The 70716-nt window shown below is 44.9% G+C and overlaps 1 protein-coding gene across 2 annotated transcripts; it reads left to right on the top strand.

Moving 5' to 3' along the window:
• Nucleotides 1-10187: 10187 nt before the first annotated feature.
• LOC309622261 (regulator of G-protein signaling 6) lies at nucleotides 10188-69775 on the top strand. Of its 2 annotated transcripts, XM_082409382.1 has the most exons (12): nucleotides 10192-21305; nucleotides 24312-24418; nucleotides 25700-25751; nucleotides 30981-31045; nucleotides 34620-34696; nucleotides 37389-37470; nucleotides 38888-38962; nucleotides 40441-40539; nucleotides 42182-42243; nucleotides 55762-55872; nucleotides 68520-68645; nucleotides 69754-69775. In XM_082409382.1, the coding sequence occupies exons 1-12, from the start codon at nucleotides 21278-21280 to the stop codon at nucleotides 69758-69760; spliced, it is 891 nt and encodes a 296-aa protein (XP_082265508.1). In that variant the 5' UTR covers nucleotides 10192-21277; the 3' UTR covers nucleotides 69761-69775. The 2 variants fall into 2 exon arrangements, with proteins under 2 accessions (XP_082265509.1, XP_082265508.1); XM_082409383.1 differs by lacking the exons at nucleotides 68520-68645; nucleotides 69754-69775 and adding an exon at nucleotides 62108-68507 and having other exon boundaries at nucleotides 10188-21305.
• Nucleotides 69776-70716: the final 941 nt, after the last annotated feature.

Here is a 70716-nt window from a genome sequence, read left to right as displayed (position 1 = left end):
TGGTACTTCATGTTAGCCAAGGCTAAGTCATAAAAATTGCATGCCCTTCTGCCCTGTTGTCATGGGATGTTTGCTCTTGGAATGCAGCCACCATGCTATAAGGAAGCCCGAGGAGCCCATGGAGAGGCCCACCTGGAAAGGAACTGAATCCCCCAACTCACACCCTTGGCTGAACTCCCAGCCATCAGCAAGAGCTAACTTGCAGCCATAGTTCACTTTCAACTTGAAACCTGCCCCTAGTCAAGCCACCTCAGCTGATGCTGCAATGTCCAAAGTGAGTTGAACCCACCAAGCTCTGCCCAAATTGCAGATCCCTAAGCAAAATAAATGAGAATGTTCAGCGGGGGGCTTATTTTAAGCCATTCATTCTGGGGGCATTTTGTTAGACAGCAATAAAAAGACTGATACATCAAAGAACTGAATCACACTTTTAAAATTAATTTTGTGTGAAAAATATATTCATATTTATTAAGCACCTATGATGTGCCAGATATTTTTTTCCAGGTGCTTGGGAGTATTAGCAAACAAAATCCATGAAGCTCCTTGCCCCTGTGAAGTTTGTATTTCAGGGTGGGAGCAGACTAGATAATAAGTATAATAAATAAGTAGCATCTAGTATGCAAAAGGGGATAAATGCTTCTGAAAGTTTAAAAGGTAAAACAGGGAAAGGGAATCAGGAGAGCAGGGTTAGGGCAGTTTGCTGTATTACCAGCGTGATCAGAGAAGCCTCAAGGAGAAGGTGCCATCTGAGCAAAGATGTAAGTTCGCCCTGTTGGTACCTGGGGGAAGACGCTGAGTAGGGGTGTCAGATCACGTTGTCTTGTCGGCCATTGTGAGGACTTTGGCCATTTTAGGGTTTTGAGCAGATCTGTCCTGACTGACATTTTTAAAGCTTCACTCTTTCGCCATGTGGAGAGCCGCCATGGGAAATGAAGGAGGGAAGCGGGGAGACCAGTTAGGAATCAGGCAGGAAACAGAGGCTCAGTCCTAGGTGGGAACGGTGGAGGTGGTGAGAAATGCTAGATTTCAGGCCATATTCTATGTTTGGAAGGTAGGCCTGAATGGATTTCCTGACTGATGGGATGTGGAATGTGAGAGGAAGAGAGAATTCAAGGATCACTCTGAAATTTGGGGACTGAGCAACTCTAAGGATGGAGCAGCCCTCAGCTGAGACACGCGAGGACTAGGAGTGAGAGATGGGGAAGGTCGGGAGCCCATTCTACTGTGTCAGTACCCAGGGGAAGACGCTGAGTAGGGGTGTCAGATCTGTGCTGTCCAGCATTTGGACTGTATGGGTTTTAAAGGCCCATTTGTTCCACAAGTGTTTATCGCGTGGCTACTGTGTGGTGGGCACTGAGCTTGGCACTGGTGATTCAGAGATGGATAAAACAGTGCATTTCTGAAGATGGATTATGTATAGTGAGAGGAACAGATAGCTGGACAGGCAACGGCAATGCTGTGTGACAAGCAGTTTGATAGAGATACACGTGTATGGGCTGTGGGACCACATGGAGTCGGGGGTGGGCAGTAACATCTGAGCTGGGCCCGGAAGGCAGTGCTGGAGATACACAGGCCAAGTGCCATAAGCAATGGACCAGCATGGGCAAAGGCCCAGGGGTGGGCAGGGAGAGGCTGGGGGTATAGGCTTGGGCTTCTGTAGGTCCTGCTAAGAGTCCTGAACGTTACCTGTTAAAAATAGGACTTCTCCCACTCGGCTGGAGGTTAGAATGTGTTTGAGGAAGATGCTATTTCCTAAGAGAAAAAAGATGTTTAAGTATTTGCACAACCTTTAAAAATCATTATAAAGTACTTTCTAAATTCTGGGGCTCTGGAACAGAATCCTGGTCACCATACTCAGCTGTGGCTCCACGGAATCTCTGTGCAATTTACAAACGGGAAGAGTAAGATTTGAATTTGAAGATGACTGGAGTAGAGGACAGGGAACTGAGAAGCTGATATAGTCAGTGGGTCCCACACATGGATGATGTCACCAAGGAGAGTGGCAGGATTTAGGGTGGAAAACAAGATTGTGATCCAGGTGCCAAAGTCTTCCACGAATGAGGAGAAGTTAACAAAAATAAAGAGATGATAGGCCGGAAGAGTAGAGAGGAAACTGGTAGAATATATAAACCTCAAATAATCAGGAATTTTTACATGGAAAAAGGAGAAATATCATGAAGGGCAAGATGATGCCTACTTTCCCTCCTAGCCCCAAATTAGGTGGTGGTGCGGGGGGGTGGTGTGTGGCACAAGAACAAAGGACACTGGAAACAACAGCAGGAGGAGGGTCAGTGTAGACCAGGAGGTAGACGGGTCCTTCTGCACATCAGTGAAGGCTACACGGGAACTTTTTTCACCAATGGAGCCAGAGAACAGAGGTTCCAGATGTGGGCATGGGGAGTGGGTCAGGGACAAATTAAGGGAAGAGGTAGCTGAAAGCAACATGGAGATGAACTGAGAAATAATGGGGCTCCAGTGGCACTTGGGTTTTACCCACTGACTAAGGATAAGGGGGAATTAGCTGGTGTCAACATTTCTGACAGCGCAAGTTAGAGGTAATCTAGTACATATGTGTGGGTTTGTTGTATGGAAGGATGGATGGATGGATGGATGGATGGATGGATGGATGGATAGATAGATGGACAGACAGCTGGGGGGACTTATCTCTGGAAGGCTCCACCTCACCCTGGAATGATGGTGTTTCTATGAGAACTCTGGCAGGATTTGGTATCTCCCAGGCCCTCATAGCATGTTGTAAGCAGTGGATGATCAAGGGGGGCCCCCCGCTGAACATTCTCAGCTCTCCCTGGGGCCTGGTTTGTTCTTGAAATTGGCCTTAGCAATCCTGGGGCTCTCTTCTGACTTTGCATCCTAGGTGAACGTCCTGTTCTGTGTTGAGCCATGACCAAACCTTTCAGATGTAATCATTACAAGAGAGACTAACATGTGACAGTATTCGTATGTCCTTGCAGGACAACCCCAAATCTGGAGAAGGTTCTGTGGGGTAGGGTCTTTCGTGGAAGTGATGGTCATTGGAGAAATCTCCCTTGATGTCCTCTCTTGGAGGTGGGCACTGGGCATTCCAAGTGGAGAGAGCCACGGGAACAAAGGCCTGGAGGCGGGAAACCCCAGATGTGTTGAGCAGCATGTCTAGTCATGGGCTGAAGTAAATGAAGCTACAGAGGTAGCTGAGGTCATGTTGTGGAGGACTGGCTCAGCTATTGGCACCCGTAGCCTTTGTAATTCATGTGGCTCTTAAGAGGGTCAAGCTACTTGGATTAAAATATTTGACCCTACTTATTAAGAATCTCTTCCCCCAAATTATTTTGGGGTCCGAAAGTTTACTTCTCTTTGATCCAGATTAATCTCTCTGCAGTCTCGTGCTCCTACTATGACTATTCTCATGGTATTGTAAAGATCTTTGTATTTATCTTTCTCCCTACCAGATGTTAGCTCTTTGAATCCCATCCAACTGCTTTCCAAGGTTCCTGCCACCACTTCTAGGTCCCTGAGTGATTCGCACGGTGAGGCAGTGGGCAGGGAGGGGCTCTCTAGTCAAATGCCTGCCTTGTTCTCCAGTGGTGATCCCAGTTGGGCCACCTTTTCTCCTTTTATGGGGGTGGTGGTCCAGGAAATCTCTGCTTTCCTCCCCCTAAGACCTCACCCTGGTCTTGGCCTTAGGATTTTCCCATTCTGAGTTTAAGAGGAGGAAGAATAAAGGCTGTTTGTTTTGTCTATCCAACATCTTAATGTCTTGCTTTGATTAGGAAATTCCCAAATAATGAGTGTCATTGGGGGCAAAGACCACTCCCAACTATAGAAGCGGGAAATATTAGACATTCTCTTGCCCAGCTCTCGGTACAGCCAGGACATATGATGTGTTCCAGGCTCTGCCAACCAGATGTGCCCCTGGCAGACTTTGACTCAGGAGCCAGGGATATAAGGGACAGAGTAATTTTCTCCCCAGAGCCTCTTCTGGGCCATGTTGATGGACCTTTTCCAGTTGCCTTGTCTCAAGTCTTGTTTTCCAGTCTTCATCCGTGGCAGGCTCTGTAGAACTCTACATGGTCCAAGGGCATGAGAGTTGTCATTTAATGAGAGGGAGACAGCCTCATCCCTGACCTCTCACCTTTCTGAGGGAAGACGTATCTCAAGAAATGGGCAGCTATGATCTGGGGTCATGGCCATGGTACATAAGAGAAAAAATAGTGGAGACAATAAGACCTCGAAGAGTAAGGAAGGCCTGGCATCATTTGCCTTAACCAGATCTATATATAATTTTTAGTCCACGTCAGAAAACACTATTCTTTCCTTTGTATAGTAACTCATAATACATCCCTGAGGATCCCACATTGTCTTTGCTCCTGTCCATCCCAGCTTCTCCAGGTGGGCAAAACAGGAGAAAAGTATCCATCTCACTCCAGTTAAAGCATCTCTGCTTCCAGAGAGGGTGGGTGAGTGAGAGCTGTAATCCTGGGAAATAAGCTATGTGCTCCCTTTGCTGGCTTTGAGGTTGTTGTTTATTTTAACAAAATTTCTGTGACCTCAGAACCATGCTTCTAGGAGTAGCCACTTGAAAAGGAAGAAATACTTAGCCACATTCTACAATTGCAACTAAAGGCAGCCAGTGGGTTACTCTAGAAAGGGAGTGTCATTCACCAACCCAGTCAGAATGATCATCATTCCATTCCGGCTTATCTGCATCTGGGGAATGGAAGTCTTAATAGAATATAAGTGATTGTCTTCAGAATTCCCTGGCGGTCCAGTGGTTAGGGCAGTGCTTTCACTGCCGCGGGCCACGTTCGATCCCCGGTCGGTGAACTAAGATCCCGTAAGCTATGTGGTGCAGCCAATAATAATAATAATAATAATAATAAGTGATTGTCTCGTTCTTTTCTTTAACTTTGTACCTGCCAATTCACCACACATAGCTTGACTGGCAAGAGGTGTTTATAAGGTTGAGATTAAGTCAGATATGATAAAGAGGTTTTCTGTAATGCCAGTAATTTGCCAGATTCTGCCTGTCTTCTTTGTGACCTGTGTCCTAATTGCCTGTGAACAGATCATAGGTTGAAACTAGAAATTACTTCCCTCTCCTAGGCAGCTTGGGGACTAGCCACTATATGTCTTATAGTTTGGTAAGGGCAGTGCAGGAAACCGAGAAAAGCCTAACTATAAATGTCTTTTAGGCAAGAGAGAATCTTAAGTATGATTTAGAGGAAGCTCATCCTTAAATGGTCTCCTATAACTTTTAAGTTCTGGCTTGAAAAGCCAGAACCACGCAAAATGATTGACTCTAAGCAATGTCTCTGGAGCCAAAGTGCCTGAGTTCAAATCCTAACTTTACAGACCACGTGACCTCAGGCAAGTACCTACCCTCTCTCTGCCTCACTTTCTTCATCTGTAAAATGGGATAATGACAGTACCTGCTTCATCAGGTTGCTGTGCATATAAATGAGTTAAAATATGTAAAGTGCTTGGAACCATGCCTGGCATATAGTAAACACTATATAAATGTTTGCTGATATTGTTCGCCATGATTCTGTGGCTTTGAATATGTTGTTCTCTCATCCTGGAATGCAGTCCCCCCCCTCCTTACTAGCTAATTCCAACTTGTCCTCCAAGATTCAGCTCAAGCAACATCTCCTCCAGCAAAATGCTCCTGGCAGCCAGGTCTGATGTTGGTTCCCTCATCCGTGTTCCCAGTTCCTGCAAATGTATCTGTCGTAGCACTCAATGCACTGAAGTACGGTTGTTGGTTTACTGGTCCATCTTCCCCCGATGCTGTGAGCTCCTTGATCATGGGAAGATCTTACTGGGCTTTGCACCCAGCACTTAACTTAATCCTAGGACATAGAAAGAATGGATGAAACTGTATTGAAATCCATCAAATTCCTAGGTTTATTCACTTGCTCATTTACTGCTTCGGTCATTAAAAAAATTCTGCTGAACATCTGTGACGTATTTTTTTATAAGTACTTTTTTGTTGATCTATCTATAATTTCTGTGTCAGCCCTTGCATTTAGCTAGGACAAAGAGAGAAGGTAGATTTCAAGCTATAATTGCTTACAGTCTGACTTTATCAAGAGAACTTTTGGAGACCAAGAGTCTTACTGATAACTGACTGAGTTGCTTCTCTCAAATTCAAAACCCTGTTTTAGACTACAGACTTCACAGCGGGACTCAGACATATCTGATTAGGAACTTTCAGCTAAAATAGGCGTTAGAGAGAGTGTTCTACCTTAAGAATTACTTGAATCCTCTTTTAAATCAGTTGCCACAATACTTTTAAAGCTGTTTATGCTACCTTCTTAGGTATGTTTCCTCACTATGGATTCAGTTCTGTTTTGAGGAGAATACTTTTCTGCTATGCTAAATGTGGAGACCCTTGCGTTTGTGTAACAGCCCCGCCTGGCAGTCTGCTGTTGCCGACCGCAGCATCTACTTTTCCTTTCCGCCTCAGTAACACTACCCCCCCTTTTGGCTGAGCAACCTGTAACTCACAATAAGACTATTTCCCAGAGTTCCTTGTAGCCAGGTGTGGTCAAGTGACTGAATTCTGGTGTCTGAGTCACATGTGTATACGTGTCCTGTTGCAGCTACAACAAATTACAAATTTAATGGCTTAAAACAATACAATACAAATGTATTATCTTATAGAGCTGGAGGTCAGAAGTCTGAAACGGGCCTTAGAGGAGTAAAGGTCCTGGCAGAACTATGTTCCTTCTGAGCCTCTAGGGAAGAATCCGTTTCCTTGCCCTTTCCGGCTTCTAAATGTTGCCTGGTTTCCTTGACTCGTGGTCCTTTCCTCTGTTTTCAAAGCCAGCAGCCTAACTAGCACTCTCCCCACCCCATCCCCTCTCTCTTCCTCCACCCCTCCCCATGAGCTCCTTCGAATACACACACATGTGGGAGCCCACACACACCTCTGCTTCTGTCCTCACATCTCCTCTCCCTGACACTCCTATCTCTCTCTCATAAAGATGCTTGTGATTACATTGGTCCCACCTGGATAATCCAGGCTAATCTCTCCATCTTGAGGACCTTAATTTAATCTTACCTGCAAAGTCCTTTTTGCCATGTAAGGTAGATATTCACAGTTCGGGGGATTAGGACATGGACATCTTTGGGGAGCCATTATTGTGTGTATCACAGTGTGTGAATAGAGTATGGAACTTCCGGAAAATATGCTTAATATTCTTCTCACCTGGGAAAGACATTCTTTAGCTCTTCTGCTTCTCTTTCTTCCTCCTGCCTGAAGCTGGGACATGATGGCTGGTGCTTCAGCAGACATTTAGAACCATAAGGTGACCTTCGGGGTGAAAGTCAAGCACTTGGAAGATGGAAGAGAAACATTAGAGTGTGGATTCCTGAGGACCCCGTGGAGCCACCTTCAGACTTCTTTTACCAAATATACTTCTATCTTGTTTAAGCCACCGTTATTTTTTTTTTCTGAAATGTGCAGCTGAACCTAATCCTAATCCCTCAAAACTAGACCCAACTCTCTCCTTAATGAACTCCAAGTCTGAGTCTCTCAATCTACTACCCTCCCAATGGCATGGATATGACCTTTGCTGAGAAAATATTTTAGTGAAACGGACAGTGTTTTTATCGTGTTATTTGATCAGACACCAGCCTTTAGTTCTGCCTCCATGCTGAGCCATACAAATCTCAATATTAATCTGGGCTTTTAACATTCTTTCAAAGGTCTGACCGTATTTGACTGTAATACCACCTGGAGGATCAGGGTGGGCAGGAATGGGCTACTGACACACCAAGTTCTAGCCCTGAATAACTTAAAATGGGGCATATGTTGACCCCCTCTTCTTTAACATACATGTAATTAATCTACAAGAGCAAGTAGCAAGCTAACTTTCCACACCAAAGATCTGGCCTGTTTAACTATCAAGATTCAGAAGCGGCCCTGAGGAGTAACCAGCTCCAGCAAAACCAACGTCTGGAAGAAAAAGCAGCACAGTGATTACACCAAAACGAAAATCACTGATTTTGGCCCACATTCTTAAATATAGTCATCAGGTCTTCATTGAAAATCTGCAGTGAGTCAGGGAGGCACAGCTGAGGGGACGGGGTCTCTCTCTTTAAGGACCCTGTATGCACTAATGGAGAGACAGGCCAAGAAATGAGAGCAAGATCCTTTACTGTTTTATTATTTCCAGGAACCATAAACTAAATTCTCTGATCACTTAGAGCAGCCATCCTTCTCTGGCATTCTTCATATGGCTCTCTCCCATTCATTGTGTGAATCTTGTATTCTCTTTATTAATTCTAGCGATATCATTAAGTATTCACTGCCTCAAGTCTAATCCATTTTGGAAGAAGCCAGCACTTGGGGCAGGGGCGATGATGAAGAAATGGGTCTAGAAAGCATAAACTCATGATGGGTTTTACATTTAGTCTGTCCTTTTCCTCGTTACAGGGTTTCTCCATTTGAAACATTCTCAACACGTTCTCTGAACAACAGCCAGATTCTCTTGGTCTGGAGTTGATGCGAATGAAATGAGGCTTGCACATTAGAAAGACGACATTCCACCCCAAAGCCTCTAACCCGGGTGGGATCTGGAGCTTGAAGTCACTCCCAGGCTGTGTTCGCCCAGCAGTGCTCGGCCACGGGCCAGCTCCACAGTCCCGCAAGATGCTTTCAGGGAATTTAGTGACAGAAAAGCCAGAAAACGAGTTTAAACTTGTTATAAATCAGAAGAGAACACAGAAACCCTTAGCTGTCTCTTTGGCTTGGGCACTGGGCAGAGCTGTCAGGTGCTGTACGTGGTGGTAAGTGTCAATTTTTCCCTGACGTGAGCAAGAAAGGGAGGTTGCTCGAAGGTCAGGTTCTGGGAGGGCCTGGCGGAAGGGCCAGCGTTTGAGCTCACTTTTCTTGCTGTATCCCAAGGAAGGGGAATGGATCGCAGGATAAGTCACAGAAGAGAGAAGCCCAGGCGCTCAGGGTAACGGAAGGCATTCCAGAGTGAGGGAGGGCCGGCGTGGGTCCCCTGCCAGCTGCGCCATTGCCAGGCCCAGGGCTTGGTTCCAATGCTCTCTTTTCTCAGTCAACGTGTTCTCCTTGGGTGACCTCACCCAGCCTCGCTGCTTAAGGGACGTTCCTACACACCAGTGACACCCAAATACTATCTCCAGCCTGCTCTCTCCCTGAAAACCCAGCCTCCTATGTCCACTGGCGGACTTGACATCTCCAGTTGGATGGCTACAGTATACGTCTGTCTCAGACAGAACATGGCCAATAATGAAGCCAGGTTTCCTCCCCAACCTGCTTCCCCATCTCAGGTAGGCTAAGCTCCACCTGCATCCAATTAGTCAAGCTGGAAACCGGAAGTCAAGCCAGACTCCTCTTGTTCTCACACCCCGTGTCCCGTGCATTCAAGGGGGACCAGGAGCCCTGCCTCTGAGACAGACCCGGGACCCATTTGCTCCTCTCCATCTCGCTGCCACCACAGAGCCCAGCCAGCATTAGATTTCTTACCCACTGAAAACAGCTGCTGGCTGGTCCCCTGCTTCTCTTGTCCCTCTGCAATCCCTTTGCCACCCGGCAGCCAAAGAGATCATTTAAAAACACACAAAACCCTCCCCTACTCCAGCCCTCCAGAGGCTTCCAGAGGGTGCAACCCCTCCCTCTCCCATCTCCCCTCCAGGCGCCCGTGCCTTCCTCCTGCAGGTTCCCGCCTCACTGCTGTTCCTCCAGATGCACCGCTGCATCCTTCCTGCAGCTCAGGCCTCCGTGTAAATGTCACCTCGCTCACCTCCCTGTCTTCACAGCCCCCAGTCCCCTCTCCCCGTCACCCCATTTTGTCTTCACTATTGCACTGTTTTTTCTTACCTACATGCCGGAGACAGAAAAGGAGTTAGGGATTTCAGGAGGAGAGAGTGGGGCAGGGAAGGTGGGCGGTGTGACTTGGCTGCCACCTGCTTCCCCGTGGGCTGTGCCCCCGTTTCCTACTGACGACTTGTTATCCGGGGCCCGCCCCAGCCCTCAGCAAGGTCAGGACACACAGGCCTCTGAGCGGCTCCTGTCACTCCTGCCACTGCCTCTGTTTTGTGGTCCTCAACGCCCACCCCTTCAGACAGCCAAGTCCCAAGGACTCAAGGCCGTTGCTGGGAGTGGGGTCAAGGGGGAAGGTGTCCTTGGAGGCAAGATGGCAGCAGGTCCCAGAGAAGCCCAAGGCCGCGCCCTCCCCTGAGGATGGCAGGGAGGGGAAACAGTGGTGGTGTCCTGCACATGAGCCCCTCTGGGTGTGGGGCACCTCGCTGAAGGCAGCTGAGCAGGGATCCGGGACGGTAGCCAGCAGCAGAGGTGTAGGGAATGCAGGCTGACCAAGCAGTGCATCACCTCCCAAGGCCAACTGCAGGAAGGGACCACAGCACTGCTGGCAGTGGCCATGAGGCCCGGGTTGGGGGAGGGATGGGGGGAAAGGCCAGCATCCTGATGCCAGGAAAGCATGAGCTCATTCGCCGGCAGCTCTGACATCATCTCCCTGTAGCTTTTAAGCCTGATTCTTTTTCTGATTCACGCTTGACTGTCAGCCCTTGGTGACAGGCTCAGTGCTTTGCACCTAAGTGACGCCAGAGCATGCTGTGACTTCTGCCCTTCTAGGACTCTTTTCCCTTTCACAGCGACTTGCTGTTCCAGTCTGCATATAAATGTTAGCTGTCACATGATGCCATTGGCGTGGTTGCTTTGGATGGCTTTGTTCTTGGCCCTACATCCAATGCTTTCCTCCTCAATCTTCTGTTTCTCACTGATCCTAAGCACCTCCTTCTCTGTGAACCTTCTCCCGACACCGGGTGGGCTGGAATGACATACTCTTTCTGTGGCCCAAAGCACCCCACAAACACTCCAGTCTAGCCCTGACAGCCTGCCAGCACCCTTTTTTGTTTAAGGACAGAGCCGTCTTAATCATCACTACAGATAAATGAATGAAAGTGGTCCAATCAGTAGTCATGGCAATAATAATAATGATGATGATAAAGCCAGCACATGCTGATCATTTGCTCTGCACTGAAGGACACAGGGCTGAACTTTTTACAGGAATTATCCCATGCCCACCCTCTCAGACTGTGCTTTTATCATATCTTAGAGAAACTGAAGCTTAGCAAGAGTAAGGCACATCCCCAAGGTCACAGAGCTGGTGGGAGGGGAAACCTGGATTCAGACACCGGCTGCTTGCCTCGTGGCCACTCCTGTGGGAGGTGCTAGGCTAAGGGCTTGGCTGTAGCTGGGATGGAGAAGGAGAGATGTTGGGGTTCATTGGGGTTCTTCTGACGTTTTGCCTCAGGAACTGGAAATTGAACTGGGAGTAGATCCCCTACTGATAGAGAAGGTCCCAGACCAATGTTTAAAAGGATGGGTTCATTCATCTCAGTGAAACAGAGAAGGTTGAGAGATCGAAGCTAGAGCCAGCTCTGAACTGTCTAGTCTAGGCCTGCAGCACAGGCCCAGGGAAGAGCCGGGAGAAAGGCTTGATTCCTACTTGAGGCTCTCTGCTCAGGAGATCAGTCCCAGGCCAGATTCCACTCTGGGTTGATAGAGGTGTGCATTACCTATAAGTAGAAAGGAACCAAAATAACCATTGAGCAGTGTGCCCAGTCGGTACCCAGGACTACGCTAAGTGCCCACCTCCATTTCCTTATTTAAATACTCATAACACAGTCTGAGGTAGATTCTGTGATCGACCCATTTTGCAAGTGGGTAAACTGGGGCTCAGGGTGGTTGAGTAACTCGTCAAGGTGATGAACTAGCAAGTTGCAGAGCCGGGCGAGATTTGCACCCAGGTCTGTTTACAAAAGCCGAGTGTGTCCCACGAAGCCAGAGCTCCAGGGTACTGGAGCTGGCATTAGTGCAACGCCAATCAAGTCTTTGCCCAAGCACCTGTGTGTCCCAGACTCCGCTTGAAACCTGGCCTGCTCACACTGCCTGGTATGCACACCTTGCCCGTCCCAAGGTGGTGGCAGGTGTCCAGCACACTCTGCAGACTTAAGCCTTAAAGCACGCTGTGCAAGCGTGTCAGCGTTATTCCCTGACAGAGCGGTCAGACGGCTCAGATTCCAGGTAAAGTGACTGCAGCCTGCAAATCTGGGCGTCACAAAGGCTACCTCTCCTACTCCCCCTCAAGAAAGCCTTAACCCCTCAGGTTAATTTAAATACAAATGTTCACAAACCACATTTCAGGTTCAAATGTGCACAGATGAGATGACCACTGGACAACACTGGAAGGCAATAAAGCCCCTGACACCTTCCAGCCCTGGGTCCCTTCCAGCCCTCCTGGAAAGGCTCAGGACACCTGGCATTAGCTCACTTCTCCCCAGAAGCTGCAAATCTGCTTATTTGTTTTTCATTTCTGCCTTTGGATTGAGCGGGAGGCGGTCATGGGAGCAACCACCCTCCGGGAGCAGAGGCTACACCCACAGGGGCCGAGACTCGCCATCTCCCTGCCTGAGGCCCATCCGCGTAGCCATATCCCGCCTCCCCTTTAATAAGCTGATCGTTGAGCTAAATCCCGGGTGTGCTCTTCCTGGCCCTGGACGCTTTTGATTGACAAAACTAATCTCTCCTCCACCCTCACGTCTGCCGCTGCCTGCATCCTCTTGCAAATCATGTACTCGGCTGCTGACAATTAGATAGAAGACGTGGGATTCGGACGCGGGAGGGTTATGAGGTTATGAATCAATCGTGGGAGCCCGAGTGAGATAACAAACCGGGGGAGCCCGTCCCAGACACCTCGCCACAACACTCAGAGCCTCCCAGTTGATTTATGAGTTGGTAATAACCTCGCCCAGTCTCCTGCCCCCTATTATTTTTTATAATGCGCAGGGAAGCGGGAAAGTGCCGTCTGAGCGGCGGAGGGGAGGGAGGCTGGCGGGAGAAAGTCCACCGGTGGGGGGGTCCCGTCGCCCGGGCTGGCCGTCTTTCCTGCTGTGTGCGCTGTGAGTCGCTGAGGGGCGCAGTTGCCACGTGCCCGCGGAGGCCGGCAAGCCGATGTGCCTGGCCTGGAAGACGACCCCAGGGAGGTGGCCCCGGCCGGCCCTGCTTTAGGACTGGATAAGGCAGTGATGCTTGGGTATCACCGGGTTCAAAATGATAGTTTTGTGTGTCTGGATTTAAGTGTTCCAAACTGTTCGAGTCAGACTGACACAAATGCCTCCAGTTTAGAAGGGAGAACCACAGGCTGGATCAAAGCCAGTCGCATCGCAGGCAGTTTGAACTCTGCAGCCTGGGGGCCAGTGAGACCAACAGCAGGGACAGACGAGAGGAGAAAGGGGCACCAGGTCTTTCTGCCTCGAGAAGAGAGTTGAAGACTTCACCTTTCCTTCTACTCGTCGTCCTCTTTAGGTGCCAGCCAGGGTTGAACGAGGAGGAGGCAGTTCAGATTGCTGCCAAATGGGTTTTGTTTTGTTTTGTTTTTTGAAGTATAGTTGATTTACAATACTGTGTTAATTTCAGGTATACAGCAAAGTGATTCAGATATATATATATATTCTTTTAAAATTCTTTTCCATTATAGTTTATTACAAGATATTGAATATAATTCCCTGTGCTATGCAGTGAATCCTTGTTGTTTATGTATTTGCCTTATATTTTTTAAAACATTCATTGGTTGAGACTTCTTTTTACAAGGAGGGGTGTGGTTTTTGAAAGAAAGTGTCAATGGATGGAAAACCCTGAACCTTTCCTCTAAAGCAGTAGCTGCAAAATGCCCAACCAAGGTTGGTGCTGGTCTGTGATGAAGTTTCCATGGGCCATAAAAAATTGAGAAAAAAATTTTAAATGTAATGAATATGTGCATATGAATGGATATGTATTATATGATGCCCATTTGAATATAACTATTGATCAATGAGTGTTTATGAAACCCCAGCTTCATGCCAGGTCTTTGCTTGGTGCCAGAGATAAAACAGTATAACAGAGGCCTGCTGTTTTGGAACTATAGTTATGGGTTGAATTGTGTCACCCCAAAATTTATATGTTGTGGTCCTAACCTCTGATACCTCAGAATGTGACCTTATTTGGATACAAGGTTGTTGCATGTGTAACTAGCTAAGATAACTAGTTTAGGGTGGGCTATAATCCACTATGCCCTTATAAAAAGGAGAAATTAGACACAGAGGCATACATACAGGGATAACGCCATGTGAAGATGAAGGCAGAGATTGGGGTAATGCTTCTACAAGACCAGGCACACCAAAGACTGCCAGCAAAGCGTCAGAAGTGAGGGGAGAGGCTGGAACAACTTCTCCCTCACAGCCTTCAGATGAACCAACTCTGCCCACACCTGGATCTTGGTCTTCCTGTCTCCAGAACTGTGAGACAATAAATTTCTTTGGTTTAAGCTGCTCAGTTTGTGGTACTTTGTTAGGCAGTCCCAGGAAACTAATACAGAGAGGGAAGCAGACACTGACCAAATCATCACGCTGTAGATGTCTAGTTCCAAACCAAGATAAGTGCTCCAAGAGAAAGCGCTCACTTCCTGGAAAATGTCCTCCAGAGGAGCAAAGCCACAAAAGCTGCCAGGCGGGAGTCCCACCCCCTCCACGAGGCCCTGTCAGCCTCCTAAAAGTTTGCCTGCTGCAACTTCCCTCCTTTGTTTCTCCTTCTGTCCAACAAGCTGTCCATCAGCAGATCCCTTCCTAAAAGCATCAGAAGACATTTGAGATTCTCTAAGGCCTAAAATGAAAAAGCAGGCAAATAACAAGAAGTTCAAGTTGCTGCTGCTTCTCTGAGCCATGCCGATGACTTGGTGAGACACTTGGCTCCAAAATGAATGTAAAACACAGACTCTCTCCGTAGCTCATGTGTGTTTTGCTTATTACGTTCCAGGAGCTGTGCTGGCATTGCACATACAGCATCTCCTTTAACCCCAGAGCCTAAGCAGCAGGTCCTTTTATTATTGTCCTCATTTTCATATGAGGAAATGAGGGCACAGAGCGGGTAGGTTACCTAATAATAAACAGGCCATTTCAGCAAAACCATGGGCCAGGCTTTTGTAGAGAGTCTTGTATACATGACCTTGTTTTATCCTGGAAGTAGGTAGGATTTCCCCCAGTTGACCCATGAAAATGGAGATTGGGGTGGGTGGTAATTAAGGGACCTGCCCAGGATCACACAATTTGGAAATGACATACCATGAGTTGAACTCCTATCTGCCTGACTTTATAAACAATGTGCTTTATTGCTTCATATGCTTGGGAAGCAAGTGTATATCTGCTAAATTTGTCACCATTCTCCGTGGAAAAACTCAAGCCCATTGCCAAACAATACCTCTCAAAAAATGCCACTAGACTTTTTATCACACTAGTTCTTCCACCTGTATTTCCTTCTGTCTACTGCCAGCTATTCGTTGTGTCTGCCCCGCCCAAACCCAGTTGAACATTTGCTCACAAGCTTTCTTTGTAGTGCATTTTTTATTGTTTTTTTTAACAAAGTCATAAAAGAATGGTCTAAATTTGTAAAAACTTCCCTACTTAGGGTGTCGTTCAATTCATCTGCAAAATGGAGATAATAATCTATTTACACCATATAATTATTATAGTAGAATCATTCCAAGCCTGGAATATAGAAAGTGCTCAATAAATTATTAGCTCAATAGCTAACAGTAATAATTATTATTATCACTAAATTAGTGTCTGTACTTCAGGAAAGAAGTAGAGTACAGAAGATAACTTTTCCAATTATTCTTCTATGTACTACCTGGAAAGTTATTCAGAGATAAGGGGGGCAGAATGGTGTAGTGGAAATAATATTTCACATGAGATTGCCTGGATTCCAACCTTGGCTCTATTAGGTACTAGCATGTGACCTGGGGCCTCTCTGGGCCTCTTTAAAACAGGTATAAGAGTTATTATATTTTACATAGTTGTTGTCAAGATGATGTGTGACAACAGGGTTAAGTGTCCAGCTCTGGCCTAGTGCACAGTGGGCACTGGGGAATGCCATCCTTCTTGGCGGGCTTTGGCCTGCATATGGCACCTGCATGCGTGGTGAGGTGGCACAAAGCTGCCCTCTCTACTCACAGGTGCAGGAGAGACCTTGGCAGATACGTGAAAATCCAATGGAGGATGGAGTCATAACCTTGCCTAAGGAGTACCGTGAGCTCACTCACAGCAGGAACCGTCTTATCCTTGGTTGAGCTCCAGAAAAATAGTTTACTCAAATGGAAGTGTCTTTCTCCAGTGGGGAGGACTGATGAGTAAGTTATCAATTGCTTCAGTTACCAGAACCATGAAATATAAGCTACCAAGCTGCAGGTAACTTGAAATTTGCAGGTGACTGGAAGCCGTCTTTTGTCAAGTTTGCATAATCTAATTTGGGCTCAGATTGATACAAAACTTGGGGGGAAATGAAGGAAGTGTTTCATAGTAGGATCTGCTTGGGTTTTGACTTATTTCAAAAGAAGATCCAGGTATCCCTCATTCTTTAGGGGAGCTTAAAACGCCAGAAGCCAAGCCCAGAATAGAACACTTTTATAGTAAGGGTCTCCCCCAAGCCAGAAAGAGAACTTTCTAAAATCTCGCAAGATCTTACCAGCTTACTCAAATCCAGTTTATATTGATCTAGAGTTAATACAACTTGGGAAGAGGTCACTGAGTCTCACTCTACCCAAGTAAACAAGTAAGCAAACCCCAGGGAGGGGTGCTGGGGGTCACCCTTTGTCCAGGACTGTGGTGAGCAGCCCTATTAGAGTCTACAGAAGGCCACTCCAAGGCTCAGAGCCAGCCAGATGGCCAGACAGTGACCAATTTGAGGCCCATGACCAAGTCACCTGCTCTGTGCTCCTCAGGAGGGAACACAGCTTTGCGAGTCCTGCCTTCATTCCTCTGCCCTTTCCCCAGAGAGCAGCGAGAGCACAGGGCCTGGGGGCAGCAGGAGGCTGTGCTCCATACCCTCTCTACTTGGGTCCGTAGCCCTGACTCTCCACGTTCTTACCACTTTAGGCTCAGAGGCCAATTCTTCCCTCTCTGCTCCTTAACAAAAAAGGATTTTTCTCAGTGCAAAAGTAATATATGAATGTTCTATGAACTCCAAATAATAAGGAAATGTAAAGAACAGAAATTTCCCATAATTTGACCCTCACCTCTCCCCAAGATAACCTAAATTTAACAGTTTAAATATACTTCCAGGGCTTCCCTGGTGGCGCAGTGGTTAAGAATCCGCCTGCCAACGCAGGGGACACGGGTTCGAGCCCTGGTCCGGGAAGAGCCCACATGCCGCAGAGCAAATAAGCGCGTGCGCCACAATTACTGAGCCTGCGCTCTAGGACCCATGAGCCACAACTACTGAAGCCCGTGCACCTAGAGCCCGTGCTCCGCAACAAGAGAAGCCACCGCAATGAGAAGCCCGCACACCGCAACAAAGAGTAGCCCCCACTCACCACAACTAGAGAAAGCCCACACACAGCAACAAAGACCCAATGCAGCCAAAAATAAATTAAATAAATAAATAAATATACTTCCAGAACTTTTCTCCTGCACATCTGTATATATCTATACATATGTAAGTAATAGAATACAAATATAAATATATATTTTCTATTGTAAAAATGTCATTTTACGATATGCACTGTTCTCAATATGCTTTTTCATTTAATACGGTAGGTGTTCAATAAATATTTGTTGTATGGATGAGCCATAATTTATGTACTGAATCCCCAAGTTGTGTCCAAATGCCCTGCCAATAAACATAATTATATACACATATAAGACATAATTGAAATACGGGCTTACAACACATATAGAAACATAAAGCATACCTGCATATAATAAATATATATTGAAATATACCAACAATCCACGCAGGTTGTGAAGAAGTGTTTCAGGTGCCCTCTGGTGTATTGCATGGATATCCCTAGTATAAATGTTGATAAATTAGCCTCAAAAAGAAAACTTTCAGCCAAATGTTTTGGGATCTTTGGGAATAAAGAGCAGCTATTGTGCACTTGTTCTTAATGTTTTTATATTGGCTTTAAGTCCTTGGCAGGCAGGGCAGCTTGGGAAAGATAAGAACCAGAATCCAATAGTAGTAACAAAAGGCAACAATCAATTTTAGATAGAACAGAAAAAAAAGTCTGCTGCAAATTCTTATTAGAATAAGAAGGAAAGAATGATTGGGAGAAGGAGGAAAGAAGGAAGAAAGGAAAGAGAAAAGAGAAGAATAAAAATGTTTTCTCCTGATGGTTATTTGGACTCTTCTTGCCTGGTTATACAGTGTAATAATTGTAGGTCTTATAAAGGACATAATATTATGACAGATTTCCCTTCCTTACTTGTTCCTGAGGCTGAACCTGCAACGGTTTACTGCCTGCTCACAAGGCTGAGGCTGGCCCTTCCTGGATTAGTCCAACCAAGCCTAAAATACCCCACGCCCAAGAGAATGAGACTGTCCACAGCCCCAGACATCGTTGTGCGTGCTTAGGTCCCCAGGCAGTGCCCACGCGTGTCAGGGATGGCAGTGGCGTGTGTGTGCTACAGACTGAAGGCAGTGACCTGGGCGGCCAAGGGCAGCAGCCCAGCCCCACTAGGGCCTGAGGACGGTCACACGAGTCCCCAGATGAGACAGTGACTGTCATGGTGCCTACACCAGTGACAGGAAACCCAGGTCTGTGGTTCCCGCAGTGCTAGGGGAGAAGGGCCAGGGGCTTTTGTGACTTTCACTTCTTTACCAAAAAAATGCTTACATGTGATCCTTCAGCTCTGTGAATGCAAACCGGAGCCTGGGGGACTGGGAAGAACAATGAGGCCGGACATGAGTGCAGAAAGCCAAAGGGGGTAGAAACCCAGACAATGGTACCGAAGGCTGGGGTGGGGTGGAGGGGGGAGCGGATATGATAGCAAGGAAGGAGTTTCAATGTGAACGAATACTAATTAGTGACATGGATATTAATGATGACAGTAATTAACAGGGGAAAGGAAGGGCTGTCATTGTCCCAGGGTGAGTAATCAATCTTGGCAGGTGATAAATAATGGTTCAGCAAGCTCAGCAGAAAGATAATCCTCTTGCCCGGGGGAGAGCTGTTGCTGATGCTGGAAACCTCTCCGTTTCTAGGCAACCCACAAAAAAAAGGACTGTTTTTCTTTTGAGGGAAAAACAGGTTAGAGTCTCTCCCCCCAGCCCCCAACTTGGGATTACAGTTTGTATTTGATTTCTGCTTTGTTCTTCATTTCCTAGGACAAATGTTGAACTTGTATAATTTGGAGGAAGTGGACACACACACACACACACAGACACACGAGACATACTCTCCCTTTCTCTCTAAGAATGTGAATGAAAAGGAGTGTTTTTGATCCAAAGTTTAGTTCATAGATGCCATCTGGGAGCAAGAGTGGGGAAATGCTTAGAAGTCTTGCTTTTGAGGTTGAAATACAGGGAACTTGCAGGGCCATGTCAGTGGAGGCTAGTTCTGGGATGGGGGGACAGCACAGAAAGGGCAGGACAGTCTACTGTGCAGGGTTCATTCACCTTCCAGAGAGCCAGAGAGAAACAAAATGTCTAGGCACTCAGGCCTGTACTGGTCTCACTTCTGAACCCCAGTCAAATTTCTGAGCAATTTTAATTCTGGAAAAAGGGCAATATTCGTTCAACCCCTCTGCTGGGGTTTCCAGTGTTTTAGCTGGGAGTCCATGCCACGAGAGCTTCTGGCAGGCCCTCTCCCTCACACCATGCCTCAGACCCATGACAAGACTCGGATATCTAGAAATGCTGCCCTTTTCAGGCTGTTTTCCATCAAACATTTCATCCTGAGGTGACAAAGCCACCTTCGAAGATCTGAACTGGTTTAAAGTGAGATTTTGGGGTGACAAAGGTAGATTGCACAGAAGTTCAGAACCTCCCAGAAAATTGGACTCCTCTACCCACACATGAACTGCACTGGCCTAAGAACACTGGTTCCAGGTGCCGCATTTAAAGGGAGGCAAACAAAGGCAAATATATTCTGAGAACTGGGACCAAAATGAGGAGGGACCCCAGATCATGTCATGAGAAGAAACAGCTGAGGAATCCAGGCGTGTTTCACCTGGAGGGGAGGAAACTCAAGGAGAACATTGATAATACATTGGACGGACTGTCCAAATAGTTCAAGGATTGTCTCACAGAGTGAGAGGTCTGAGTTCGTTTTTCTGTCATCAGAGGGCAAAACTAAGACCAAAGAGAGGAATTCAGAGAAGGGCAAATTTCTGTTGAGAGAAATCGAAGATGATTTAACTGGGACAGGTTGGCCATCAGGAAATTTGTGAGTTTCCAGGCACTAGGGTTTTTCTAAATGGAAATTACAGCACCTCTTGTCCAGGGTGTTGTGGATGGGGCTTGTGTATTGGCTAGGGTTGGAGTAGATAAGCTTTAAAAGTCCCCTCTGATTCTTAAGATTTTATGTTAATTAAGGCATTACTAGATGCCAAAACAGATAACCCTCAAATATCTGGGGCTCAACACGACCAAGTTTGTTTTTCAATCAGGTCACCCCAAATGGGCCTCAATTTTCATGTCTGTTCAGGATGCCAGGCTCCTTCCACACATGGCTCTGCCCTCCCCTAGGCCCCTGGAGTTCTCTCCATTCAGCCAGCAGATGGAGATGAACGGTGTGGAGGGTAACACAGGAGTTGTATGGTCTGAGTCTGGAAATCGCTTATGGCATTTCCACCCACATTCCATTGTCAGAACTCAGTGCACACCCAACCGCAGGAGAGTCTAGAAATGTAATCTAGCTGTGGCCCAGGGGGTAGAGGACAGAGGTTTTGGTGAGCACAGAGAAGTTTCTCCCACAGACACAGGGGCTGATTCATTCTGGATGAGCCCAGGCCAGAAGAAATTAGAGATTTTTTTCAGGAACCTGTGAGGTCATCTGTGTTGGGCAGGCCTTGTCAGTTGAGGATAGTGAGCTAAAAGGAGTCTCCTCCCTCAGGAACTGGTCTGGGGCCAGGCGTGATAAGACTTCCTCTAGCCTGTCATCAAAATATGTATTCTCAGGAAGGCCCCTCCAGAAGCGCCCTAGAGAAATGTGGATACAAGACCATCCTGAGTCATCAGAAGTGGATTTTGGGGGGAAAAGAATGGAACTGTGACTACAGAAGCATACTAATGGATGGAAAGGGTTGGTTAGGATGGAAAAGTGTCCATATTACCTAGCTCTCCAGGTGTGTGCTAATTGGAATTAGGAGTCTCTTGGGTAACCGTGTTTCTTCTGGCACAGAGTTAAACATCCATGAGGTTTTCAGTTGACATTGCTTTATCCTTGCAGGTACTGACATTGTGCAGTGGCTTATGAAGAACCTCTCCATTGAGGACCCAGGTACCTGACCCTTGACCCTGACTTTACCCCCATGATATTAGTGAACAACCCATAACCAAATTCCAAACCAGATTCTCCTGTCCTCCTGAGAACTGGGCTTATACACGTGAATTCCAAGATGTAGAATCATTCTATTTACAAATAGCATTAATTTATTTTCTCCACTGAATTCCTATCTTTAAATTTAAATCACCCTTGGAGGAAATGAGCAACTATTTAGAATGCCAAAGAGCCCAATACAATAACATGGGAAATGAGATGGACTCTGGTTAGCCCAGCAATTAAAGATAAGTTGTAGCACTGTCACGGAACAGCCTTCTAGAGCCAGCTCTTAAAATTAGATTGCCTGATCCACAATTAAGAGGTTTAATTATTTGCTAAGACTCCTTCTGTTCTCTGCTTCTGCAAGAAGTGAAGGAATGATTTTTTTTTTCAACTTTAATTGTGCAATGCAATTACCTCACCAGGAAAACAACAGCAAACCCTGACCAGTAAAACAGTTTCCAAATCTGTCCTCCCACCAGCAAATAAGCAGTAAAATTTATTTGCATAGCAAAATTAGAAAATGCAGGGTTCCAGAATAAAATGAAAATTCTAGATAAGAAAACTTTTCTGAATTTATTATATACTTCGCATCTTAACTAAGTATTCTTGCTGCCTGAAGGTCATATTTACAAACATCCACTAATGTATTCTGATGTTCTTGCGGATTAGACCTATTTGCCTCAAACTGAATGCCCTTCAATTGCTATGCTTTTTAAAGATTTTTTTCAAGTGCCCATTCTAGGTGTCTGACCTTCAGCTGTGATTCCTTGCTGGGGTCAGTATGTCAGCTCGGGCATTCCTATATTTTAATCTGATGCTCCTAATAGACTATTGACTGTGAAACAATACAACTTACATAGAGTTCAATTAAACATAGGCGCCAGAAATCTGAGTGCCAGAAAAGCAGGTCATGAACGGAACACTAGCCTTTTTCCTCATCATGATTAATGGCCACTCTCATGAGTAGTGAAAATTCTTAATTCTAGTCAAGTTCTTAATCCTCAGGGGGAAATTATAAATGCTAATCCTTTTAAGGAAAAAACCCAAATCAACTACCCTACGTGTTTGCCTTACACAGCCTGGACTTCTGATTGTCCACTTGTGAAAACTGGACTGAATAAGTCTCCACCAGTTCATTTACATGTATGTAGAGTCACCCTTCTTCGCGGTGGTCTCCTCTTCCAAGAGCACTGTTTTCTTTGCCCTTCTAAAACAGTCATCCTATTTCTGACAAGTATTTTATCCTTATCATCAGTGGTGGTAGTAGCAGCAGTAATGGTATATTCAGAGAACCCTGAACCCCCTAGTGGTAGGACAGACTTCAGGAATCCTCTGGTCCCGGTACGAGAAGCTTCTGTGAAAGATCCTGAATGATAAGAGTCTTATCTATGACGGTCTATTATACTTTGATGCCCTTGGGAGGACATGAAGGTGTTGGGACCTGTCTGGGCTTCTGAGAAGTAGATGAGCAGCAGAAGTTAAGAACAATTCACCAGCAGAAATGAGGCAAACAAAAGCCCTGGGAAGGCGGGTATCCAACATCTGCCCTCCCTCTCTTCTTCCTTCCCATCTGCCACGTCTCCAAGCGAAAGCCTTTTGAAGAATGAAGTGAGACTTCTAGCTCCTAGATTCGTGACATGAAAGTCCCCTTCTCACTGGATTTTACTCTTCCTTCCCTGGAGAAGGAGAAGTTGCAGGTGATGAAACTTCCCTTTTCTGCTGGACCCATGGTTCTTGAAGCATATAGACTTCAAAAGCCAGCTGGTCACCACTAAGCAAGTAAAATACATCTCCACTCATTCTGATTCTCCCAGTTACAAGTGTATGCTCCTTCCAAAGGAGAATAGCAGGTTCTAAATATGCAAAACGGCTGGATTATATACAACCTCTTGAAAGTTGTAGCATTGTCACGGAACAGCCTTCTAGAGCCAGCTCTTAAAATTACATTGCCTGATCCACACCTGAGGTTTAATTATTTGCTAAGGCTCTTGAAGAGTTTGCAAATAAAACCAATACAAGTCACTTTAAAAAATTCAGAGCTTATGAAATTAGTAATTCCTAGAGACTCCCTGAGTGTGTCAAATAATTTCTACAGCCAAAAACTAGTTTTTATCAGTTAGAGTACTTTTATATTTGTGAAAGATTATCATGTATGATAGAACCATTTAGATTTCTTTTTTCTTAGCTCTGCTCAAAGTAAATATAAATTTGTAACCATTTATGTGAATCTATTTATGGCTGGTGCTAAAGTAACGAAACAACAGGTAGATTGTGGCAAAAATATAAGTATTTCTATTAGGTTGGCCTCCCTAGGCTACTGCCCACTGCATTGCCTGCCCTTCCTCCAGTTCTCTAAGATACTGAGCTTTCCCTCTATGTCCATAAAAGAAGGGTAACGCCCTCCTCATCGCTGGTGGGACTGTCATGTCCGGAAATGCAATGTGAGTCCGAAGACTCTATGGGTTGCATGCTCATTGCTGGTGGTGATTTAAAAAAAAAAAAAAAGGATGAAACTAAAAATATGAATCAGGGCTGCCAGCACTTACTGAGCACTTACCCTGCACCAGACACTGCTAAGCACCTTATGTGAAGCATCTCACTTAATTAAACACAGGCTTATCCACACCAAAACCCATGGTCTTAACTGGGAAGCTGGACTTTCTTCTGGAAGCTTTAGGGACGTTAACAATGTCAGACTCTCAGAGCTAGGATCCAGGGGATCCAGACACATGTGGCCCTCCCTAACCATTGACATCTCCCCCCCCCCCCCACCCAGTGCAGCCCTATCAGAAGGTATCAACCAATCAATCAGCCAATCATGCAGTGATCTGGGGGTGATGATAGTTGACTTCCGGTTGCCTTTCTGCTCCCCCCACCCTGCCCCACTTACATTTCAGCTAAGTAGCCCTGCATTCTAACAGCTTCCTAATTACTTCTCTCTCTTCTGCCCTGTCCCTGCAGTTGAAGCAATACACTTGGGAAGCCTCGTAGCTGCCCAGGGCTACGTCTTTCCGATCTCGGACCATGTTCTCACCATGAAGGATGATGGCACCTTTTATCGTTTCCAGGTAGGAATGCAGCTTGTCCTCCTGAAGAACCTTTTCTTCTCATCATCATCTGATCTCAGATTAGAACTACCTAAAAAACTGACAGTATTTAAGGGAGCAACCCTTACCTCCCACCAGCACTGGGACAACCAAACGAACTTTTGTCTGGGCCATTTGTTGCCCTACTGGCATAGTAGTAAAAATCCCTCATGGAGAACCTACTATTCACTGTGTGCTTTACACATTATCTCCTCATTTATTCTGAAGAACAAACTTTGGGGGGATTAATGTCTCCCATTTTACAGTTGGTAAAACTGAGGTACTTGGAGAATTAACAGGGCATTGAGTAAATCCAGGAGACAGCCTTGATTTGAAACTAGGTCAGCCTGATAGCAAAGTCCTTGATGTTTCTACTATATCATGCTGCCTTCCTGGTGTGAAGTTTCTATTCACTACCTATTAACACTTCCCAACCATTCCCACTCCTCAGATCCTGTCCCACAATGAATTGGAGCAGAGGATAAGGGGTTGTGTCAAGATCTAACCAAAGGGTTTAGGAGTGGAGTTCTTCAGACAGGGTCGAAGGATGTCTAAGTCTGCTCAGCTGACATAACAAAATGCCACAGACTGGGTGGCTTAAACAGCAGAAATGTATTTCTCATGGTTCTGGCAGCTGGAAGTCTAAGATTTTCAAGTAGGGTTCAGTTTGTGAGGAGAACTTTCATCCTGGCTTTCAGATGGTTGATTCTCACTGTGTCCTCACAGGGTGGAGAGAGAGAGAGAGGTTGTTAGCTCTCTGGTGTTTCCTCTTATAGGGACACTAATCCTATCTGATCAGGGCCCCACCCTTATGATCTCATTTAACCTTAATTACTTCCTTACTTCACATACAGTCACACTGGGGGTTAAGTCTTCATCATAGAAATTTAGGAGGACACCATTCAGTCCTTAGCAAAGGGACAAAGGAACTTGGGGCTTGTGTCCCAGCAAACAGTGCTTGTCTGACTTCTGTATTAGACTTCTATTACCTTGGGATAAGAAGTTTTTGCCCTGTAAACTGTTTCTCATTTTTGCATTTATTTGGCTTACCTCAGGTTTCATTTCTCAACACCTAGATTAAAATGTTGACTGGCCTCCGCTGCATTAAGAATAAGAGAGAGTTAGGGTGTGGCGTCAGCATGTGGACAGAGCCTGTCATAGGGAGGGGTCCTCACTGGGTGCAGGGGAGGGATGCCCCTGGGCCCCAGGCAGGGGAGGGCAAGTGCTAGCGTTCTGAGTCCTGACACCTGTGCTCTTTTGCAGGCCCCGTACTTCTGGCCTTCAAACTGCTGGGAGCCTGAAAACACTGACTATGGTAAGCACTGAAGCCACGGCCCACACTTAGAGTTACTCCTGGGAATGCAGAAGGCAAATCCTTGCTGTCTAGGCAACCATGGTGCATGAGGAGGAGGGTCTTTGCCCTGCTTAACCCTTTCTCATATTGTTGACATGTACTAAGGTTCCTGTTCCATGTAATGATGAAAGACAGTGCATGCTGAAAGGTGCAGCCATTGGAAGGGAATAGGGGAAGGGAAGAAAAGTTCTATCAAGTGTGGCTAATGCTCATTCTGTGGGGCCATGGAGAACTGGGCTGGTGGCTATTGACCACTCCTTCCTGGGACAGGGTTTCAGGGAGGGCTGGATCAAGGTGCCACCTCCCCCTGTCCATTTCCTTTCTCACAGACTTGTTAAGACTTTTTAGTAATTCATTGGTGTTTTTGATAGTTGGTCGTTAGAGGGAAAGTGTAACAGACCGTGGAAGGGGTATACAAAAGTTACCCTACCTAAGAAAAAAAGAGTGGGTGAAGCTGGGAGCTGGGTAAGCAGGGAATTACCTCTGTCCAGGCAGGGATCTATTAGACTCTTGCCATATCCTCTCCGTGAAGACTGTTTAACACGTCTACGTGTCAGTCTTCTAAAGTTACATTATCCCTATACTTCAGATAAAGCTAAGGTCCAGAGAGGCCCCATCCTCATACCTCTCACACTGTATGCTACTTGTCTGGATGCCTGGTCAATTGTAAGCTCCATGAGGGCAGGCTGGTCCACCTCATTCATTCTCTTATCATCCAGTGCACAGTGCATGCCTGAGGCATAGTTGGCACTCAGTAAATATTTGCTGAGGGTTCTGGTTCTTTATTAAAGGTGATTAACAGACACTCAGTAGAGACAGCAGAATTTGAACTCAGGTGCTCGTTTCATTCTGTCCCTCTGCACAGTGCCCTCATCACCGACTCAGCTGCTGGGGCAGCCCACAGCAGCTCTCCTTGGGACTGGTGCGCGTGATGAGACCTGCACCTTCTCCGTGGGTTCTTTGCAGGATGCTTTTCACAGGAAGGCACAGCCAGCTGCAGCTGGGTGGTATTCTGGAGAGCCTGTCCCTGAGACCTTGTGATAAGCAATTCCCTCTGGATTATACTTCTGAGGGATGGGAAACCAGCAATTGGGAACAGTCCTGAGGATAGAATTCTGGCAAGTCATTGCCCTACAAGGCTACAGTTGTTCTGTTTTCAAGTCTGGATCACAGCCCTGATGCAGAGGACAGGTCCCTGTGACTGTCTCATCAGCTGTGTGCAGGCACCACTGCGGGTCCCTCTGGAACTGTGCTGTGCCTTAAATGATGTGATAAGTGGGTCCAGCCAGGTTTCTGGCTCAGAATGGGAGCAGCACTTGGCTGCTCATAAAATAAGTGCTTCTGGGGCTGAAATACTGCTGACAAAAGCCCAACTTGGAATTTGAATAATTGTAGCTCAGTTCCATGCAGCAGCCGTGTGCCCTTGTGAATGTGAAAACCAGTATTTTTCCAGGCAATGGAGAGCGTGGGAGGACAGTGGGACCAGAAAACTGAGGCCAAGTAAAACTCAAATATTTACTTGAATATAAACCCACAACCATCAGCCATCTTACTCTGCATACAGCAGGGCACTATTTCCCTTTCTGTACAGATTTTTGTAATTTTAGTTGTGCAGCAGGAACAGGGATGAAAATAACAATTAATGTCAAGCTCTCCCTAAAGCAAAATTATTTTGAATTCCTGTACCTCCATTTTGGCAAATCGGATGGAGAACTTAGAGTGCAGGATGCAAATTACTCATCGCCATTTCCAGTTTAGCCAGAAAATCAGTATTTACCAAGAGAGATGTCAAGACAATGGGCCCATTGTTGACTGGCCCCACTAGCTGTGTGATCTTGGCAAGTTACTTAACCTCTCTGTGCCTTGGAAATCTCATATTAAAACCAGAATAATAATGGTACTTGTCTCTCAGTGTTGTTTTGTTAACTAGAAATGGGTATAAGTTTCGGTGTATGGCACGTAGTAAGGAGTGAATAAAAACCATGGTGGTGGTTGGTATTATTACCTCCAGGGTGATGTTCGATCTTACTTGTTCTGTGGTAGCCCTCTTGCCAGAAAGGATGTGACACCAAAGCTAAGAATTCAGAATAGGTATGGCTTGGATTGATGAAGAACCAGGAAACTTTCATTCATTCAGTAAACATGTACTGGTCACCCACTCTGTGTCAGTTGCTCTGTCACAGATTTGAGTGAGTTATAGGCTTACCCTCCAAGCATCCCGGGCTGGGAGAGGCAGCATGATGGGGGCAAGAAGAGGATGGAGAGGAGTCTGATCTGAGTACTCAAAGATTTTATGTTGATGAAGAATGATTACGAAGGTTGAATAATTTGGAATGGGCAAGTTTATAAGAAGGTCTTCGTAGTCAAGGAGAGATGCTTAGAGTAGATTCAGCAGCTTTAGAGAGCCATTGTGGGTCCCCAACAATGGGGAATAACCTACAAAATTCCCTCATCTATGAAATGAGGCTAATAACAGAACTCACCTCATAGGTTATTATGAGGATAAATAAGTGGACATTTGGAAAGTCCCTAGAACACTGCCTGACGTTCAATAAGCTCCATACATGTAGTAGCTGCTCTGCTATTGTGGTGATTTCCCCAGACCTAAAATACCGCTTGGCACATAAGAGGCACTCAGATTTTTAAATGGGTGAATGAATGAATCAATGAATGAGTAAATGGGGCAGTGAATGTCATAGTGGAGACGTTCCTCTGAACTAGACCTCAATTCTAGTTCCACCACTACCACTAACTAGTCCATGGCTAAATCACTTCACTTCTCTGAGCCTTTAATTTTTCCATCTGTTAATGAGGTGTCTGTACTTGATGGTCACCAAGGTTACTTCCAATGCTAAAATTCCATTGTTCTAAGAAGTAGTTAGAGGGTATGAGGGCAACAGAGAAATAAGTGATTTATATGTTCCCTAGTTTAGGAGATTGAGGTTAATTATGATGTCACTAGTAAAGACAGAAAGCTTGGAAAGGGAGTGAGTTTTTTAAGGACATTGAAATAGGATAAGTTCAATACTCTTTAAATGTTTAATTGCACATGTAGCACATGAATCTATTGACTTTATAGAATTTTTAATTGTGTTCTGTTTTTGTGATGGTAGGATGCTGGTGAGTTTGAGGTGGCAATGAGATGCCAGCGTGAGGGCAAGAAGACAAAGAGTTTTCAATGAGAAATTACACATCCAAGAAAAACCAACATCTGAGCTTAAAGCAAGTCCCCTGGATGCCCTGTTCGAGGACTTGGCTTTGTTGCCAGTGGTCACTTGATTAGTTAGGTGTCAGAGGGAGCACTGTTGAGGCACCAAGGAAGTGCAGACAGACAAGCTCCAGGGAAGGTCTGTGCCAAGAGGAAGGTCCCCTCAACAGCTACTTGCTGCCTTCCCAGTTATGGTGAACCAACTGCCCAATGTGTGACATTAGCTGCACAGGAAGGGGGCCGCCAGCATTCGATCATGTAGCTCGTGGTCATCAGTAGAGGTACCAGCTTTGCCTTCCGCGCATGGTACTTTTCTTCTCAACTTAGCTGGCCCATTTTGACCCAGATGGGTTGGAAATTTCTTGAGATGATTCTGCTTAAATAGAAACCCAATCTGGGTTACACTTTCCTGAGTTTCACATTTGGCCAATACAAAATACTGCCTGAGGCAACGTTGTCAAAGCAACTGCCACCCGCGCTGACCTACACCTCTCCTGGGTCATTGAGACCAGGTCTGCTGGGGCTGGTGACATGCCAGGCTTCCTGCTGCAGGTTGCCCCAATTCCACAGGCTGCCTAGTTGGTGACAAAGGAGGTACCTTGTAATAGAGAAGATACCCCTTTATCTGACACAGTGCAGAGCTGTAGATGTTTGGTTCATTGGAAAAGTTGGTGAGTTGGTATGAAAAAGTGATACATACATACCTTAATGACCTCAAATTAATGTAAAATATACAAAGAAACATTCATTCAACAGCCTTTTGAGGTGGAATGAAAGATTCGCTTTGATTATCGTTCCCCATAATTTGAGTTTCTTTCTTAAATAAACCACACTTAAACCATCCAGTTTTGACATCTTTAAAGTGCATCAAGAATTTTGAAAATACATTTAAAGCAACTGTATGTTGGCCCCGCTCAGATTTCTACTATTTTTTCACGTTTTTTTCAGTTCTCTCACCTATACCAAATTCATCAGCAATTGTCTTAGCTGACTCTCCTTTATCAGGTTATTCAAAAACCATTCAACTGGATCGTCATAGAAACAACAACGCTCTCTCTTTTCACATTAATTTCACCAGTGCGTGTAATACTAAGTGAATGTACATTATTAAAATAACAAGTATGCCTAACATAAGCAGGTTCGAGAACAAACACAATTGACTCTCACCCACAGACTCGACTGTGTGCGCAGAAGTGTGGGCATACAGAGTAGGCTGCTGCCAGGAGGCTCCAGCATATCGTAGGCTGTATCAGGAAATTTTTCAGACCACATGGAGGAGGTCCGTTAACCCAGCAAGGAGTTGACTAGAGTTCCTGGTATAATTAAGTTGTCAAACAGCAGGTCAGCCCTGGTCCTCTCCGACCTTCCCTCCTGGTCATTCTATTGTTCATTCATACCATTCATCTGTTGTCTCCCCTGGGTCGTTCTACTTGGCACTAGAGAAGGAAGGAGATACCAAAGAAGCAGAGGTAGGAGAAGAAGTGATGAAGGCGATGTTTGAGGAAGAATATCCTGGCAACTGAGGGCTAAGAGCCCTTCTTGAGCCTGGGAAGAGACACCTAAATTGTCCTCCCTTTCCACTGTCCACTCATTCCATCTGGCAGGCCAGGCCCTGGTGCTGGGTGCAGGGGTTCGTGCTGAGCAGGACACAGCCTCTGCCCTGTTTGGGGTGAAACAGAGTGAGGAGGATGAAGGGGGTTGTCAGGATTGGAAGATGGGGGCCCTCATCTGATCCTGACCTGCAGACAGATTCCCAGAGGTCAGGTGTCATGGCTTCCACATAGAAACGTATTCTTGACTGCACAGGGTTGGGCACATAGAGGGGAATGGCTGGTTGGCTGGCTGGCTGGATGGATGGATGTATGGATGGATGGATGAGTGGATGGATGGATGGATGAGTGGATGAACAACTGGGTGGGTGAATTTACGATTCCACCACACTGCTGGTTTTGTATATGTCATAATTTCTCTTCTTCCTTCAGCCATCTACCTCTGTAAGAGGACAATGCAGAATAAAGCAAGGCTGGAACTGGCAGATTATGAGGCAGTAAGTACGATTCTTTTCCAGGAAAGGTGTGGGAGGAGAGTGTAAAATACCTGCAGTTCTTTCTCAGCTTGTATTTTTCCCTTTTTCCCTCCCCAACCCCTTCAGACAGTGGAAAGACAGTCTCTTCTATTATCCCTCTTTTGTTCTCAGCTCCTCTTACCATCACAATAAATTGCTTCTTTAAATAAAGGAATCTCAGAACTCAGCAATAAAAAAAACAACTCAATTAAAAGTTGGCAAAGGACTAGAACAGGCACTTCACCAAAGAGGACATAAGGTTGACAAAGATGTTCAGCATCATTAGCCATTGGAGAAATGCAGATTAAATCCATGGTGAGATACTGTTACACACCTATTAAAATGGCTAAAATTAAAAGTACTGATAACACCAAGTGCTGGTGAGGATGTGGTGAACAACTGGAGCTCCCCTATATTGCTGGTGGGAATGCAAAATGGTGCAGCCACTCGGGAAAATGGTTTGGCAGTTTCTCATAAAGTTCAACATACACATACTATACAACCAAGTAATCCCACTTTTGCATACCTACATACATACCCTAGAGAAATCAGAACTTACGTTCACACAAAAACCTGTACACTAATGTCCATAGCAGCTTTCTGTGTGATAACCCAAAGCTGAAAACAACTCAAATGCACTTTAACAGGTGAATGATTAAATGAACTATGCTACAGCCATGTAATGGAATACTGCTCTTCAGTGAAAAGGAATAAACTATTAATCTAACCACTTGGATGAGTATCAAAGGCATTATGTTGAGTGAAAGAAGCCAATCTCAAAAGATTTCAAACTGTGTGATTCCATTTATGTGACACTTTTGTAAATACAAAACTATCATGAGGGAAAACAGATCAGTGGCTTCCAGGATGCATCTATAAAGAGATAGCACGAGGGAGTTTTGGGGGGGTGATGGGACCATTCTGTATTCCGATTGTGGTGGTGGTTACATGAATATATACATGTGTTAAAATTTATAGTACTATACACGAAAAGAAAAAAACAAATTTATTGTATGATAATTTTTTAGTTTAATATATGATAGTTTTTTAAATTGCATCTTCATACCCGATTCACCTGTGCTTGGCAGTAAATGCAAAATCTCTAAGGACCAAATCCAATCCAGAAGATAAGATGTATGTCAGATGGCAATATACTCTCCCAGCTTTCCTCCACCTCCACCTTCTTTACAAGGTGTGATTTCTTGCAGAAATTGGAGACCCAGCCACACTCATATCCATTCCCATTTAACAGAGCCAAGGCACAGAGAACTTGAAGATTCACAGATAATGTTTTAAATATTTACAATTTGGGGTTGCAAGCTCTTTCCCCAAAACCACACTTTGTACGGGTCACAGGAAACCTAGGATACTGGCCAACTTTTCTCATACCCTCCAGAGGAGGTGCTGCTGAGCCATGGAATGACTGAAGAGCTGGCAGCTAGGGAGAGGGGCAACGTTAGGGGCAGTGAAGAATCCTCCCCTGGATAATCCAGCGTGAACACACCTCAGATCCACCCACCTCCCCAATGTCCCTCCCACTTTTGCCGTCTCAGTCTTCCAAACCAAGCGTGAGGCCCCACTCTACCAAACCTTGTCACCCTTGGTTACCTACACCCAAGCCCACCAACGCACTGAGCCACCATTCCCCTCTCTGCAGCCCAAGGGGAATGTGCATGCCATCAGAGAGCAGGACCGGTGCATGGCCCTCCACCCTCTTTGATCCCACTGGCATCACAGGACCTGTGAATGGGGGGAGAGAGCAGTGCAGATTGCAGTGCAAGAGTTTCCTGGGAGCGTTGGGACCTGCCTAAAGTTTGCTTATCCAAGGGAGCTGTGAAACATAAATCTGTTGGAACGTGACGATTTTCCCCAGCATCCCGAGCATGGCGGTTCTGTGGCTCTGAGCTTCTTAGGCACCCGGTCCCTGCCCTATCTGCCCTCGCTCACCAGCAATCACCCCTCTTCTAGAAGACTGCTGTCTGACTCTTTGTGCGCCCAGTGCAAAGGCTTTAACTTTGGCATGACTACATCACTTCCTGAATATGACCTACAGAAACAACCCAGACGGCAGAAGCATGTGGCCCCTCCATCCCATGTCTCCCTTCCCCGTAGTTCCCTTGTTTAAAAAAGCTCCTAAACGGAAACAAGACAGCACCAACTCCTGACCTATTTTATTCTGTTTTCTTTTCTCTTACCCTACAATATTGTGCTTTGGTATTTGTAAAGAATATGGTGTTAAGATGTTCTTTCAGGTTGAAGTTCTGTCTAAAAGTGGTTAGAAACTAAAAAGACATTTTGTTTTCAAAATTCAGTAATTTTATTAATTTTTTCTGATTACATCGTCCCTTTGTAAAAACAACAATTCAAACAGCAAAGAAAGGAGAGAAAATAGCCTGCAATCCTTCTCTCCTAAGCTTTTTTCTGTACATACATTTTTTTTTTCTAACAAGAAAACTTGAATCACACCACAAACATTATAGTGTAAGCTGCTTCTTTTTCCAGTCATATACTGTAAGGATGTTGAGAATCTTTCCATATCAGTAATAATCATCTACATTCTCATTTTTAATGGCTGCCTAGTATTCCATGGTATGACTGTGTCATTATTTATGTAACTGCTCCCCAGTTGACTGACATTCAGGCTTTACCAGCTTTGCTTCCTGTGAACAGTGGGAAAATCAAAGGGACAGTTTTTTTGAGGTACTCCTAAGCAAGCCTTGGTAATAACTGAGTTCACGTGTGTTTGTCTTCAACCGAAGCTCCTTTTATGTTAATAATCCACTAATGAAGGTAATCAGTTAGTGTTGGCATGAGCTCTATGAAAATACACGGCATAATGTGGGCTCTCGCCTTGCATTCCATCAGGATTAGGCGGGTCATTAGGGGACCTGTCAAACGCCCCTCCCCACCGTCCTGTTGTGCTGCTAGGCTACTCTACAGGCTTCGAGAAAAGACTTCTTCCCTCTTCCTCTAAAGGTGACCCTGGATGCCTTTTCTTTCTTTTTGTTTTGGGGTTTTCCTTTCATGACCATCACAAACCTAGACACTCCCTTCCTTCCCACTTTTGAGTCTGGACTTTCAAAGTTGTTAATGCCAGGTCCTCTGGGTTCTCCTTTCCTGCCACCTTCCTAGCCCTCTGCTTGCTGGAAGACAAGTCTTGAGACATCCATTCTTGGTTTTGCAATCAGTTGCAAAAACACCCCTCATCCCTTCCCTAAATCCTGCATGAACAACTACAACCAATTCTTCCTATCTTCAGTGGCCTTTATAAGTGTGTGTGAGTCGTGCTCTTGTAAAACACACAAGAAAAGAGGAATCAGGGGAACCACAGAGACGTCAGACTTAATGGGTGTGTAAATGAATATTAATAGTTCTGCTCTGTACAGGAGGGTCTGGTGCAAAGTAAGATTGGGTTCACGTCCGGTGGATTTAAAGTGGGGCCCTACTGTTTTGTTGGGAGTAACCAAAATAGATGGCTGCCTTGTAATAAGCATAGCTGTCGATGTGCAAACTTACGATGATTAATGCCTTCTTGTTGATTTTCATTTCTCATTAGGAAAACTTAGCAAGACTCCAGAGGGCCTTTGCAAGGAAGTGGGAATTCATCTTTATGCAAGCAGAAGCACAAGTAAAGTAGGTGAACTTAATAGAGACCCTTGCAAAGAGAAAAAACTCTCTGGAATTCAGAGGTGGTGTGAGAGTGGGGTTTCCTTCCATGGCCAGCCAGCTGTGGTTAGTCACTGTCTCTCTCATGACAGCAACTGAGTAGAAATCAAGTTCAGGATGGATAAGTTGCACCTCTGTCACCCATGGCACTCTAAAAGAATTTCCAAAGTGTGTGTTTCAGCAGGCAATGGGGTTCCTCCCAAACGTAGAACTCTGGTTCTAAGAAGATGTACCTAATTCCCAAGGAGATTTCCAAATCTTCTTCTGTGCTCAGAGGCTAAAAACCATCAGACCCACTTTACTTGTTGGTCTGGAAATTTCGTCTTCATAGGAAAACATACTGGAGTTTTAGGCAGGCCAACAAGTGGCCCCTCCACCGTATCTCCCGAGGGGAGGGGTTCAGAACTAATCAAAAATAAGGCACAGAAGTCAGACATTTGGAGTCTGAAATGTCAAATTGTTACTGATAAACTAGTTATAGGACATGATTTTGGATCTGTGACCACAGATCTTTACCCTGGAATTAAACATCCTGGGCAGAGCTGGGTATCTGCAGGGCCGTCCGCACCTCAGGGCAGAGTCCAGCCCTGTAAGTTTACTGCACGCAGAGAACAGGTGTCCTGAGAATAGGCTGACCCAGACAGGGCCCAGAAGGACCGACCTCAGCTTTCTGAATTTCTTTTTTTTTTTTAATTTATTTATTTTATTTATTTATTTTTGGCTGTGTTGGGTCTTCGCTGCTGCACGCGGGCTTTCTCTAGTTGCAGCGAGCGGGGGCTACTCTTCATTGCGGTGTGCAGGCTTCTCATTGCGGTGGCTTCTCTTGTTGCGGAGCACCGGCTGTAGAGCGCAGGCTCAGTAGTTGTGGCGCATGGGCTTCCTTGCTTTGCGGCATGTGAGATCTTCCTGGTCCAGGGCTTGAACCCTTGTTCCCTGCATTGGCAGGTGGATTCTTAACCACTGCGCTACCAGGGAAGCCCCAGCTTTCTAAACTTCTTCTTTCAAATCTGCCAATAAGTTAAGTCTACAAGAGATGAAAGGAGGAGAAAGTTGGAGTGTTTTTCCCATATTCTTCCTTCCCAGAGAGTGTAGTGGAAATTCCTTCCTGTCTAAGGAAACAGGAGAAGTGGGTAGTAAATGTCCCCCACCCCACAGACATGGTCATCAACCAGATCCTTTTGATTCTGGGAAATGGGCTTGCTCAGGTGCGGTTCTCTCTTGTCCTTTCTAGCAATGGGCTCTGATTTAGCTTCAAGTGATAATGGAAGAAATGGGACAGAGGAGGGGGTGGGAAAGGGATGCTGAGCTGGGAGGAGGTGAGTACCTTTTCTCTGGGCACCACTTGCACCTGAGCCGCCCCCGTGGGTCTTCAGAGGACCCCCTGTGCACTCTCTGGGCAGTGTGTGTGACATTGATCACAGGTACGGTCACAGATGGCAATGACTTGAGGTCATTGGGTCCAGTGGGCCTCATGGTGTCATCGCTCTCCCCCTCCCTCTGCAGTCTCTACCCCCCACCCATGAATCCACAGGCCTGCGCACCATCCCGGTTCTCCCAGAAACCCCCGAGGGAGGTGGACACCAGACACTGGATGCTGAGCTGCATCAGGAAGAGCCTTGGCCCCTGAGGAAGGAGAGAGCGGGAGGGTGGGTGAGTGGGTGAGAAGGAGGCAGGATTGAGCCACTCAGAAGCCTCCGGGAAGTGAAGAGGAGGGCTGATTAACACTTTAGGGATCACACAGCATCGAATGTTATAAAAGGAGGGAAAAGTGCCACTTTGTACATATACAGTATTTCTCGATTCACTTTTTTGATGATTACATTATAATTGTGGGCCATTTAAGTACACAGTAACTATCACAAAAATCACAGGGTTATTATGACTTTATTTCAGTCCAATAAACTAAAGTACTCCCAAGAGAGCCAAGAACCAGCAGTTACAAAGCAATTAATCTGAGTTACTTTTTACTTAGATAATATGAAGTAATACAGGCTTTTTTTTTAAGGCTCTTATCTATGCGATCACAACATAAAGAATCTGTCTGTCTGTCTGTCTGTCTTGCAATTTGTACCTCCCCCAGCTGAGGCCAGTGATATTTGCCTTCTAGATCTTGTCACACACTAGGGTTATTACTTTGCTTTTAGGAAGCCAGATGGTTTAAGTGACTTTTAAAACACATAACTGCAGCATTTTGAAGATGCTTCTACTGATTCTGAATCTAAAGCAAACTTTCAAATTTGAGGATGAAACACTACAAGCCTATGGTTATATTCCTTCCCATAATTTGAATATGCAATAGTAGCCACTTTGATGCGGGGCATGTCAACAACTTATGCAGCTCTTAATAATCCAAATCTTAATAATTCAAATGGACAGCTGCATTCCTGAACCCTCATTAGGCTCACCCTGTTCATTACACATAATTGGTCATTTGCAACCTAGCTGAAAACAAGCTCTCTTACCATGTGTGGGCTTCTTGAGGTTTTCTTGAGGGAACTATACACCTATATTGTACAGCTCTGCAGAAAGCAGGGACCACACAGGTGCCAAGAGCCCTGTGCACACTAAGCTCTTAAAAAAGGGAGAACAGAGCTGACACATGGATCAGGAGGAAAAACAGAATTAAAAGCCTCTGATTTCCCTTTTTTCACTCTTTCAGGATTGATCGGAAAAAGGACAAGACAGAGAGGAAAATTTTGGATAGTCAAGAACGAGCCTTTTGGGATGTCCACAGGCCAGTGGTGAGAAAGCTCTGCTTAGTTCTCTAAGTTTTACATTTTCTCTCTTCCTTCGCGTAAAAGAAAAGACTGTCTTTAGCCACCAGGCGTCTCACTCTTAAAAAAATTGCTAAGCTTTATGAAATTGGTTTTGCCATTCATTCATATCATCTCAGTAGATTTTCTGGAATATATGTCAGTTCCACCTTTTAAAAATTATCCATCCATGAAAGTATGGAATTGGAAATGGGGAGCTGTGGGAATTCCACCTGGGGAACTTTGGGCCCTGAAGTTTCCAGTCCTAAATTAAGCAATTTCCATTTCTACTGTCATTCAATTCCAACTTCTAGAATATTCTCTTTCAAATGCAACCGTTGTTGTTACAGTGGTTATGTTCTATGAAGTCGCCGAGAACACTGAATTAGCGGATGCTGAACCATTATCCTGGGAGAGATACAGGGTTAGGTTCTTGCAAGCCTCCAGTCACATTTTCATCAACCGATCAATACGTAACCTTGTTTAAAGTGTATTTCGGTTTAAAGACACCTTATTTAATGTATATTGTTGATCACTGACATTGAACTCGCAGCCAAGAGCACTATAGCTCACGCCTAGATGGAGCTTATCTAACATACCTATTTTCTCCATAAAGCACATCCCAGCCTTCCTGTACTTAGGAACGCTCGGCAAAATCACCAACAAAAACACAAAAATGTGTAAAACTGGTGCTAAATAGACTGTGCAAAGGACACTTGTTTGCAGCATGAGATGAAATAAGAAGGCACCTCACCGGGAACACACAGGTCTGGCAACTCAACATTTTTCCTGCTCTGCGCACATCCACAAATGACCATGAAGGCACCACAAGCCCTGACTTGGGGGTTATAAATAAATTTTAGCACGTAGGCAAAATCACAAATACAAAATCCACGAATAATGAGGTTTCACGCATTTCTAATTTTGTATTACTAAAATAAATCTTACATTTTCCTCATGAAATGGAACTAAAACGAATAAACTATGTCAGCCTTCCTCAAGTCTGATTAAAAGCAAAACCAAAAAAAAAAGAAAAAATTCCCCATCCTGATAGTGGAGCGGTTTTAGATGGTTAGGTATATGAAAGAACAAAGGGTCTGACTGAAGCCATCCGCCAATTTAAATAATAAGTTTACTCTTATAAACTGTACACTGTACTCTCTACTTATCATACTTAGGTAATATGAGGTAAGCTGTTTTAATTCATATGAGAACTCTGTGGAGGAACACATACTGAAGGTGAAACACCTTTGTAAAAAAAAAAAAAACTGTAAATGGCAAAATGGGGGTAGTCATGTATTACCTGTAGTGGAAAAGATAAAGATTGGTTCTGATGGTGTCACTTGAGCCAACTTGGAAAGTATGATTTTCACTTAGTAACTTATATGATGATTTTTTTTCTCAGCCAGGCTGTGTGAACACAACAGAAATGGATATCAGAAAATGTCGACGTTTGAAGAACCCGCAAAAGGTTAAAAAGGTTCGCTAGTTTAGCTGAATTAAAAATTCTTGGGATTGCCCCTCCATTTCCGGTACTGTTCAAATAATAATTTACTATTTGTAGTTCTTCCCTGTTTCATCCTTTGAAACCATGTCATTCATTCTACAAATATTTATGGAGTGGCTGGCATGTGCTTGGCACCGTTCTGGGTGCGGAAATATAGTGGCAAGTCTTACAAAGCCCACAGCCTGGTAGGCATGAAGCAAGCCAGCAGGCAACGGTGGGAAGTACAGGACGGTTCAGGAAGACCAGGAGGGTGCACCAGACCGGGGGGCTTCCCAGGGGTTTCCATAGCAGGCTCAAGGGTGCATAGGTCTAAAGGGTAAGTAGCAGTTGGCTCTGGGGAGACAGCAGAGAGGAAGGGAAACATAAGGAACATAAAGTAGGGCAACACCACAGGCGAAGGCCAGCTTGGTACTTTGACACAAATGCAAGTCTTTTAGTATAGCTAGATCTCCCAAAGTCAAATCACCATCTCACCCAACTGTGAATGATCCAGTGATCATTTGTGTTTTACTATACTGGAAGGGGCAGTGGCTCTCTCTCCTCTATCAATATATATGTGACGTGACATATATATCAACTTCTTGAATTTACTTATATATTTTGTTCTTCATTGAGATATTGATGCCCACTGTATTATACTTCAATGTTAGTCTTAAAATGTCCCCATTTAGTCTTTAAAGGCCCCCTAATTCTAATATTCCAGAATTTCATGGAACCCACATGCACCCTGAGCCTTTCTTGATTTTATAGATTTCAGCTATAAATTGCATACCCTTCAGTGTTTTATTTCTTTCCCAGAACAAAGATTGTTTTTAATCTGTCTCTCACAAAAGGAACAGATTAAAAAGTAGCTATAGCTGTGGGCAAGTGGAAAATCTGTGTCCAGAAAATTGGTCAGCTTAAAAGGAAAAAATCGGAAACCCTGCCATCTCAAGTTTGTACGAGACAGGCATGTCATCTGCTGACAAACAGAAAATCTAGAGGGGATCTTTATCTTCCTGCATAATCTTCAGGAATTGTTCCTGAACTTTCCTGTGTCTCAGAATCACCTGGGGCATTTGATAAAAGTGCAGGTTCCCGAACCCCACCCACGAAGATTCCGATTCAGGAGGTCTTGGGTAGAGCTCGGCAATGTACCTGTTTACCGAGTACCCAAGATAACTCTTTGCAGATGGTCTATGGACTGTATTTGGAGAAACACTGATATACAAGGAGACCATTTAAACTCAATGAAAGGAAGGATTTTCTAATAGTGGTAACTCAAAGATGGACCAGCTGCCTCAAGAGGCAGAGTTCCCATTATTGGAGAATTTCAAGCAGAGGCCACTCCCTTATTGTCAGGATGTCACGGAGGGGATTGGAAGCATGAGATGAGCGCTTGAACTAGCTGACCCTTCGGACCCCCTTCAACTCTGAGGGTGCATGATTCAATATTCTTGTTTCTTCTCTAGTCAGTGTACGGTGTGACGGAAGAATCCCAGTCGCAAAGCCCAGTGCACGTCCCCAGTCAGCCAATCAGGAAAACTACAAAAGAGGACATCCGGAAACAGGTGAATGAATGGGCCACTGCACTCTAAGGAGGAGATGTGGCCAGCTTGAAAACCTTTTGAATGTCCACCTCTGGAGGCTGAGTGAGCTTTGAGTTCCTGGAAAGCACAGTGGAACCCAGCTGTGGGTGACTTGAACCTTTGGGCGCTGTGTGTGAATAATTCACGGAGGCTCGAGAAGACAAATTCTCCACCGAGTTACTCCAGCAGTTACTAGAAAAGGACATAAATGAGTTACCCCAACACCATGGGCTGACTGCCGCAGTCGGGTTTCCCCCAAGACGCTGTGGGAGCTGGAGGCAGGAGGGACTTGTGTCACAGGGTCCTTAAAATTGTATTGCACTTCCAGAGTAAGCCAGCTCAGGACCACCAACTTTATTGCTCTGACTCAAAATGAAGGTTGACAGATAAAGCAAACCCTACCCACAATGCCATTTCAGCATTATTTGGTTCCATGTTATCTTCCTTCATGATGAGGAGTTAACTGGTCAACCCAGGTCACAGACAATGCCTAATTACATGACTGCTTTCCAGGGGTTCACTGGTAATGAAGTGACTTGACTACATTATGCTTTACTGGCTCCTAGGGGGCACCCAAAGGCATAAACTGTGAGGTGCCTTCCCTTGACAACTTTATTATTGGGTGGGGAAAAGGAAACAGATATATGGAAAATAGCTACTCAGTGCCAGTTAAGTACACCAAGCACGTGGGCATGAGGTAGGTGTGAAAGTTGGGTAGGAGATCACTGGAGATTAGCCAAACCAGATCCTTATGGTGTGTGTGTTACCTCCATGCTGCTGCTAAGCTTTGTAGAATATATACTATATTTAAGTTTTCATTCACTTCTGGGTAAAGAAGATGTGGCAATATATACAATGGAATATTACTCAGCCATAAAAAGAAACGAAACTGAGTTATTTGTAATGAGGTGGATGGACCTAGAGTCTGTCATACAGAGTGAAGTTAGTCAGAAAGAGAAAAACAAATGCCGTATGCTAACACATATATATGGAATCTAAAAAAAAAAAAAATGGTACTGATGAATCTAGTGGCAGGGCAGGAATAAAGACGTAGACATAGAGAATTGACTTGAGGACACTTGAGGGGGAGGGGGAGGGGGAAGCTGGGGCAAAGTGAGAGAGTGGCATGGACATACATACACTACCAAACGTAAAATAGATAGCTAGTGGGAAGCAGCAGCATAGCACAGGGAGATCAGCTCGGTGCTTTGTGACCACCTAGAGGGGTGGGATGGGGAGGGTGGGAGGGAGACGCAAGAGGGAAGAGATACGGGGATATGCATATGCATATATGCATATGGCTGATTCACTTTATTGTAGAACAGAAACACAGTATTGTGAAGCAATTATACTCCAATAAAGATCTATTAAAAAAAAAAAAGACTTAAGCTGTAACAACACAGGAGAATATGTGACGTAGGCTAAATTGTAGAGTGTGTTTCTTAGTGTGGTAGGAATTTCCAGAAGGGCAAAATGGTTGCTGAAGTGTCGAGTTGGAGGGCTGGAGAAGTCTGTCCAGAGGAGGTGTTTGGATCTTGGTAGAAATACAGGTTTGGGGTTCCTGGGGTGAAGGGGGGGAAAAATTCCAGTTTGGTCTTAACACTTCTGTTCTGCCTTTCCCCAGATAACATTTTTGAATGCACAGATTGACAGGCATCGTTTAAAAATGTCCAAAGTGGCTGAAAGGTATGTTTCCCCTTAATAATATTACTACTTTCTTCTAATTTAACAAAGGAGAAATGTTATAGGGTTATGGCTAACAAGTGTGTACCAAGAGGCAAACCACAGTCATTTCTTAAACTGATGGGTGAAAAAACTACAGGCCCTGTGTGAGTACAGCTAAGATAGCAGACCTCCCTTGAGTGATGTCAAGAAATGTTCTGTTGCTAAAGCTTTTCAGGGGGGTGGCCGAGGGACCTTGTCAATCAAGGAAGAACATCCTTAAAAGCTACCTAATGCACTTTTACCTTCAGCCTCTTGATTAATTCAAATGGAATTGCTCCCTTTTCGGCTATAAAATGCCCAGATTCACTTTATAAGGGGAAAGAAATTATGTATGCCCTTTGAGGTGCTAGCTGCGCAAACAGGAGGGGACTGGTCCATCAGGAGACGTTCCACTTCCACACACCATCAACCAGCCAACTGCATGGAATCAACTGTAAAGAAAATATTTGGGACTTCCAGCCTGGCTTCCGCCAGGGCATTTGTGCTACAATCTGCACCAGGAGCTGGTTCCACCTTGTTAACTCATGGGAAACTCAATTTTGTCAACGAAACGGTCTGTGTTTGAACTCTCCGTGAAGAGGGGAGACCACCTGGGAAGTCTGTATGGAATAACTCTGAGCAAGCAGCCCCAAGCTGAAGGTTTATTCATCCATATGCCACTGGTAAAGCAATGACCAGTATCTGATAGCTCAAGGGCTTAAGCCGGTCTTACTACTTATTGGCTATAACAGTAAAGTGGGTCCTTTAAGCCCACCTCACACAGAGGGCTGGCTGTGTGTTCAACCTGTAAACCTTTCTCTGCTGGCCCCTGGGTTCATCCACATCTTCTTTCTAGATAAATAACAGCAAATTGAGAAAAAGAACACTCCACACCCAACGCCAAACCGGAATTCACACTTTGCCCTCAGGTGGCCAAGGACATCCCTGGATATGGGCTCATCTCTTTAATGGCATCTTGTATCTATTCCAGGACTTCTCAGTAGTGTCACGATTGACATTCTGGGCCGAATACTTGTTTGTTGCAGAAGGCTGCCCTGTACATGATAAGATATGTTGCAGCATCCCTGACCTCTACCCACTAGATGCCAAAACCCCACCTCACAGTTTATGACAACCAAAAATGTCTCCAGACGTTGCCAAATGTCCCCAGGAGGGGACAAAATCGACCCCTTTGAGAATCACTGATGTTCCCATTTTCCCCAGTGCACGTGCTTGAGAAGGTTGCCATGGCTGGAGCTCACATCTAGACGAGTGTTCCGGGGTCACAGTTTTAGCCTGGCGGCTGGAGAGCCACCGCACCCCACTATCATAATGTGGGGCTTCCGGAGTACAGCCTCTCAGGTTGCTTTTTAGATCTCACTGTGGTTGCCTTTGTCCCAGAAGAGTGCTTGTTAGTGAGATAGCTGGGAGGACCTTGACTCCATTGGTGTCATAGTCTGTGAGGAACTACAAGCTTCTTTCTCTGTGAAAAAGGGACAGAAATGGCTGTCCTGGGATACTGTGAGGGTCAGAGCTAGCCTTGCAAGGGCACTTAAAAGTTCGCAGTCCTAGGAGAGCATGTATGCGGGAGCATCTTTCCCTGGGTCTGGTTGCTAGGGTCAGTGGTTTTGAGCGTGATCATCCAGGTGAACGAGGGGGTTAAGAATGGAGATTCCCAAGCCGTAGTGCTAGGGAATTGGATTCAGTGATTCCAAGTAGGTCGAGGAACCTGCAGTTTGAATTCTCTGCGGTGGACTGACCAGGTCTCCGAGGATTTGGGGAAGCCACTGCCCACCACTCACAGTGACCTGAGAGCTCACCTCAAAGGGGACACCCAGCTTGGTCTTATCTTTGGGGTGTAGGGAGAGATCCCAAACCAGTCAGCACGAGGGAGGCCAGCTGTGCAGGTGTGCAAGGCGGGAAAGGAGACAGCCACGGTGGGGGAGGGGAGCTGGACGCGCCTATTGTTGGTTTGTTTACCACCGGGTACCATCTAATTATGCTTGAGAGGCTGCTCACACTGAAGAGATTATTCATGCCAACCCTGCACTCCTCGCTCCGCAGCTTGAAGCTTTCATGAGTCTCCACCCAGCAGAGACTGCACTTTATTCCCAGCAGCAATAACTGGCAACTTTTCAATGTGACACAAGGGTTTTTCATTAGAGCCACCAGGAAACCCCCAGATAGAGGAGGAGGGAGAGGAGACGGGTGTTAGCAGGAGATAAAGCAGCCTGGAGCCTTGGTCTCTGTCAGCAGCTCTGCGGGGGTGGGGACAGGGAGGTGGCGCTGGCAGCTGGCCTTGGGTGCGACTGCTCTGCTCGCCAGAGGTGACAGCTGAGCTATCTCAGGTGGGCGCCACTTCCCCTTGACGGATCTGGGTTCCCTGGGCCTGCTCCAGGTGAGGGTGGTAATTAGCCCGAGGCCATCCGGCAAAGGACCGCAGCCCCCTGAGAACAGGTGCACATCGTTTTTCACTTAGTTCCCTGAGAACTGAAATTGGGGAGAGGGCAGGAGGGCTGGTGATCATAAAGGCCCAGTTCTAAAAAAAGCAAGAGTCAAGGCTGGGTCAAAGGGTGCAGCCAGACCCAGCTGGGAAGAGAAAAAGGAAACTTTGCAAACTGAAGGAGCAGAAAAGAACAGAACAATTTAGGGGGTGGGTGCGGAGCCAGTCATCTGGGTTTGGATTCTGCCTCTGCCATTTTCTAACTGTGTGACCTTGGGCAATTTGCTTCACCTCTCTCGACGTCTGTTCCACCTCTTGAAAGGCGAGAGAGCAGTAGTACTTAACTAATAGGGTTCATGGGTGAATCCACGGCAAGAGCTTGATCCAGCCCTTGACACAGCGCATTCAATGAATGTGAACGATTGTTATTATTTTCCAGCGTGGTGCTTTGGAAAGTAGCAGAATTGCATGAACTGGGTGTGTGGTGTCCAGAGGAACAGAGGGCAGGCCAAGGAATGAGGCTGGCCCTGCAGATGGCAGTTATGTGTTAGTGAAATTCTTCCCACCCTCTCTCTTTTCAGTCTCCAGCACAGAGAGCCCTGCAGGCTGCCGAAGGCTGGCCCTGCAGCCTGCAATCTGTGTGTCTCCCCTGGGTGCCTCCTATGGCACCACTAACCCGGCACCTTTGAGGAAGGAGGGGCCGTATGTGAAGAGGTTGGCTCTTCTGCACAGACTTGCTTGGGTCATCCTGATTTCACCTATTTTGTCTCATTGTCCCCATGAGTGGTCAAATGTCCCCCAAATTGCAACATCATGGCAACCAAACTACATTTCCTGGAAGCAGCACAAAAGTCTGTTTGAAATGTCACCCAATTTTTGCTTCAGAAAGTATGGTCCCTGCACACACAGATGAATTTTCCAGATAAATAATGCTTAACACCTTAAGCTTTTCATTTTAACTATGTTGAATGAAAATATTTCTTAAACATGCCCTTGCCTTCTTAAAGAAAGGACGCTGCATTTCAGTTAGGTTTTCTGGATAACTCAGGGTCAGTGTTCTTATTTTGTGCTTTAAAACTCTGAAAGTGATCAAAATCAAGTGCCACAAAATGCTTCCCTTTCCTTAAACGGCCCCAGACCATTATGTTCTTTGAGTCTCTGTTTATGCTTTTTAGTTGCTGGTTTGTCTTCTTGTTCCTGTCAACATGGCTTATCTCCAGTAGCCCTTCTTCATCTCTAAACAACTCCCATTTCCAACCTGTACCAGGCCAGGTGTATCAGTTAGCTATTGCTAAGTAACAAACCGCCTGAAAAAAAAACCCTGAAAACTGAGTGTCTTCAAACAATATGCACAATATGCTCACATGTTTATGTGCCAGTCTGTGTGCTCACATGTCTATGTACACATGTCTGTTTCCGCTGGGCCACCCTCTTGTCTGTGTACCTCCATGGATTGGGTTGGCTGCTCTACTGATCTTGCCTGGGATCTCTCACATGTTTGGTTCAGCTGGTTTAGGATGACCTCAGCTGGGACCATTGGGTAGTCCTTCTCATGGTCTCCCATCCTCCAGCAGGCTAGTTTGACCTTGTTCACCTGGGGATAGTAGGATTCCAAGAAAGACAGCAGAAGCATGCAAAGCTTCTTGAGGCTTGGAAGTGGCACTCTGACACTTGGGCTGCATTTTATTGACTAAAGCAAGTCACAATCTCAGATCAGATTCAAGGGCTGGGGAAATAGACTCCATTTTTAAAGCTGATCTACCACACCAGGAAATCAAATAATCAAGTTCTTTAATCTCCATCCTAAAGCAAGAGGAAAGAGTCTTCGTGAGGTGTGCTCTTCCAAATAACAGAGAGTGAGCCTTCGGGCATAGAGTTTATTTCATTGTAGACTCTGCTCAGAGCCCCTTTTGGTCACTTATCTTACCTATGTTTCCTCAGTAGTTGAAATTGCCAAATAGATGAGGTCTTAGTCTTCTTTGCAAGAGTCCTCAAGGGGTCCACTTTTTATTCACCCCAGCCTTACAGCACTGGACAAGCCAACTTTGAGAATGCAAAAATCTGTATGTTTTAGTTCAAAATTGTCTGAAAAGTCTCTATATTTTGCTATGTTTCCCCAGCCTTAGTGGCACTGAGCTCTAGCCAGTCACTGCCTGGATCACACCGTGCTGCCCCACATGGAGAGATGGCTTTGTGTCATTTTATAACTGCTCCTGTACTCGGCTCGTCCTTACCCCATCCCTGGGAGCCATTTGTGCATCACAGCTGACTGCTGAATTGATTTTTTACCATCACCTTGCTTGCGCATGTCTGAGATCACTGCTGCACCCTGAAATTGGAGTTGGTTCCTCCTCTGCTTCCTGACCTTCTGTGATCATGAAATGTAATTAATGAAATAAGACAGCAAGGGACTGCATACACTAAGGGTCTATTAAAAACATGCTAGGGTGATAGAGGTCCGTGAACTTAATGTCTAATGATAGTTTCAGGGGGGAAAGAAAGGGGGCCCAAGAGGTCATTATGACATTGCTTTTATGTGATTCCAGACACCACAGGGTCCTTGCTTCTCACGTTAGGTGATAGAAGAGAAACCATCAGAGGTAACACTATAGCCAGGGTGACTGTATCCAGACCAAGATCTAGAAGGGCCACAATACGTGGCCTGGTATATGCTCTTCTTTCTGAGGGGCTAAATTCACCTCCATGTCCCTTCCCTCATCCCGAGTTTCTCTATTGCATATCTTTCCTCTGGGTGACCCATAATTAAGGAATTCTTTCTTTATATTGTCTCTCCTCCCCATCTTCTCCAACGTGAAGAAAATAGATGAACGAATTAATGAGAACCAAACTTTCTTCTTCGGTGTCTGCAGTGCTGCTCTGCTTTTCATTCCCTTCCTAATCAGATGCTCTTCCTACCCGGTTCCCTTTTGTGCATCATCATTTAGAAAGTGCATGTATCAAAGGGGGTGCAAACACACTCTCCTATTCACCCCTTCTCACATTCAGTCTCCAGGTTTCCCTCCCACTGAGAGGCCCCCAGTTTCCTAAGGAATCCAGTAGCACATTTGTGTTGTATTTCTAAAGTAGGAATGATGGTCACTATCCCATAAGGCTTTGTATTCCATGCCTTTGTTTCCCTTGACTAATCATTTCCCACAGCTGCAAGCCATCCCTCACTGCCCATTTTCCCTGGAGCCTAACTGTATCTTTCCATCTTCCCCTCACCTGCTTTGTAAACCAGATCCCATATACATACTTCACTCTTGGGATGCTGTGTAGGGAAAAATCCAGTCTTCCTTTTCCTGTGTTTTTCCTTTAATCTGAAACTACCACATTCACAGTACTTTTTAAAAAATTTTTATTGGAGTCTAGTTGATTTACAATGTTGTATTAGTTTCAGGTGTACAGCAAAGTAAATCAGTTAAACATATGTATATATCCACTCTTTTTTAGATTCTTTTCCCATGTAGACCATTATGGAGTATTGAGTAGAGTTCCCTGTGCTATACAGTAGGTCCTTATTAGTTATCTATCTTATATATAGCAGCGTGTCACAGTACTTCTGACACCACATGTGTGGGGATTTTTCTCCTCATGCCAGGCAATTCTCTGACACCAACTGGGTGTCCTACAATTTAACTCAATTCTGACACTCTACCTGGAAATAGTATAAGATCCCACAAGTTAAGGTCTCAATCCCATAAGACAGCTCCCAACTCACTTCAGATGCCAGTCATAGTAGGTTGCCGGGTTACCCACAACTTCTGTCCAACTTGGCTACAAATCAGAGGTTCCCACAACCCGTTCCTTGGGTTTGATTAATCTGTAGTGTCTCACAGAACTCAGGGAAACACTTACTTATACTTACCAGTTTATTAAAGGATATGATAAAGGATACAGATGAGCAGCCAGACACAGAGATACATAGGGCGAGGTCTGGGAGGGTCCCAAGCACAGGACCTTCTTCCCTGTGGAGTTGGGGTTCGTCACCCTCCCCAGGTAGATATGTTCACCAACTGGAAGCTCCCTGTATCCCATACTATTGGGATTTTTTGGAGGCTTCCTCATGTAGGCATGATCAATTATTAATTCCATGTCCAGACTTTCTCCCTTCTCAAGAGAATGGGGGGTGGGCCTAAAAGTTCCAAGCTTCTAATCATGGCTTGGTCTTTCTGGTGACCAGCCCCAGCCAGGAGCCATCCATAAACCCACCCAGAGTCACCTCATTAGAACAAAAGACTCCTATCACTCAGGAGATTACAAGGGTTTCAGGAGCCCTGTGTCAGGGACCGAGCTCAAAACCCAAACATTGAACGGGGTTTGCAGGGTTTAGAGATGGGAGGGGGCCATGAGCCAAGGAATGCAGCCTGCTTCTAAAAGGTAGAAAAGGCAAAGGAATGGATTCTCCCCTAAAGCCTCCAGAAGGAACACGGTCCTGCTGACACCTTGATTTCAGCCCAGCAAAACCCACTTCAGACTTCTGACCCTTAGAACTGGAAGGTAATACATTTGTGTCATTTTAAGCCACTAAGTATGTGGCAGTTTGTTACAGCAGCCATTAGAAACTAATACAGTACCCAATCTCTCCCTTTCTCATAGAATCTCAAGAAGATCAAACTGCACATTCTCCTTTCTAAAGTGTGTGCATTTCCAAGTCCCTTGCTGATCAAAAATTCCTGTTATACCCCTGAGAGGTATATATGTAATTCTGATGATTCAATACATCCTACTTCTACCAATAAGACAGAACATTGAAAATACATATGCCCATATAATTTTACTGTTTCCTTTACAAAGCCTCTAACCAACTTTATTTATGTAACTGTACCTTAACAAAATAGCTTTTCCTCTTCCTACAGTAAATTTCCCTGCTGACCAATACTGGCCACCACTGGCACTGGCTGACTGATTGGTGATCCTGCTGACTTGAGCTGCTGCCTTGGTGCAGACTGTCGGGCGTTTCTGCAGGAAGTTCTTAGCTCTTTCTTCGTGTGGTCCTCCACTTATATCCTGGATACCTGCCTGGACCCTGCTCTGAGAAGGCAGGACGTAGGGCTAGGTCATAGGAACATCTTCACTCACACTTAATGCCTATTCCATAGTCATATCTTGTGCCCCTGTGTGGTTACAAAATCCCACCTTGGGCTCTCGACCACTTCTCTTGAACTAACATCTCCATTAAATCTCACCACCTCTCCTCCAACCACTCCTCTGAATAGCCCCAAATTTCTCTAAAAGAAACCTGGCTGTGAGCCTGTGATTCATTACAGGCTTGTGATGCTCACAGCTGCTCTCTGGCCGTTTCAGCCTCTGCTGCCGTAGGCTGGGCAGTGGACCGCTGCCTTCATTGCCCTTCCTGCAGCAGCAGGCAGCCACGTGCGGTCTCCTTGAGTGCCCGAGTACAGCTGACTCCTGAATAACTTGGGAGTTAGGGATATGACCATCATGCACTTGAAAATCCACATATAAAGTATTGCCATTGTTCCCGGCATCCATTTCTGCATCTGTGAATTCAACCAATCGTGTAGTACTGTGGTATCTACTATTGAAAAAATCTGCCTACAAGTGGACCAGTGTGGTGCAAACCCATGTTGTTCAGGGGTCACCTGTACTCACCCAGCCCCTCCTGAGCCTCCCCGCTGTGCCCTTGCCCCAGGCGCTCATTCCTGGCTCCGGGACCTGACCTGGCTGGTTGGACCTGGCTTCCCAGGTAGGAGGCGTGGCCACGTGCAAGGTCTAATAAAACATAAGCTGGGGGGTGCGGGGAGGGTCTACTGGTAAAACCTCCAGCCTGTCTCACAGAAATCTGAGGCAGGGCGGGGGAGGATGGGGAGGAAAATTTTTTCCCATCCCTATGTTTTACTTCTGGGAAATCCACTTCTGGTTAAGAAATGTTTCTTCCTCATAACTTGTAGCTAACTTGTTAGATGAAGGCCCAGCCTTTGCCTTGAGCTGCTCAAGTAGAAGTCCTTTATTAGAGACACAGGGTCACCCGAGGCTGAGGTCACTGGAACAGCCAGGGGCAGACATCCGGGAGGACAAAGGGGTCACAGCTGAGCAGAGCCCCATGGGCTACACGCTCCATCTCAGATTTTGAGAACACTGTGGGTGCCCAAATGCTTCATAATCAGGAAAGCCCGCAACACCCCATCATGCCTCAGACACTCCGGAGCCTCTCAGTGTGGCCTGTCATCCCTTGAGTAGGATTTAGGTTACCTGCTGCTGGTCTGTTACTGTGTCCATCTCAACAGAGGAGTCAGGTGTCAGCTGTGCCTTCCCCATCCTCACATCCAGGTGCTTTCACGTTCCTTGCAGTGGGCTGAATAGAGGTCCCCCCAAAAGATATGTGCAATCCTAACCTGCGGAACCTGGGAATGAATGTGACCTTATTTAGGAAAAGAGTCTTTGCAGAGGATCTTGAGATGAGATCATTCTGGGTTATCCAGGTAGATCCTAAATCTAATGACAAGTGTGCTTATAAGAGACAGAAGGGGAGAAGACACAGACATGTCTTCACAGAAGGCCATGTGAAGACAGAGGCAGAGATTGGAGTGATCCAGCCACAAGCCAATGATCAATCACCTAAAGCCACCAGAAGCTGGAAGAGGCAAGGAAGATTCTCCCCTAGAGACTTCAGAGGGAAACATGGCCTCAATTTCAGACTTCTAGCCTCCAGAAGTGAGAGAATACACTTCTGTTGTTTTAAACTACCAATTTTGTGGTAATTTGTTATAGTAACGCTAGGAAACTGATATATTCCTTAATGTGCAAGCCCATTTCTTTCAGGAAGAATGAAATTAGCCCAAGTGGCAAAGGGGTAACTCCCCTTGCAGCTGTCACAGCACCAAGTTATTGCCTGATGCTTCCTGTCACAATGCTCACTTAGAGCTCCCTTCCCTGTTCATTCTCACCTGAGATGCTGTGTGGCTCATACGGATGAAACCTCGCTCAGGCCAGACGCACATCCAGCAGATTTACAGGACGGTGGGCCTGCGCTGCATGTGGGGGTTGCAGTCATCTATCTCACAGTTCTTGGGTACTTGGAAGACTCTTGAAATGCTTTCCTATTTTTTTTTTGTCAAATGGTCCTGAGTACTCATCAAGGCCATTATGTAACCTATGGTGAACTTGACAAAGATCAGTTCAATGGCTCACCCCACAGCTAGAACCAAGGTTTTGCAACTTGGACCAGTGCCCCTCCCGCCCCACAGGGTGACGGTCCACGCCTGGGACAGTGAGGAGGTTGTGAGGTGTTAGGAAACCTGCGACCGAATTTAAAACCAAAAGTATCACAGGCTCCTTCATCTTCATTTGATGAATAAAATATCCTGTGTCCTGAGCCTCTCAGAAGATTGAGGAACGGGATGTGGTGCTTTGCAGACATTAACATGCATATGAATTACCTGGCCAATGCAGGTAACTGGCAGGTAATGGCCAATGCATTACTACCAATGCAGATTCTGACTCAGTAGGTCTGGGTGGGGCCTGAGCTTCTGCATTTCTTACAAGCTCCCAAGTGATGCCCCTGCTGCTGGTTTGTGGACCACATTTTGAGTAGCAATGAGATGGAGCTGCCAGTGAATTTCTTCACATTCTCAGAAGTAAGCTACTTGGCCATGCTTGCCCTTTGCAATTCAGTAGCAGGACTTGTGGCTCTGAATCTGCCATTGCAGAGGAAACTGGTGACACTCAAGCTGGTGATGCTTAGGGAAAAGTTTTATTGTAGATCGATAACCATAAAAATATTCATATCTTTGGGCCCAATAATTCCACTTATGGATGTTAATTCTAAATAAATAACCGAAAAGATGGAAAAACCTTTCTGAACAATGGTGTTCTACTATAGCCAGCACTACATATACTAAAAAAAAGAAATTAGAAGTCTATGTCCAATATAAAGGAAATGATTATATAAATTATAATAAATTCATTCAAGATAATATTGTGGATATATGTTAGTCTTCTCTCCCTTCCCAAAAGGAACATGTCAATAAAGGAATGAAAATAGTATGAACTCACAAGGTCAACAAATGAATGGATTAACAGTTTCCACACATTTTTCCAAGGTCAAAAGTATAAAGGATTGGGGAGAATGACCGCAGGCCTCTGTCTCTATTTGTAATGTTGTGTTTCTTTTTATTGGGTGGTGAGTACAAGGGTGATACTCTTACAGTTTTTATGCCTTTCTGAATGCAAGAAATATTTCAAAATTTAATAAAAAAGAAAGTGAATGGGGACAGAGTGAAGAACATTATGACCTCCACGTTAGGGGTGTGGGAGAATTATAACAAAACCAATTTGCCCAACAAAATCTGGCTTTGGCTCTTGAAGGCACCAGGGACAATGGAAGGCAAGAAGGAGGCATGGGGATAACCCCAGAGGAATGGGTAGTCTGTCTCCGGAGCTTTCGGATCCCTCGATCCATGCCGCATAAGGAGACCCTCTCTCCCCTCTTACCACCACCATGGGAGATGGGCACTTTATTCTCCGGAGAAACTGAGTCACATCAGCTCAGAACTCAGGCACATCACATCATGAAGGGCCAGCTGAAAGCAAGAGAATTACTGAGCGAGCTGTGTACTGAGCTGTGGGACCCTCTACCACTCCCCTGTCCTGCTCTCAGCTCTCCAGGAGCCAGATGTAGATGCCCATGGGCAAGAGACTGGCAAACTACAACCAATGGGCCACATCCACTCCGCTCCACTTCCTGCGTTTGCAAATAAAGTTTTACTGGAACACAGTCACATGCATTTATTCATGGATTGTCTATGGCTGTTCTTGTTCTACAACGGAAGAGCGGAACAGTTGCAACAGACACCATCTGGTCTGCCAAGCCTAAAATATTTACTATCTGGGTCTTGCAGAAAAAACCTTGCCTACCACTGCTCTAGAGCAAAGTAGATATCCCCCGAGGAAGGACTCCAGATCTCTCCCATGGAGCTTTAGTGAAATGACAGGCAAGCTGCCCTGACCCGACAACGAAGCCCATCAGTTGGCAGATCCTGTCCACACACACACTAAGCCTCCAAGCAGGCCTTAGTCCCTCACTTTTAAGCACAAATGGATGTCCAGTGATGTTCCCGACTCTCGGAGGGAGCCCCAACACAAAAGAGTGTGATCAGAGCAAACAAAGAGAAAAAGGGACTTGGAGGAACCGAAAACTATTCAAGAAACAAAAGAAACGGACAATAAAAATATAGATTTAATATCCTCAGAGGTACAAGAAGATATTTCATCCATAAAACAAGAACTAGATACTATGATAAACAAGAGTGAACTCTGGAAACGTAAGAAAGTGATAGTCCAAATTGAAAAAAATAAAGACAAAGTTCGGAAGAATCATGAGACAAAAAGACGAGGATGAAAATTTGGAGGGAAAATTTAGGAATATTGGATTATCAATTCCAATATTTAATTTAAAAGAATTATGAAAAGAGAAAACAGAGGAAATGAAGGTTATGAAATTAGCAAAGAAATACCATAAGGTTTCTGGGAATTTTTTTTTTTTAACCTGTGGATTGCCCGTGGTGCCTGGCACAGTGAATAAAAACTACCGGCAAGGGTCATGGTGAAATTTGAGAGCATTACAGCAATAAAGAGAAGACTTTAAGCTTCCAGAGAGAAGAGAAACTAAACAAAAGAACAAAAATTAAAATGGATTCAGACTTCTCAACAGTAACATAGCACTGGATATCAAAAAAAGTAAAGAAATGCCTTCAAAATTCTGAAAGAAAATGATTTTTAACCTAGGGTTCTATGTCCAGTACTGTCAGTCAAGTGTAAAGATAAAAGGAAAACATTTTTGGACCTGCAAGGACTCAAAATATTTAGCTCTTGTTCATCCTTTCTTAGGAACTACTAAAGGATGTGCTTCAACACAACCAGGAGATAAAACCAATAGACAGACATGGAATCCAGGAAACTGGGGCTCTAACACAGACGTGAAGGAAGGCCCAGGATGATGGTTTTGCATCAAGCCTATAGAGCAAACAGTCCAGATTCAAGCAAGAGGACTCCAAGACTTTGGGGAGAGGGCCTCCAGGAGACGGGGAGACAACACTGCTTGATTATCTGATGTGTTTAAGATGTGAAAAATTATTGCTAGATGTTTTACAGATTTGTTAGAACACTTGAAAAAGGTAATATGCTGCTTAGCTCAGCAGCAGACAATTTTTACCCAGTTTAATCATGTGGATACTGACTATTTATTTAACAAAAAGTGTTATATTTGGAGGCTCATGGGAGGAAGTGGTGGGGGGGACTGGTGAGTAGAAAGTTAATCCTTGTCTAAAATTGATAATCAAGAGCAGCTATAAAAACATATAATTTAGAAATATACAGGTAACTGCTACAAGAAATAAGGACTGAAAGTAAGTGCCTCTGTGAGAAGGGACAGGAGAAAACATTGCTATTGCTTTTTTGTAAAAGAAATCATTTAGTACTATTTTATTGTTTTAACTATCTACATGCATTTTGATAAAATTGAAATTTTGTTTAAAAAGATTATGTGGCTATTTAAATTCTGTGGCTGTTTAACTAGAAAAACTAAGTTGCTTTTTGGAAAAATGTTTATAATACGTTAACTCCTTTTGGTCTGCCAGGATTTTAAAGTCTTTACAATAAAGAAGTCCTCCAGTTGAGAATGAGGCACTGGCAGCCTAGAAAAACTGTAGCATCCTTTGTGTGCCCCAGATGCCTTGAGATGTGTAGTCCATGTGGGAGGACGAGACACAGGCAGGCTTGGACCAGTGTATCAGTAAAGCTAGCATAACCAGGGGAGGATGCACCAACCAAGGTTCAGGGAAAGAGTTAAGTGGGAAAAAGATATAAAATGCCCATGTATACTATGACTGCAATAATGCGAAAACGATATGTTCGTCATGAGAAGGGAACAAGGACAAATGAAAACAGTTGGATTTGTTGGAAGTGGCAGGGAAGGTAAATTTTTTCCCCTTTAACTTGGAATTATATGAAGACTGATATAATGTTTGTGTAAAGCAGAATACACGTTTTTATAGGAAATCAGTGGCATTCTTGGCTCTGCTTCCCTCCTGCAGCTTAATTGCTTACACAGAACAGTATGTGGAATACGACCCTTTGGTCACGCCAGCTGAGCCGTCCAATCCCTGGATCAGTGACGATATCGCTTTATGGGACATAGAGATGAGGTAAAAAAAAAAATGTTTTAATGTTTGGGAGTGGGGGCAGGGCAATGCATGGGATCGTGAGATTATGTTACACCCTATCTTAATTTGACTCTTTTTATCAATAGAACAGAAACCCCTCAAGTAACCACCCAACTGGGTTCCTTACCCATGGTTTCTACCTCCTCATAGCTTTGTACGTGGATCCTTTGTGGCTTCCCTCTGACCTCTCTATGACCCTATGGATGTTATGATAACTGGGACGGTCCTTCACATTTCCTAGTTCTGATTGCTGGAGGGCAAGAATCTGTGGGTCAGTTTGGCTTTGATACATTAGCAGCAGCAACAATAATAGCTAGCACTTACTCTGTGCTGGCCACACAGTAAGTGTCTTCCACTGAATCCCCACAACAGGTAAACATTATTATTCTCACAATTGAACAGATGGGGAACTGAAGCACAGAGGAGTTAGTGAACTTGCTCAAGGTCACACAGCAAGTAGGTGGCAGAGTTAGGATTAGAACCCAGGCAGAGGGCTCCAGAGCTGTGGTTTTCATCACTCTGCTCTTCTGGAATAGTGGGCAGCAATGGTTCCATCCCATAGCTCCTTATCGATGAGGGAAACTAGTGTGTTTACTTAGTAGCTGAGGAACTGAAGCCCAGGGGGACTTAGACCACGTTCACGATTACAGAAGGAAACCCAGTGTGGTGTGCCTTTGTACCCTCTGCCCCTCCGCGAGACAACTCTTCATTTGTTCTTCATGTCTTTATATCTCTCTCATTCACTTTCATTCTTGCTCTTTTTCTGGCTTCTTTTCTTAAAATGGAAAACCTTATAAGAAGTAATAGAAGTCATAGACGCTTCTTATAAAAAGTTCAAACTGTCCAGATGTGCCTAACAAAGAAAACTCTTTCTCCCTCCAGCCCCATCTCATTTTCCAGAAGGAGCCTTTGTTAATAGTCTAATGCCATGATTCCCAGACTGCACCAGGCACTCTAGGCTGCTGCAGGGAACTCACAGAGTTCCCACCGGACGTTCTAAATCTTTGAGGGAAACACAGTGATGTTCAACCCATGTCAGATACCGTATAGACGATTAGCTTATGGTCGTTCACCGTTCTCAACATTAGATCACATTACATTCCTTCCAGTGATGTCATATCTTTGCAAATCTGGGTTTTCAGGGCAGTTGTTGTGATAAAAAGCAAGTACTGGGCAAAAATCAACATGGACTAGGAAATGAGGGGGCAGGTGCAGTCTGATTCCAAAGTTTGAGAAGACGTGCAGTACTCCACAGCACACACGCGGTCATTAGGCATGAAGTAAACATATTATTTTTTCTTTCAATTTATATGTATTTCAAATAGCTATTAAGTTGTTAGGACATAGATACATATTAAGCTCTTTGACTTTTTAAGAAAAACAAAAAACTGTTAAGGTTTTTTTTGTTGTTTTGGCCCAGGGGCTCCATGAAAAACTTAGTGAGACATTAAGAGCACCATGAACTAAGGAAGAGTGAAAACCTTTGACTTAGTGTCTATCCCTTTAGATCTGTATGTATATACAATATCATATTCTTTTGGATAAATGGGTCCTTTACATATACATTGTCCCGTAATTTTTTAATTAACAATATGTCATGGCAATCTTTCCAGGTAAACACGTATAGATCCACCTATGCTTTTTAATAGTTACATCATGTCCACTTACATGATTGTAGTGTAATTTATTTAACTAATGCCCAGGTCATAACACGCCACCCGCAGCCATCTTGCCCCAAGCTTGGGAGCTCCCTCGTCCCTCCCAGAGCATCTCTCCCTCACCCTCATGCTCAGGGCGGATGTGGGCATGCAGGTGGCAAGGGCCCGGCCTCCACCCCTGCAGCCCACCCAGCAATCGCCCCCTTCTCGCCCTGGGGCTCAGGATGTAGGTATTGTACAAAGGTTTCTAAATCCCTTCTTTTCTATGCACTTTTTTATTTAAGAGGGTGGGATCCCAGGTGGGAACCTCCCATGATAAAGTTTGTCAATGTTTGGGGAAAAAAAATATTTAGGTTATAACCTTTTTTTGTTGTTGTTAACATAAACAGTGATACAAGGAACATCCTTATACACAGTCCAATTATTTCTTTAGGATAAATGTCCAGTGTTGGAATTGCTAAGAATGGTATGCGTATTTTAATTTTGGTTCATATGGCTAGATTCCCCTGGAGCAAAACAATAGCAACGTTTTTTCATGCCCTCAGCTTAAAAGTGCCCATTTCCCCACATCCTTACCAACCCAAGCATTATCAAGTTTTTTCATCTTTGCAAATCTGACAGATGAAAATTAAAATATTTTACTTTTATTTCTTTGTTAACATACTTGAGAATCTTTTCTCATGATTACTAGGTACTCATTTTTCTTTTGTGGCTTGCCTGTTTTTGTGTTTTTGCCCGTTTTTCTAGTGGTATGTTTTGCCTTAGACTTTGGGATAGAAAGCAGTCACATTTACTCAGATCATATAGTTAATCTTTTTCCTGATAGTTTATGTTTTCTGAATCTAATTTTTCTTCTTTTTTCTGTTTCTCTTCCTTGACTTTTGCTTTATTAATCAAGTTTTGTATTAGTTTTTGTTACTCTAGTTTCTAGTCTAGTCATACTTTTAAGGGGTTTATTTTAAAATGTCATTACTTCAAGCAAATAATAATGAAGCATAAGAAATGAAAACTAGAAGTTTTTCTTTACCTCCTCCAAATCCCATTCTTCCCCAGAGCTTTGTTAACCTGATATATATATATACATTTTTTTTAATTTATTATTTTTGGCTGCGTTGGGTCTTTGTTGCTGCGTGCGGGCTTTCTCTAGTTGTGGCAAGCAGGGGCTACTCTTCGCTGCGGTGCATGGGCTTCACATTGCAGTGGCTTCTCTTGTTGCGGAGCACGGGCTCTAGGTGTGCAGGCTTCAGTAGTTGTGGCGCGTGGACTGTAGAGCACAGGCTCAGTAGTTGTGGTGCACCGGCTTAGTTGCTCCGCAGCATGTGGGTACTTCCTGGACCAGGAATCGAACCCATGTCCCCTGCATTGGCAGGCGGATTCTTAACCACTACGCCACCAGGGAAGTCCCAACCTGATATATTTGAAACTAACACTTTGAGACATATTTCTCAACCAACATTAAAAGAAAATAGTATGTAGATGGGTATCTTCTTTCTAATATTTCTGACATGCCCTCGGTAGTCCCTTTGATCGGATACAAGAACTTAAATCTTTCTTTAACTTGGGTCCCCTTCCTTCCTTCCTTCCTTCCTTCCTTCCTTTCTTTCTTTCAATTATTGCTACACTTTTCTCCATTCTACCCTCTCTTTTCAGGAAATCCTTTTGTAGGAATTCTGGTCATGTGGGGTGTAGGAGCCCTACCTCTTTTCTCTACTATTTTTCCATCTCTTAGTCTTTTTATTCTATATTCAAGGATAGAATTCCTTGAATTACTCTTCAGAGTCACCAGTTTCAATGGTGTCCATTCTGTGATTTTTATACTTTAATGAGTTTTTCTTTTCCTACGAAGTGTTGGGAAGAGTGGTTGACAACTGTGCTTTTTATTTCCAAGAACCTGTAATATTTCTTGGACTACTTGTTCTTAGTAGCCTGCTCTGTTCTAGTGATGTTTATCCTCTCAAATCGCCCTGAGGATGGGATACAGATTATTTTTCATATCTTCCCTCTATTTCTACCACTTAGTCTATTTCACAGGGTGTCATTGATCAGAGAATCATTGTTTCTGTTCATTGTCTCATTACTCCAATCACTGTTCAGAGCAGATCAATCCTTTCAGATACCCAGAAATTTGGGGTACTGCTGGTTTTCATAAATGAAGGTCTTGGCTTTCAACTTTTGCCATACATTAGAACCACCTGGAGAGCTTATTTTAAAAAATACCAATGCCCAGTCCCCTCCCCAGATCAATTACATCAGAATTTCTGGCAGTGGGGCATTTTTTTCTTAATGTTATGCTAATGTACAGCCCTGGTCCAGATGGACTATACCAGTAGCTGAGGGTTCCCTCAGTAATTGTTTGGGTGAGTGGTTCTCAAACCACAGGGTACATCAGAATCACCTGCAGGTGCTCATTCAAATACAGATGCCCCAGGGTGGTTCTGGGTGCCTATATTTTTAGCAAGCCTTCTAAGTGATTCTGAGGCATAGCACAGGTTGAGAAATCCTGGTGTGGCTCCTGAGTTCCCCTGACCTGGGTAGGCTTTCCTCTGAGCAGGTCACGTAGCTGTACAGCCTCACCTGAGTGTATTAATGGGAGGAGGGCACAGGTAAATCGGCAGGGTTCTCCTCTGGGTCCTGGGCATATGGTCCAAGAACAGACTGAAAGACTGGGTCCTCTCTGGAAGTGGGATGGGTGGCTGCGGGGGTCCATGGGTGGTCGAGCCCCAACTTTCCTTAGCCCAACGTCCCTGCAGCCAAGTGTGCTGCTGTGTTTCAGGCCCTGATTGGGTTTCTGAAGTTCTTCAGTTTCCTCTCCATGGTGCTTCCCAAGACCACTCTTCTCCCTTCTGCTGAGGGATCTTAGGGGCACCCAGATAGATCTGCAGAAACCTATGAGAAGCAGGGGAAAACCTCAGCATCTTTAGAAGCCTCCCTGCCTTGCTGAGATGTTTTTCCCATCCATATTTGCTGTACCACCCCTAGGTTACAGAGGCACCACCCTCTGGCTTTATTGCCCACATGAGAAGCTGGCCAGAAAACATCCCCCCTTTGCTTAGGAGACCCTCTCTGCCCCAGGGAGCCTGTGTCCCATATTTCTGAGTTTATTCCCTGTGTCCCCTGTTCAGTGCCCACCAACTGCCTCTACTTCCATTCCTGCTGTTCAGGGCTTGGGGTTTTCCCAGGCTTATGCTGGGGACACTCAGTTACTTTATTCCCAGATGGCGCCACTAGAGGCATAGGCGGCTCTCAATCAGCTTTGTCACCAGTTCAGTGAGGCCACCTGCTTCATACCTTCACGAAATTCCTCAACGTTTGTCATCTGCTAGTAGGAAATTTCTTTGCCTCTACACACTATGTTTGTCTTGTTTTTAGTATTTCATGGAACTCCAGGCTCTTGCCTGTTCCCTCTTCCTGGACCACTTCCACAGACCCTCACACAGCTGACTTCCCTTCTCATTCAAGTCTCACTCAGCATTGGTGTCCCTTCCTCAGAAAGGTCTTCTCCTAAATGGAGAAAGAATTTGCAAAAGAATAGATACATGTATGTGTAAAAAAAAGAAGAAGAAGAAGAAGGTCTTCTATGACCACTCAATCTGTAGTGGCCACCCCATCCATCCGGTCACTCTATATCACATCCTCCCCCTGGTTCTCTTTCTAGCTAAGACTTAAAATTATTTTAGTGCCTTGACCCATGTCTGGCACATAGTAGGTACTCAAAAAGTATAGGTTGGATGGAGGATAGGTGGAGAAGTGACCATTCTGTTGGCCATTTTGTTGGTATTTGGGAAAGGAGGAGAGGTAAGTGCATGAATTGAATTCACCATGATGACACTGGGATTTCGTCCTTCTTTCTTGAAAGTCAACAAAAAAACATGTGATAGCTTGGGAAAATGGTGGTCATCTGGCCTATTGGTTTATCCCAACCTATCAGCTTGGTCCCCAAGGGACAAGCTGCCCCCACAACTAGGCTCTGGCTCTGTCCTTACCGCTCAGGCTTCTACTCTAATCATAACACCGTACCTAACACCTGCAGTGTTCTGTCTACCTTCAAGCAGAGTCAAGTTATTTAGATACAGGTGAAAATGAAGAGAAGCTGTGAGGCCCTGTTTCTTCTCCCAGTAGGACATTCCCACCCAGTCAGATGCTGATGGTGGTTGGGTACCTGCCTTTGGTGACACGGAGTCGGGGATCAGTGCCAACATCCCGGTTCGGTCTAAAGATGAAACAGCCTTTGTCCGTGAAACAAAGGCTGAACATGACCGGTAAAATAATCAAAGGTTATTTTTTCTCAGTTTCAGTTTAATTCAACAAATAGTATTGTGAACCTACTATGTGCTGCCTTCTGAGCAAGAAGGTCTCTCAAGATACTAATGTAGCGAGGTGAATAAACATGCTATCTTACCTCCCGGCCTCAGGATTCCTCCTCATTTGGCAAAGGACATTAATGTCACTTGGGGCATAGAGTCAGGCCCTGAGGGCAGGGGTGTGGGCAGAGACTCAACAACAGGTGGAGAGGTTGTGCCCCATAAGAAAATGAGATGAATGTACTTTTCATCCCTCAGGGCAGTGAAAAGTGAAGGTGGAAAGAGGATCGGAGTGACGGGAGAGACCAGGCCTCTGTGCAGGGCCAGGAAAACCCCTAGTGCTGGGATGTCCAAGGACTTTTCAAAATAGGAATAACGAGTATGTGATTTTTTTAAATTGCCTGCTGCTGGATGGGGCAATGTGTACCCCCTTCTCAAAACCCTCCAATTTCAGTAAAGGCTCTACCCTCCCAAACACTGTGTGAAGGAGGTTTTTGGTGAAGATGGGTGAAGGTGTGTGGAAGAGTCAAGGCAGCATGGGAGAGAGCAGGAGTCCCTTGGGACTTCGTGTTCATCTGAGGTGGGCTGTGATTTCTACTGGGCATGAGCAAATGGGTACAGACTCTTTACGATGTCCAGGGCGGAGGGCATCACAGAGAATGTCTGGATTCCACAGAGATGAACATGCTGTCTCTGCCACGTGGAGGTTTCAGACAACCCAGTGGAAGACGGTGACAGGGTTTAACAGAATAATTGGCAGGGTGATGCACGATGTAGCGTAAATAATAGAAAATTGTGCTTTACTCCTGTCTCCTTCTCAGACAAACTTTTAGATCTAGAAATCCAAGAATGAGAAAGGGCATGTTCAGAGGGCAATACAAGGCTGCCCTTTTAAAGGATGCGCCTCAAGTCTATCTAATGGAAATTCTGAGAAGTCAAGGTTTGATAAAGAAAGTAGTGATTGCCAGGGCTCGTCACTGAGGGAAAATAAGCCCCAAATTGCCAGATCTCAGTTGGAGAGAGCTCTGTAGTCTAAACACCACCAGGAGAGTGTCTCTGGGAAGTATTCCTGAGTATGCCATCAGCCAGATAGCGGATCTAACAAGAACCTGGCATTGCCTGCAGGATTGTGGTTCATGATTTGCTCTCACCACATGATATACGTTTGGCTTTCTCTCTATGCTGGGCAAAGGTGCATGAGCAAAGAGCTACAAGGAAGCCGGCTCATCCTGCTTGGCCAAAGGTATCCACTCCCAACTAGCCTGACTTGCTGAGAGGCAGAGACCGTCCCTGAGCTGCCTGTGTCCAGCAAGTTTGATAGAACTGTTCATCCAGGATATTAATCAAGTTCCTTCACTGTGGCAGTCAGTCTCCGAATATGGCCCCATCGGTGCCTTCTCTCTTTGTATGCCTGGGCTGCTGCTTACATCAAGATGGGACACCTCCTGCTCTTTTTATCTGGGCTGGCCTTGGTGCCTTATATAACCAACAGAGTATGGCAGAAATAACATTCTGAGAAAATGGTCATAAAGCAGCCCTTGGTCATTTGAGACATTTGCTTTTAAGACACTCCTTCTTAGACCTGTTGGCCAAGCCGTGAGAAACCCAAACCATTAGGGAGACCATGAGGTTGACAGCCTCAGCTGAGCTCCTGGCCAAAACCCAGCATCATCTGCCATGTAATGAGCCATTGTGGATGTCCAACCCAGTCCAGCCTTCAGATGACACCACCCCAGCTGCCATCCATCTACAACCTCTTGAGAGACCCCAAGTGAGAACCACCCAGCTGAGCCCAGTCAACCCATGAGATACTGAGAGAAAAGAATAAATTGTTGTTTTAAGCCACTGAGTTTGAAGATGGTTTGTTACACAGCAACAAATAATAGGACCACTCCCCATTGAAGTATTTAGGACCCTCAGGTTTTCTTGGGGCATTAAATAAAATTGCGATTGTTCCTTCAACAGCCCTCGTCCTGAGATAGGGTCAATGGGTATTTACTCTTTAAGGAACAATCCCTTGTATCATAGTTTTTCTGTTAACTCAAATATCTTTTGAAGATAGCTGAGTGTTTTTATAGATAGCTGCTTCTTGTGAATCTGGCTTTCTTGTTCTCAGTTTGGGAGATTTCCTCCATGCTCTTTAGTTGGGAGATCAACTGGAATGACAGACTCCCTTGGAGAGCCACCTGTCTTTGCTATATGTTGGTTTGGGCCGCTCACTGGGAGGCAGAATTTGGTGAGAATCAATGGACACAGAAGAGAAATTAGAGTTAGAAAAAGGCATCCAGCTAGCGATTAGAAAATACTGTCAGTATAAGGACACATCATCCACATCACTATACACATCTTATTGATTTCCTCTTAGCGTTAAATACTTGCTGTGTGAAAAGCACTATGATGAATACAAAGACACATGATATGTGATCTCTGCCCTCAGAGAGCTCACAAGATAGCTGGAGAGACAATGACATAAACCCTTAAGAAGCTAAATGATGGTACAAAACCATAATTAGAAATATGTCATAAGGAAGCCTTTCTACACAATGGATGGAAATAAAGGAGCTGTGAGTTCCATGGATTATTTGTTTGAGTTGGGCCAAGGGAAAATTATTGACCCAGTCATCTGGGGATGGATGTTCAGAGATATTTTACTTTTCAGAATTATTTTATAACCACAGAGACCATTCCGTGGTAGCAATATGTTCAAATCTGATCTTAAACCTTAAAAGGGATGATGCTTGGAAATAACCAAGTGATACAAGAATGACAAATATAGAAAAGTTGTATCCAAGAAGCTTTTAATAGAATAGATCCCAATGACCAGATGTTCTAGAAGAAAAGGAGCAGATGTGAAGTGTCCAGATACAGAAATAGGATTGTGAATAATGGATAATTGAAGGAACCCAGATGTACTAGTTTGAATAATGTCACCTAAAAATTCAGAATCTCAGAATGTGACTTTATTTGGAAACAGGACCATTAAAGATGCAATTAGTTAAGATGAGGTCATCCTCGGGTAGAGTAAGCTCTTAATCCATATGACTGGTGTCTTTATAAAAAGAGAAAACAGAGACACAGGCACAAACAGAGTAAATGTCTAATGAAAAACCAGATACAGAGGGAGAACACCATGTGATAACAGAGGCAGAGATTGGAGTAATGTATGAGCAAGCCAAGGAATGCCAAGGATTGCTGGCAACATCAGAAGCTAAGAGGAAGGCATGGAACATATTCTCCCCTAGAGCCTTCAGAGAGAGCATGGCCCAGTTAACACCTTGATTTCAGATTTCTAGCCTCCAGAACTGTGAGAGAATAAATTTCTATTTTAAGCCACCCAGTTTGTTGGTACTTAGTTGTGGCCACCCTAGGAAACTACCACACCAGGGTATCCTATTCCTCCAGACCTCCTTGTTTCTGCTGAAGGCTGAGCTTGCAGCTTTCTGGATGTCCCGACCTCTGTCCTAGGCCTCCGATTCTGCCTCTACTGTGACACCCCAAGCTTTCTGGCTTACCCTCAAAATGGCCCTTATCCCACTCCTGCCACCACCAAGGAACCTGGCGGGATGAATGCAGTCTCACTGCTTGGGTACCAGAAAGTGGTGACACTAGTGGTAGGTGTGTGTCCATAAGGCAGTCACTGCAGTGACCAAGCAACTTTCCACACCTGGCTCTCTGGGCACAGCCTTTGATTAGGGTGCAGCTGCCACCAGCACCATCCCTGCCGAGCCCTGCAACCTTGGTAGCAAAGAGCAGATAGCTGAGCCCATTCCAGGTCACAGCATGACACTGGCAGAAAGAGATGCTTTCCTGCAACTCTCTGGGTCTTATATTTGCTGCTAGCCTCAACCCCAGGGGGGATTTCTCTATTAACAGCATTTTTTTGTGCCCTGGAAAGCTATTGAATTTGATTGGTTCTGTGGCTTGAGTTTGAGAGAATTCAGGATCTGTCTTCTTGGCTCGTTGCAGAAGGCCCAGCCTGGCACTTTGGAAGAGATCTTTCATGGAATTCCCCATTGTTTGACCTGGTAGGCTTAGTCTTCCACTGTCACCCTATTGAGCTATCCCTAGACATTCGCAAGAGCCTCCCCAAGCCCCAAGGACAAGCCCCAGAATTAGAAGATCCTGCAGATAATGATTACAACTAGCGGTGCAGAAATAGAAGAGATGGGTTTGAATCACTTCATTCCAGAACTGTGATTTCCAATACAGTAGCCACTAGCCACATGTAGCCCCTTAAATTTAAGCTGTAATTATTTAAAATTAAGTAAAATTTAAAATTCAGTTCCTCAGTCACACTAGCCACATTTCAAGGACTCAATAGCCACATGTGGCTTGTGGCTACCATATTGGAGCACAGATATGGAATCCTTCCATCATCGCAGAAAGTTCTATCAGGTAGCACTGGTCTAGAGCTATTTGTTTTCCAAACCTTTCCACACACATGCTCTCTTCCCCTTTTTTACTAAGTGTAGTTTCCTGAGATAAATATTGAGAATATGTCAACTCCATAACACAAAGAAACATCATTTTATTCACCTAATGTCTGTTAGAGCTAATAAAAAGTTTGTGTCCATTTTTAAAAAGAGGGGGAATACTTGGATGTGATCACTGTACCCTACACTACAGAGCAGCGCTCACAGCACTAATGTTTGCAGATGACATGTACCTTCCTTGCATCATTTGTTGACGCTACTGTGAAGTAATTCTGAGCCCTGTGGGCAGGAGCCTTTGCGAACCAATGTGGCTAGCTTTCATTCCACACCTACACACTTTCTATCTCCACCTTCTGTCCTTGGCAACAGAGCTGCACTGGGAGAATAACCCAAGTTTGGATGTGGGGAACAGAGAGACGGCTACTGTTGAGCTCCTGCAAGAAGCCTGAGTGAGACCATTGAAAATGAATGGAATATTCATGCTATTTTCTCCTCCAGTTTCTGTAATTTTCTTGTATCAAGCCGGATGACAATGAAACTATGTACTTCATTATTTGGCTCTCCATAAAAATAACTTCACCACACCCTAGAATTTAAAATTATGCTTCTGGCTTTTGTTGAAAGTAGCTGTATGGAAAAGTTCCTGCACTTTTTGTTGTAAGAAAAGTATCAAAAACATCATTCATTGTGTTTCAGTGCCTCTTATGTAAAGACTTGTGAGATAATTCCTCTTATAATTCAGTAACAGAGCAAAAGTTGTCTTTACTGACAAACTTATAAGCTAGCTGTTTCAAATGTTGAGAGTTGTGTAATCCATTCAAACCTCTTTTTGTCTTGGCTCCAAGGAGGCTCTAAAAATTTTTTTGTTCACTTGCAGCAGTTTCCCTAGCCTAGATTTTCTGCTATAATAATCATCCCCTACCATGCCTTGTCATCATTTGTTCTTATTATTATATTTAAGAGTTTTGTTTTTTTGTTATTGTTTTGTTCTAGTAATTGTATTCTTGTAAACCTCCTCTTCTTTTTGGACATAAATTAAACATCAATTTATCAATGAATATGAAAAAAAAAGAGGGGAAATAAATATTGCTAGGCCAGTGCTTCTCAGAGTTTAATGTGCACTTAAATCACCCAGGGATCTTGTTAAGCTGCGGATTCCAATTCCACGTGTCTGAGGTGGGGCCTGAGATTCCACTGCTGGTCCACAGACCACCGCCTGAGTTGGAGATGGCAGCGTGTAGCTTGTGAACTAGCACCCTATTGCTGCTAGAAGGAGTCAGAGGAATAAATACAGCAAGTGAACTGTAAATGGAAAGACAGAAGCTGAAGGAAATAGTCTCATCTTCCAACACAAAATGAATAAGACCAACTCCCCATCCCCCTCGCCCCCATGCTTTGGTTTGGAGAGGGTCCCGTGGATGTGAAGCAGCACAGCAGAGCTAAGAACTGCACTCTGGAGCCACACTGTCTGACCTAGAGTCTCCACTCCATCCCTTCCTAGTGTGTCTTTGGGCAAATTGTCACTAGGCCTCAGTTTCCCTATCTGCAAAATGGGGACAATACTAGTACCTTTTTCAGAGTAGTTTCAAGGACTCAGTGAATTAACAGATGTGAAGTGCTGGGAACAACGCCTAGGCCATCACAAACACTGTGCGGGTGGTGGTTAAATCAGTGAATGAATGCAACATTCTGCTTCTAAACAACTGAATAAGGTTTATCCTGGATGAGTGGATGCGTTTCTGACCGGCTGTATATCACTTGGACCTAAACTGGACTCTGTTTTTCCCCTGTGGATTGAGGAAGGGGCAGGAGGGGGGCGCTACATCTTTGATGAGAGGTCAGATTCACGAGGCATCTTCGTTATTTTTTTTTAAGTGAAAAAAATGATGGCCTTAAGAGTTGGACTTATAACTGACAGGAGTGGCCCAGGGAGGCCGAGTCAGTGGGGTTGTTGTAGTTCCTGTAGAGCAGCCACTTGGAGGGCATCCTGGTGACCCTCACTTAAATGTGGCCCCCTTCAAATACCTTCTTTAAAGAGACTTTTTACCGTTGGCTAGTGCTGGTGTACAAAAGTCTGCATTTGGGATTTGTGCAGGTTTTATGGAATCTGTCGCTTAAATATGTCACTTAAATATATGCCCGTGGCAGCAAAATAAATTTGAGTTGCTGAAGAGAATATGACACAGGTTTTAGCCTGGTATTGATCACCTTTTAAACCTTTGTTCCCCCTCCCAAAGCAAAGAGCCCAGCCAGCAGCGAGTAAAGAGATGGGGCTTCTCTTTCGACGAGATATTGAAGGACCAGGTGGGGCAGGACCAGTTTCTACGATTTCTGGAGTCGGAATTCAGTTCCGAAAACCTCAGGTAAATCTCTCCAAGGTTTGAGTTGTGTGCAGAGCGTATATGAAGAAATTTGCATCATCAGTCTCTCTTTCCACCTCCCTTTCTCAATCAGATGTTATGGTTCAGATTCAAATTCCAGTTAATCTGGCTAAGGTTGACACAGAGAACAAACTTTATGTGCAGCTTTGTTATCACCAGATTAGCACTGACCAATACCAGCATTTTTTGTTCTTTAAGTCCAGATGACGTGCTTTCAAGCTATTGGAAACGTGTCTCCAATAATAAGTCAATGGTCAAATGGATTTAATGACGCTCTCCATTAACTAAAACCATAAAACCATGGAAATCCACAGTGTAAAGGCAGCTCAGAGACCATCCCCTTCAAAACTTCCCAGTCCAAGGTCCTGAATACTGGACAGGCTAACCAGAAGAAAGAGCGGTCAGTGGGCTCATTTCAGAATTTCAGAAAGCCAAAGTAAATATCATTCAAGACCTGGAGACATAACTGTAAAAGCTAATTAAAACATGCTTTTCCTTTTGGGAGGAATTCTAGCAACTCCATGTAGTGGTTACTCTGGTCACTTGATGCCCATGAGAACATCTGATTTTTTCTTTTGGTCTATGACTAATCAAGATGAGGGGAAACGTCTAATGTACTTACAGTTACTGTTTAGTAGAAAAAATGAAAACTTTCAAAACATGGGGCCCGTTGTAAGTGGGATGAAAGATGAAAAATGAAAAATCTGGTAACGTGGTTTACAGGCTTTCACTGTATTAGATATAGAAACAGAGACATATAGTAAATGTGACTTATCTAAGACCCTTACTGATCTTAGCCAAGTGGTGGCTTCTCAGTGGATAAGAGGGAAATCTCAGTGTTTTCTTGGCCCCAAGCTCTCTTTTATACACAATGTTAATTCCCATCTTCCAATGGCATTTTTCCAAAGACTGGCTTTATAAATTTTTTACTTTTTTTTTTTTTACTTTAAAAAGAGCATACGCTGTGGGCAAAGGACTGTCTGCTCCAGCGTCAGTGTGCAAAATCCATGTTCTTTATTTAGAGTTACAGACCATATCGGTCCCGTACATCCATCAAATGATATTTATTACACACCTATCCTGTACCCAGCCCCTGAGAGTCTGCTAAGGGATGCGAGAAAGTCAAGATGCGTGATCTTTGCCTGCAACGAATTTGTAGGTCCTTGAGGAAAAGACACAAGAAACTCTTAAATCATTAAATGAATATATATGAGTGTAAACTCTAAGAACCATTTTTGAAGTGTTTTCAAAAGGGACAGATGATTGTAAACCAGAGTAGGCAAATCATAAGCTGGACTTTGAAGAGTATACAAGGTACTGACATAGACAAGAAAGAGGGAGGGGGACTGCTCTACGCTGGAAGACGCTGAGACCAAAGATGTGGCAGGGGGACCCTCCCACACCACGAAGTCCTGGGAGGACGTGTAGATGCCGATTAACTGTAATAGCGATGCCTTTCCAGACAGCCATGTGCCTGCTGTAAACCAGATAAGGTTGAATATCTGATTTCAGGCTATGACACAGAAGAGTTCTTTCCTTGTGCTGAGACATTGTACTAAACAGAGTTGCGCTTCAGTTTCTTATTGAGTATCCGTGACAGAAGACTTGACTCTAAAACTCTTTATCGGGACGGTGCTCAGACCAGCCTCCCAGGCTGTGCCTGCAGGTGGGTCCTGCGTGGGAAGCCACGCCCCCTGTGGCCACCATCATGCGCCCAGGCAGACTCTGTGCGGCCGGTTCAGCCCCAGGTCCTACCCCCAGCTTGGTCCCCATGAACCACCCCTGGGAGCCCTTTCCATGTCCCCTTCTCATCCCTGTCCCCCAGGTCCCCAAGATGGAGCGGTATAGAGGCCCCCTTTACCTGACTATTTCTCAGCCACCTGCACCACTGCAGAGACTTTGAGGGATGACCACAGGGTGCTGGTCCTCTTGAGGGGCCCCAGGGCGGGAGCATCTGCTGACTCAGCGCTGCCTTGCCCGGTCTGAGCATAGCCAGGGCCACGAAATCCGCCGTGCATTTCAGGCCGGGAGCGCTCAGAGGAGTGTCCCCCTG

Source organism: Balaenoptera borealis, assembly GCF_965194805.1.
Source record: "Balaenoptera borealis genome assembly, contig: HAP1_SCAFFOLD_1929, whole genome shotgun sequence".
Classification (NCBI taxonomy): Eukaryota; Metazoa; Chordata; class Mammalia; order Artiodactyla; family Balaenopteridae; genus Balaenoptera; species Balaenoptera borealis.
The sequence above is the reverse complement of the archived record's forward strand: the minus strand, read 5'-3'. Positions and strand labels throughout refer to the sequence as shown.

Bases quoted from the DNA above. Each gene is read 5' to 3' on its own strand.
- LOC309622261 (XM_082409382.1), top strand. From the start codon at position 21,278: ATGAAGAACCTCTCCATTGAGGACCCAG. The intron at 37,471-38,887 runs GTGAGAAAGCTC...TTTTTTTCTCAG, and splicing joins GGGATGTCCACAGGCCAGTG to CCAGGCTGTGTGAACACAAC. The intron at 40,540-42,181 runs GTGAATGAATGG...GCCTTTCCCCAG, and splicing joins AAGAGGACATCCGGAAACAG to ATAACATTTTTGAATGCACA.